This window comes from Nicotiana tomentosiformis, chromosome 3, assembly GCF_000390325.3.
Source record: "Nicotiana tomentosiformis chromosome 3, ASM39032v3, whole genome shotgun sequence".
Taxonomy (NCBI): Eukaryota; Viridiplantae; Streptophyta; class Magnoliopsida; order Solanales; family Solanaceae; genus Nicotiana; species Nicotiana tomentosiformis.
Genome location: NC_090814.1, coordinates 1870318 through 1941419, shown reverse-complemented (window position 1 = coordinate 1941419; position 71102 = coordinate 1870318). Strand labels below are relative to the sequence as shown.

General features: G+C 39.1%; 3 protein-coding genes and 3 long non-coding RNA genes across 17 annotated transcripts; 4 read left to right on the top strand and 2 right to left on the bottom strand.

The window, feature by feature from the left end:
* Positions 1–12162: 12162 nt before the first annotated feature.
* LOC104086325 (uncharacterized) lies at positions 12163–31238 on the bottom strand. Its single transcript, XM_009590569.4, has 10 exons — positions 31017–31238; positions 29554–29693; positions 27729–27873; positions 27445–27572; positions 26924–26995; positions 25761–25887; positions 25567–25691; positions 25421–25462; positions 13147–13359; positions 12163–12525 (listed from the first exon to the last, which is right to left on the bottom strand). Exons 1-10 carry the CDS (start codon positions 31159–31161, stop codon positions 12457–12459), a joined length of 1206 nt encoding a protein of 401 aa, XP_009588864.1. The 5' UTR covers positions 31162–31238; the 3' UTR covers positions 12163–12456.
* A 984-nt stretch (positions 31239–32222) lies between these two features.
* On the top strand, positions 32223–39176 carry LOC104086323 (uncharacterized). 12 transcript variants are annotated; one of them, XM_070196652.1, is made up of 7 exons: positions 32223–32431; positions 33089–33169; positions 33346–33508; positions 34084–34260; positions 34364–35423; positions 37742–38016; positions 38147–39176. In XM_070196652.1, exons 5-7 carry the CDS (start codon positions 34423–34425, stop codon positions 38893–38895), a joined length of 2025 nt encoding a protein of 674 aa, XP_070052753.1. In that variant the 5' UTR covers positions 32223–32431; positions 33089–33169; positions 33346–33508; positions 34084–34260; positions 34364–34422; the 3' UTR covers positions 38896–39176. The 12 variants fall into 12 exon arrangements, with proteins under 12 accessions (XP_070052753.1, XP_070052752.1, XP_009588861.1 ...); XM_070196651.1 differs by having other exon boundaries at positions 33089–33265; XM_009590566.4 differs by lacking the exon at positions 33346–33508 and having other exon boundaries at positions 34107–34179.
* A 1987-nt stretch (positions 39177–41163) lies between these two features.
* Positions 41164–43634, top strand: LOC104086322 (uncharacterized). Its single transcript, XR_684055.4, has 3 exons — positions 41164–41277; positions 41416–41473; positions 43523–43634. It is a non-coding gene; the product is annotated as an uncharacterized lncRNA (long non-coding RNA).
* A 112-nt stretch (positions 43635–43746) lies between these two features.
* LOC138906943 (uncharacterized) lies at positions 43747–44303 on the top strand. The gene is made up of 2 exons (XM_070196607.1): positions 43747–44076; positions 44166–44303. Exons 1-2 carry the CDS (start codon positions 43747–43749, stop codon positions 44301–44303), a joined length of 468 nt encoding a protein of 155 aa, XP_070052708.1.
* Positions 44304–45052: 749 nt separating this feature from the next.
* LOC104086321 (uncharacterized) lies at positions 45053–45902 on the bottom strand. The gene is made up of 2 exons (XR_684054.3): positions 45662–45902; positions 45053–45342 (listed from the first exon to the last, which is right to left on the bottom strand). It is a non-coding gene; the product is annotated as an uncharacterized lncRNA (long non-coding RNA).
* An 11407-nt stretch (positions 45903–57309) lies between these two features.
* On the top strand, positions 57310–59300 carry LOC104086320 (uncharacterized). The gene is made up of 2 exons (XR_684053.4): positions 57310–58934; positions 59002–59300. It is a non-coding gene; the product is annotated as an uncharacterized lncRNA (long non-coding RNA).
* Positions 59301–71102: the final 11802 nt, after the last annotated feature.

The following is a 71102-nucleotide window of genomic DNA, read 5'->3' as shown; positions in this document are numbered from 1 at the left end:
CTTTTTTAAGTCCAACTTTTGATCCGTTAACCATCTGAAACTCACCCGAGGTCCTCGGGACCTCAACCAAATACACCAACAAGTCCTAAAACATCATACGAACTTATTTGAAACCTCAAATCATATCAAACAACACTAAAATCCCAAATCACACCCCAATTCAAGTTTAAAATTTTGCACACAAGTCATAAATGACATAACGGACCTGTAAAAATTTTCAGAACTGGATTCCGACCCCGATATCAAAAAGTCAACTCCTCGGTCAAATTTCCAAATTTAAATTTCTATTTTAGCCATTTCAAACCTAATTTAACTATAGACTTCCAAATAAAATTCCGAACACACTCCTAAGTCCAAAATTACCATACGGAGCTGTTGGAATCATCAAAATTCTATTTCGAGGTCATTTTTTCAAAATGTTGATTGAAGTCAAACTTAGCATTTTAAGGCCAACTTAAGGAACCAAGTGTTCCAATTTCAACCCGAACACTTCCAAATTCCGAACCAACCATCCCCGCAAATTATAAATTTATAAAAAGCACATACAGGGAGTTTTATTTAGGGGAGCGGGGTTCTAAAAGTCAAAATGACCGGTTAGGTCATTACAAAAATCGCCTCTAGGGTATTTAGGGTTGAGAGTTTCAAAGAAATGAACTAATTCCCATTTTTTTCCTTTTTTTTCAAGGCGCAGATGTCGCAATGGAGACCTGGGGTTAGCAATTGCTAACCCCGAAAATGCGAGAAAACCATCAAAATTGTGAGGGACCCCTATCTATGCTTTCATCGCATTTGCGATGAATTGTTCGCAAATGCGAACATTAACATGTCGCAAATGCGACCTAGTGATCGCAATTGCGATCAACTCCCAGACTAGGCCTTCATCGTAAATGCGATGGGGAGTTCGTAAATGTGAACTCCGCAGACCACTATGCTCTTTGCAAATGCGAACATGAAGTTCACAAATGTGGTTGTCGAAAATGCGACCAATATCTCGCAAATGCGAGACCTGAGCACCAACAAAAATCTGATCTCTCCTGAACTCTTCGAAAAGCGTCTGAAACTTCCCCGAGCCCTCGGGGCTCCAAACCAAACATGCACACAAGTCTAAAAATATCATACGAACTCGATCGCGCGATCAAAATACCAAAATAACACCTAGAATTATGAATCGGACACCAAAACGAATGAAATTTTAAAAAAAAAACTTATGAACTTTTAATTTTTCAACTGGACGTCCGAATCACGTCAAATCAATTCTTTTTTACACCAAATTCTAAAGATAAGTCATAAATACTGTAATGAACTTATATCAAGTTCCAGAACTAAAATACGAACCTGGTAGCAATAAAGTCAAACTACGGTTAAACTTGGGATTTCTTTAAACCTTTAAACTTCTAGTTTTCAATAAATTATGATAAATCAAGTTACTGACTTCTGAATTCGATTCCGGGCATACGCCCAAGTCCTAAATCACGATATGGATCCACCGGGACTGTCAAATCACTCATCCGTGTCTATTTGCTCAATATGTTAACCGAAGTTAACTCAAATAAGTTTTAAAGCACGATTTCATATTTTTATTAATTTTTTCACATAAAAACCTTCCGAAAAAGACACGGACTGTGCACGTAAATCGAGAAGGGCTAAACGGAGCTAATCGATGTTTTGAAACACATAATTTAGGGTTAAAACTATAAATGACCTATCAGTTCATCACATTCTCCACCTCTAAAACAAACATTCGTCCTCGAACGGACATAGAAAAGTAGTTGGACTGGTGAAAAGGTGTGGATATCTACTCCGCATGTCCGACTCGGACTCCCACGTGGCTTCCTTGATCGACTGACCTCTCCATTGCACTCAAACTAAAGGATAACTCTTAGACCTCAACTGTCGGACCTATTGGGCTAGAATAGCCACCGACTCCTCCTTATATGTCAAATCCTTGTCCAATTGGACTGAGCTGAAATCTAATACATGGGACGGATCACCGTGATACTTTCGGAGCATGGACACATGGAACACCGGATAGACTGCTGATAAGCTAGGTGGTAATTCGAGCTTGTAGGCCACCTCACCCACTCTCTCAAGAATCTCAAAGGGTCCGATATACCTAGGTCTCAACTTTCCCTTCTTTTCGAACCTCATCACACCCTTCATGGGTGAAACCCGAAGTAATACCCTCTCTCCAATAATGAATGCAACATCACGAACTCTACGATCGGCATAACCCTTCTGCCTAGACTGAGTTGTGCAAAGTCGATCCTGAATAATCTTGACCTTATCCAAGGCATCCTGTACCAAATCCGTACCCAACAACTGAGCCTCCCCCGGCTCGAACTATCCAACTGGCGAACGGTACCGCCTCCCGTATAATACCTCATATGGAGACATTTGAATGCTCAACTGGTAGTTGTTCTTGTAGGCAAACTCCGCAAGCGGCAAGAACTAATCACAAGAACCCCCGAAATCCATAACGCAAGCGCGAAGCATATCCTCCAATATCTAAATAGTGCGCTCTAACTGTCCGTCCGTCCGTCTGGGGATGAAATGTTATGCTCAACTCAACCTGCATGCGCAACTCACACTATACTGCCCTCCAGAAGTGTGAGGTGAACTGCATACCTTGATCAAAAATGATAGACAGGGGCACACCATGAAGATGGATGATCTCGTGGATGTAGATCTCAGCTAATCGATCTGAAGAATAAGTAACTGCCACTGGAATGAAATGTGCCGACTTGGTCAACCTGTTCACAATGACCCATACCGCGTCGAACTTCTTTTGAGTCTGTGGGAGTCCAACAACAAAATCTATAGTGATGCACTCCCACTTCCACTCAGGAATCTCTAACCTCTGAAGCAAACCACCAGTCCTCTGATGCTCATACTTAACTTGCTGACAATTTAGACACCGAGCTACGTATGCAACTATATCCTTCTTCATCCTCCTCCACCAATAATGGTGCCTTAAGTCGTGATACATCTTAGCGGCGCCTAGATGAATAGAATACCGAAAACTGTGGGCCTCCTCAAGAATCAACTCATGAATCCCATCCACATTAGGTACTCAAATACGACCCTGCATACTCAAAGCTCCATCATCTCTAATAGTAACATACTTGTCACCATCGTGCCGCATCGTGTCCTTAAGGATAAACAAGTAAGGATCATCATACGGACGCTCCCTAATACGCTCATACAAGGAAGACTGAGCAACTGTGCAAGCTAGAATATGAATGGGCTCTGAAATATCTAACCTCACGAACTGATTGGCCAAAGCCTGAACATCTGCAGCAAGCGGCCTCTCACCAACTGGAATTTACTCAAGGCTTTCTATACTCACAACCTTTCTACTCAAGGCATCGGCCACCATATTGGCCTTCCCGAGATGATACAAAATGGTGATATCATAGTCTTTCAATAGTTCCAACCACCTCATCTGCCTCAAGTTGAGATCCTTTTGCTCGAACAAGTACTGTATACTCCGATGATCCGTGAATACCTCGCACGACACGCCGTAAAGATAGTACCTCCAAATCTTCAGCGCATGAACAATGGCTGCCAACTCTAAGTCATGAACAGGGTAATTCTTCTCATGAACCTTCAACTGCCGCAATGCGTATGCAATCACCCTGCCATCCTGCATCAATACTGCAGCGAGCCAAATACGAGATGCATCACAATACACTATGTAAGATCCTGAACCTGTGGGCAACATCAACACTCGCACCGTAGTCAAAGTAGTCTTGTGCTTCTGAAATCTCAGCTCATACTCATCCGAACATCTGAATCGGGCGCCCTTCTGGGTCAATCTGATCAATGGGGCTGCTATAAATGAAAACCCCTCCACAAACCGGCGATAATAACCTGCCAAACCCAGAAAACTCTAAATCTTTGTAGCTGAAATAGGTCTAGGCCAGTTTTGAACTGCCTCAATCTTCTTAGGATCCACCTTTATGTCCTATACTGATTATGACGTGCCCCAAAAAGGCGATTGAGTCTAACTAAAACTCACACTTTGAAAACTTGGCATATAACTGACTATCCCTCAAAGTTTAAAGTACAATCCGAAGATGTTGCTCATGCTCCTCACGACTGCGGGAGTAAATCAAGATATCATCAATGAATTCAATCACAAAAGAATCCAAATAGGGCTTGGACACCTGGTTCATCAAATCCATGAATGCTGTTGGAATATTTGTCAACCCAAATGACATCACTAGAAACTTATAATGCCCATACCAAGTCCGAAAAACCGTCTTAGAGACATCAGATGCCCTAATCTTCAACTGATGGTAGCCAGACCTCAAATCAATCTTCGAAAACACTTTGGCACCCTGAAGATGATCAAATAAGTCATCAGTCCTTGGCAACGGATATTTGTTCTTGATAGTGACATTGTTCAACTACCGATAGTTTATACACATCCTCATCGACCCATCCTTCTTCTTTACAAACAACACGGGCGCACCCTAGGGCGAGACACTAGGTCTAATGAAGCCCTTATCAAGCAAATATTGCAACTGCTCCTTCAATTCCTTCAACTCTGGAGGGGCCATACGGTATGGCGGAATAGAAATGGGCTGAGTGCCTGAAGCCAAATCTATACAGAAGTCAATATCTCTATCGGGTGGCATCCTCGACAGATATATAGGAAACAAATCTGGGAATTCAGAAACAACTGGTACTGAATCCATAGAAGGAACCTTCGTGCTAGAATCGCGAATATAAGCCAAATAAGCTAGGCACCCCTTTTCGACCATACGTCGAGCCTTCACATAGGAAATAACCCTGCTGGTAGAATGGCCATGAGTCCCCCTCCACTCTAAGCGAGGCAACCCCAGCATGGCTAAGGTCACCGTCTTGGCGTGACAGTCCAATATGGCATGATAAGGTGACAACCAATCCATACCCAAGATAACATCAAAATCTACCATATCAAGAAGTAGAAAATCTACACTAGTCTCAAGACTCCCAATAGTAACCACACACGAGCGATAGACATGATCTAAAATATTAGAATCTCCCACAGGCATGGACACATACACAGGAGCACTCAAAGAATCACGAGGCATAACTAGGTATGTAGCAAAATAGGATGACACATAGGAATAAGTAGATCCCGGATCAAATATAACTGAAGCATCTCTATGACAAATTAGAACAATACCTGTAATAACGACGTCATATGAATCGGCCCCAGACATAGCTGGGAAAGCATAAAATCGAGGCTGGGCCCCACCACTATGAACTACGTCTCTGGGACGGGCTCTAGCTAGCTGACCTCCACCTCTAACAACCTGACCTTCACCTCTAACGGCCTGACCCCCACCTCTGGCTGCCTGACCCCTGCCCTTGGCTGGCTGAGCGAGCGGTGGAGCAACCGGTGCCGGAACCATGGCACGAGAACTCTACTGTGGCATCCACCCAATAATCTCGGATAGGACATCCTGATGTGCCCAATACCACCACACTCAAAACACTCATCCTACTGTTATGGCTGCTGAAACTGAAGCTGATCCGAACGGGCAAGATAACCACAGTGATAGCTCTGAATCGGAGACGCACTAATAGGAGCTGATGGTGCACTGTAGGCTGGCTGCCCAGAACAAGGCACATAAGGATCACGACTCCCAAAAACTTTGTGAGATGCCTGAAGCGCTGAATGAAATAGCCTGGGAGGATGGCCTATACCAAAAGTACACATGCCTCCAAATGAGGCACCACTGAAACTATCGGAATGACGAGGCCTCATATCTGACACCGCCCCCCTTTCCTGAGCACGAACCAACTCGATCCGTCTAGCAATATCCATGATCGTCTAGAAAGAAATATCACTACCGGTCTCTTTGGCCATCTGCATCCTGAGAGTGTAAGTGAGCCCATCAATAAATCTCCCCAGTCTTTCCCTCTCAGTAGGAAGTAAGATAGTGGCATGGCGAGCTAGGTCCACAAATCGAGTCTCGTACTGGGTGACAATCATACTACCCTGCTGAAGACGCTCAAACTGCTTGCGGTACTCTTCTTTCAAGGTGATAGGGATGAACTTCTCTAGAAATAGCTGTGAAAACTGATCCGAGGTAAGTGAAGGCGACCCAACTACTCTAGTCAACATGTAATATCTCCACCATCTCCGGGCGGATCCAATCATCTAGAATGCTGAAAAATTGACTCCATTGGTCTCAACTATACCCATGTTGCGCAACACCTTGTGGCAACGGTTCAGAAAATCCTGTGGGTCCTAGAAGATGCACCACTGAAATGTACAGGAAAGAGATTGGTGAACTTATCCAACCTCAACATAGCCTCAGAAGATAAAGCGGGCCTATCATCGGCCCGTACCGCAACAACCGGCTGAACTACCCCAACTGGCGGGGCTGTTGGAGTCTGATACTAGGGAGCCACCTGCTCCGGAGTATGAGTAGCTGGAGTCTGGGCTCCTCCCCCAACCCGAGAGACGGCTGGTGCCACCAGAAAGATACCGGTCTGGGGCACACTCTCCATAAGTCCCACCAAACGGATTAGAGCGTCCTGAAGTACTGAAGTGGCTATGAACCCCTCCGGGACCCGAACTGGTCCAACAGGTACAGTTTGATCTGGAACCTCCTCATTAAAATCTACCTGAGGCTCCACTGCTGGTGCTGCTGCTCGAGCTCTAGGTTGAGCTCTGCCTCTGCCTTGACCTCTTGCGCGACCTCGGCCTCGACCCCTGCCCCTAGTCGTGGCTGCCTCAGGGGGCTTCGGCTCCTATCCAGCTGTAGATGTAGTACGTGTTCTCGCAATCTACGAGAGAATAAGAATAAAAGAGTTCAATCATCACTGACAGAATAAAATCGCATGACAGAGAAGAATAGAAGTGAAATTGTTCCTAAACTCTATAACCTCTAGAAGATAAGTACAGACGTCTTCGTACCGATCCTCCAGACTCTACTAAGCTTGCTCGTGACTCGTGAGACCTAGGTAACCTAGTGCTCTGATACCAACTTGTCAAGACCCGGAATGCCCACCTTCGGGACCGTGATGACGCCTAACATTACACTTGCTAGACAAGCCAACGTTAGATTAGTTTTATGCCTTTTTAAACAATTCAAGTTTAACTGATGTCAATTACTGAAATAACTGAGATAAAGTGCGGAAAGCCATAATAACTGAAATATCTAAATACAACCCCGAATTTGGTGTCACAAGTGCACGAGCTACTAGAGTAATACATATAAAGGTCTGAATGAAAGTAAAGTTGCCTGGAAGAAAATACACAACTAAGATAAAGTAGAAGTGGACTTCAGGGCTGCGAACGCCAAGCAGTTATACCTCAAGTCTCCGTACTGATAGTCAACCCGAGCAATCTACTAACAGCCGCTGGGTCGACTCCAAAATCTGCACAAGAAGTACAGAGTGTAGTATGAGTACAACTGACCCCATGTACTCTATAAGTGCCGAGCCTAACCTCGACGAAGTAGTGACAAGGCTAAGGCGGACCACTTACAATAACCTGTACGCAGTATAAAAATAATGACAAGAAAGGAACATACGAAAAATAAGGCAGTTAACTCATGAAAATAACTCAATCCTCAAAAACCAGTAAATACAGAAATACCAATCCATATAGTCTCGTACGAAAGCACCGAAGCCAATACAATACAATAAGGAATGCAAAACACATAAACTATTGTGGCACGTAAACCGATCCCACCGTACAATGCGATTCTCCCTTATTCCACCATGTAAATATAAAAAATAATAAGTAAATATATATGTTGGGCCGCGCAACCCGATCCCACTATATAATCAATATCAATATCATAATTCTCCCTTATTTCACCATATCAATCCACTCTTATTTCACCTGTTGCGACGCGCAACCCGATCCCACTGTATAATCAGTATCAATATTATAATTCTCTCTTATTTCACCATATCAATCTACCCTTATTTCACATGTTGAGGCGCGCAACCCGATCCCATCGTATCAATATAAATCCTCCCTTATTCCAGCGTGCAACCCGATCTATAAATAAATCAATAAGTGCAATCAATTTAACAACTCGAATCATAAAATTTCTACGATTAACGAATATGAAAGCTACAAATCAAGAAGGAATCTCGTCCCAAATTATGAAAGAGCTACAATTAATATTGAGCAACAAGACAAATCGAATATATGACAGTTAAAAGGTACAAGTAAGACAGTTAAGACAAATATCAATTAAACATTGAAGCATGGAAGAAATTAACATTTACAATGTGAGAATAACAAATGACAAATAGCAAGTTAAGGCATATGAAGCAATTAAGGCACGTAACAGTCAAGTCATGGAAAAAATAATTAATGAATTACGGAAAAGCATAGAAACAAGTATTTTGACAGCGTATATACACTCGTCATCTCGCATATACGCCGCTACACATGAATTTCACATAGCACATAGCTCAAGGGTTTCTAATTTCCTCAAATCAAGGTTAGACCCAATACTTACCTCACTCCGTAACCAACTCAGAGTTCAACCACGGCCTTGCCTTTCGAACAAGCCTCCAAACCAACCAAATCTAACAAATCGACTCAATAACATCAAATAATGCTAGGGAAATCAATTACAATACATAAAGTTAAGATCTTTACATTTTTTCAAAATATCAACAAAAGTCAACCCCGGGTCCGCTTGGTCAAAACTCGAGATTCGGACCAAAACTCGATTACCCATTCACCCCCGAGCCTGTTATGTGATTTATTTCGAAATCCGACCTTAATTCGAGGTCTAAATTCCAAATTTATAAAAATCCCTAATTTCTACCATGAAAATCCTAGATTTGATGTTGAAAACTTATTAAATGTAATGGGTAATCGAAAAGAAATAGATTAAAGTTGCTTACCAAAGAATTTAGGAAGAAAGTCTCTTGGGAAAATCTCCTCTAGAGTGTTTAGGTTTGAGAGTTTGAAAGAAATGAGCTAATTTCCGTTTTTTCCCATCTTTTGTCTAGGCGCAGATGTCGCAATTGCGACTCGGGGTTCGCAATTGCGAATCCCGCAAATGCGAGAAAACCATTGAAATTGCGAGGGACCCCATCTCTGCTTTTATCGCATTTGCGATGAATTGTTCGCAAATGCGAACATGGACATGTCGCAAATGCGACCAGGTCTTCATCGCAAATGCGATGGGGAGTTCGCAAATGCGAACTCTGCAGACTACTGTGCTCTTCGCAAATGTGAACATGAAGTTCGCAAATGCAGAACCTGAGCACCAGCAAAAATTTGATCTCTCCTTAACTCTTCGAAACGCGTCTGAAACTCACCCGAGCCCTCGGGGCTCCAAACCAAACATGCACACAAGTCCAAAAATATCATATGATCTCGCTCGCGCGATCAAAATACCAAAATAATACCTAGAATTATGAATCGGACACCAAAACAAATAAAATTTTTATAGAAATTTAAGAACTTTCAATTTTTCAACCGGACATTCGAATCACGTTAAATCAATTCCGTTTTGTACCAATTTTTGCAGACAAGTCATAAATACTGTAATGAACTTATACCAAGTTCCGTAACCAAAATTGAAATCCGGTAAAAACAAAGTCAAACTACGGTCAAACTTGGGATTTCTTTAAACCTTTAAACTTCTAGTTTTCAATAAATTTCGAGGAAGGCTAAACGGAGCTAATCGAGGTTTCGAAACACATAATTGAGGATTAAAACTATAAATGACCTATCGGGTCATCACAATTAACAGATAAATTAAAATTATAAATAAAAAAGTTTTTCTCATTTTCATTTTAGTTCGCTTATTTTATTCTCCCGCTTCAAAATAAATTTGAATTTACTTTTCATTTGTTTCATTATCTTAACTAGTATTTGCTAGATATTAAATCAAGTTGAAGTAATTAAAAGTGACATAATTTTATTTGAATTTGAATTATTGTGGGATTTTTTTTCCCTTGGTAAAGTTTAAGCAAGTAATAGATCCATGTTAGGATTTTATTCATAGAAAAAGCAAGGGTGGATCCAATCGCTGTTGTTGTTCTTTAGATACTGATGACTTGAGCCTGGGACCAAGGGATAGGAAATTGTTACGAGAATCCAAATTACAAGGTTTTCATAATTTTCTGCTGCTCTATGAAAATTCTATTCCCATTTTAATATGTTTATTTTACTTTGTCTCTATGGTTTGTGAATTTTTGTAAAAAAATTCGAATCATAATTGTGCGGTATTTTAAAATTAAATTTCTAAATATATGGAAATAAGGGTTGTCGTCATGTGACCAGGAGGTCACCGGTTAAACAGTAAAAATAACCTCTTGCAAAAAATATAAGATAATGTCATATATATATATATATATATATATATGACCTAATGTGGTTCGGCCCTTCCTCAAACCTCGCGTTAAAAGAAGGTAGTGCACTAACTGCTCTTTACTTTGAACGATATTATTACACTTCAACACTATTTTTCACATAATTAGACTAGATTTTTAAAAGAAAATGTTAATTAGTTAAGGAAGCAGGCTCGAAATTATATGCTTCCTTTTTTGGTAGGAGAGAAAGATATTATGATCCGATTATACCTAGGATCCCAATATTGAAGCTTTGGTAGGATCAAACTGCAAACACTTTCCTCCCCATTCGCAATCACTCTTGCAATAAAGTGTACAATTTACAATAAAGATTTATGGGTGTACAATTAATATCTTACAAACGTTTGCACATACAACTAATGCATGTTTCCCCTTAGTCGAGGTTCTATCGAAAATAATTTCTCTACCTTGACAAAGCATGGGTAAGACTGTATATACACTACTCTTCCCAAACCCCACTTATGAAATTATATTGAGTTTATTGTTGTTACTTCCCCCATCTCAAATTATCTGTCGTGTTCTTTCTTTACACGCCCCTTAAGTAACATTATTAAGGGTGGTTGGATTATTTTACTCTTATTTATGTCTCAAGACATAATCTTTCTTCATTGAATATTTATTTATTCTATTTTATGTGTTCTCCATCTTTAAGAACAATTATTATTAAGGATAAAATAAGAAAAATACAATTTAATTTATTTTAAATTTCTAAAATGATAAATATTTAATATAATTATTTTTAGAAAGCACGATAAATAATTTGAGGGAGTGAGTATTGGTTTTGTAAATGTTTGCACAGACTTATTCCCGATGAAACATAAATTCATTGTCGCAATTGGGTAGTTGTATTGATTTTTAAAAGCTTCTACCGACTTTGAAAAAGGACACCACAATTTACCAAATAAAAAAGGACACCACAAAAGAAGTAGTAAAAAGGTCTGTTAATTTAAGAAGACAAGAAGACATCAAAGTGTGGGCATAGTACTATTTTAGGTGACTATGGTAATGTGGTGATAAGAGAGGTTTATTCTTTTCTATGTTCCTTATGAGTTCCGAATGTTTACCCTAAATTATTAATATAATTTATTATGATTAAGTGATAAACTAAAGCGATAATATATATATATATATATATATATAAGACACATCTCATGTATTTATTAAGTTTGGGTAAATAATAATTTTTTATCATTAGATGTGTCATATGTGTTAGCTTTTATTTTTCTCGCTAATCATATGTGTTAGCGCAATGTGGGGAATTTAGGTTTTATACCAGGACAAAAACTGGGCGGTTCCTTCGTTTTTGTTTGTTTCTTTTGAGAATGACTTGAGCTGTGAGTGTATGAGAGTGATATTTGTTGTGAGAGTTAACAAAATTACTAAGAAATAAAGAAGGAGAAGAAAATAAGGTTTCATAATTGTGTAAAACTCTTTTGAGAAGCGAGTATAAAATCTTTAATAACATTTTTCTTTAAAGTTTGTGATTTAAGAATATTCACAATTTGGCACGAGTTATTACATTAAGAATATTCACAATTGTGTAAAACAAAGAATGTTCGAACCAGTTTGCGCGCACCTCGATTAAACCTACTACCTCCCACTAGTACCGGTAGATAGTTACTTTATCCACCAAGACTTTAACAGATTGAAAGAAATCGTGACGTGCATTGGACTCCAAAATCTGTAATTTGACAACTCACTAAAATGATAAGAGTTCTGAGAAAATACTTAATCCCAACAAAGTCAGTCATGTTGGTATACTTGCACAAAGTCAGTCATGGCCAATAGTTACTTAATGATTTGAAATACTTAATCCCAACATAAAATTTTCCATAACATAATAAAGTGTTTGGTTGGTCACATAACAAAAAAATTAAGTGCCGCATAACTAATGTAGCGTTTTGTTGGCGGTATTAGTTACTAATATTTACATGAAGCAGCAAAGGTTAAGAAACTGTCAAAGGTTGCAAGGGTTGGCCCCTGACTGATTTCTCAGACACAAAAAATATAACAATCTCCTCATTATTATTCAATGCATATCACATAAATAATTTATTAGGACACACGAATGTTTCTTCATCATATTGACAGTTACTGCTTGCTTCAATTGACAATCTCTATTCCTGTAAAAGGTTCTCCTGCATGTAGTTGAAGAGCAACGTCCCCGACAACCTGTAATTTAACCATTTCCATATTAGAAGATTGATTTCGACAAAGATGTTCTAACAAATAAACTTTAGCCTAAATTATTCTGGTTAAAATTATCAGGCAGAATGACAGCACTGTGTGCGCTTTTCAGCCTACCGAAGCAGCATACGTCCCCCAGAAACTCTAGGTCTGTAAATGGATACAAAAACTCTTTAAGAATAGCTTGGTTATTCGACGAGTTTGAGTGTAAACTAGAGAAATCTAAGGATTTCAGTTTTTCCAGAAAGCCGCTTGCATGTATATTTATAGGCTTGACAATGATATCTCTTTGGAGAATGTTTATACTATGTTACTTGTGATTTGCTTATTCTACAAAACTTCATCTAACAGAAAACACAGACACCTCGTAAACCTAACTTTCAGAACTATGAACAATAAACGTGGGTCTAAACACAGACAAGCCAAAGGTTTTTAAGTAAGCAAACAATTTGAAACTAGTTTCCCACCAATGAAATGAAATTGGCCCGAATTGAGCAAAATATATAAAACATGGATTCATATATCTGATCACAAATAGTTTGGAATTGAGGCGTTGTTGATTTGATTGATTGAAGCATTTCATCAAGATAGCTCAAGTTGACTTACCTTGGCCATGTATCTATAGGACTTTTCTGTAACACCAGCAATGTGGGGTGTGATTATAACCTCTGGAAATTTAAGGATAGCATCATCAGGATCAAATGGTTCAGCCCAAGCAACATCAATTCCTAAACCGCCCAAATGTCCCGATTTGAGATGATTAAAAACAGCGTCATAGTCCAAGAGACCACCTCGAGCAATATTAATCAGAATGGCACCCTGCAGCAAAAGAGAGCATGCAAAGTTACCATAATTTATCTAGTGTTGATTTTTGCTTTCTTGTAGACACCACTCCCACTAACAGCTCCTCAGCAACACTACTATTCTCGCGAGTGAGATCCAATGTGGGATCTTTCTCTTTATTGTTTTGAGGGGTAAAACCTTTGTTTGCACGTACACTGAATCAAGAACGACTACAATAAATTGGATCGGTAAACTGGATAGCTAGATGGTTGCTATGGTTCTAAGGGTTGCCAGGTTCAAGAAGACATTCAGCTTTTCCTAATCAGATAAAATAAAAGTCAGAGGCTAGTGTTATATCAGCAGAAAAATACTCAACCAAAATAGTCTAATCTTGAGCAAACTTATAGTAACATACACCACGATGCACTAGCAACATATTCTCATGATTTTGACTCTAAAAGGAAGCATCAGATTTTTCTCAAAATGTAGTGGTTGATGACACAGCAGATGAGAGAATTCACTACACTAAATTACAAAAGTTTTCAAATCATAGAAAAGTTCCTTTAACAAAGAAAACTCTTTCAAACAGTTTAGCCGTTTAAAATTGCAAAAACAACCCAACTTTGGATGGAACATACCTACATAATAGGATAAGAAAGTGAAATGTCAAATAATGAGAATGCATCTCACTTAAGATACATCATTTGTCAATGTCTCATTAGCAATTACTAGTATATTATGGGATTGCAAGTACACACCAAAGATAAGTGAGCTATGAAGGACAGAACTCTTCTGGTATATGAACTGCAATTGTGGATATATAAGCATGGGTGCTGTCATGGGCGGGTTTCCAGCCATGCCCCATGACCTCTTGGACGCGCCCCTGGCGTCATGGCAAGCCTCCCAACGCCTAGCGCCATCGACGGCCCCGTGGTCTTGGCCGCGCCAAGTGACAAGCTCGCATGTGCCTATGTCGCCCCATCGATAGCCCTCGCCAGAGAAGGCAGATGCCAACAGCGCCGAGCGCGCAAGGTTGCCGCCAACGGACCTGCTGCTACCTTGTAGGAACCTAAGTCTTTTATGTTGTAAATATAGAGTAGTTTTATTTTCTGAATTTCCATTATGTCTCTCTAGCTTAGTTATGTCAAGTCCTGTAACTTTGGTTTATATTTTTTAAGCATTATTAGGGGGATCAAGCAATCCTCTGTACTGGTGTCTCTCCCCCTCGACACCGTGTTGCCTTTTTGTAATAGCTTTCATTAATGCAATCAAACTTTCTTTCATTCTCATTTTCTTTTCTGTTCTCTAAATTGCTCTTGACATTGGTTTTTCCGTACGGCACTGACAGTCTCGTCTAGCGTACGGAGGGGACCCCAGTTGGCGGATAGTAATCGCACAGACATCAGTTGCTTAACCTTACGTCGCCCTTCCAAGGAATCTCAGGAAGGTACCGCGTAACAGTTGGTATCAGAGCCTAGGCTCGACATCGGACGAGGGAACACATTACCATTACCACCATTTCTGACCATGGTGAATCATGGGGACCACATTGCGACCCTTGAAGAGACGGTTAACGTATTACAACCCATCGTGAATACGGTGCCTGACTTAAGAACCATCCTAGTGCAAAGGTTGGACGACCTGGACCGCAAAATGCGGCACGCCGAAGGTGATATTGCCAACATCAGTCGTGACTCTGAAGGAGACCGGCAAACGGCAACCACGGAGGCAGCCGAAATTTTCAGTAAATTCGAGAGCCTCCAACAGGAGCGGACCGAGGATTTAGCCTATAGGGCACAAGAGGCAGACAGGGTGACTGCCACGCAACAAACCATAGACAATTTGACGGGCCAGCTCAATGTTGTCAACGCTGCATTGCAAGGCCTACTTCGAGGAGGTAGAAACCAGATCGAGGGTGCTGTGAACCTCGCCCCCGTGCCATAAAAGCTGAAGATTCCCGAGCCAAAACTCTACAATGGGGCTCGGAATGCCAAGGAAGTGGAGTTAGAAGAAGCAAAAAAGGTAGCAACTGCTGCCATGTATCTTTAGGGTGATGCTAAACTCTGGTGGCGGGTGAAATACGAAGCCATCAGGGCAGGTGAAGATACTCTTGAGACATGGGGAGACTTGAAGGCAGCCATACGCCTACAGTTCTTCCCCGAAAACATTGAGTACAATACGCGGAGAGAGCTCCGGAAGCTCTGCCAGACCAACCCAGTCCGGGATTACGTGCGGGAATTCTCCGCACTCATGCTGAACATACGGGATATGGGAGACAAGGACAAACTTTTCACCTTCCTGGAAGGTTTGAAACCTTATGCATGTATGGAGTTGCAAAGACAAAGAATAAAAACTTTGCCCACGACGATCCAAGCAGCGGAATGCCTTGGGGACTACCAAGTGGAAGCTCGAAAGGATAGGCCTCAACCGCCTGCCCGAGGAGGATACAAAGGGGGTCAGCCTAGCAATGGTGGCCCAAGCAGAAGTGGAGGAGATCGGAGTGCAACCAAATCTAAGACTCCTTCCTCATGCAGTAATAGTGTTGCGTCTCACAATAACGATCGGGGGAGAAAGCTCCCTTCAGAATGTCGTCATTGCAGCGGGCCACATTGGAACAATGAATGCCCACAAGCACAAATGAACGCCCATCAAACTTTTGATGATGGGACAGATGACGACACATATGATGTTGACCAGATAGAACCAATAGGTGCCTTCAACGCACTTGTTTGTTCCATTTCTGAGGCCTTAGCGGGAACCAGTGCCGGCATCCGTAAGAAGAAAGACTCATGCCCAACCACCAAGAAAGGGAAAAAGAAGGCGGATGAGGGGCCTCCTCTTAACCAAGAGCAGACCCTTATGTTCGTCGAAATGAAAGTTAATGGCAAGCCCATTCAGGAGATGGTAGACACGGGCGCTACTCACAACTACTTAGCCTCAACTCAAGTAGAGCGCCTTGGTCTAGTTGTGGGAAAGGGCAGAGGTCGTGTCAAGGCTATCAACTCACCGCCTCAGCCAGTGGGTGGAATTGCCAAAGGAGTGTCAGTGAAGCTTGGTCCTTATGAAGGAAAATTCAACTTGCGTGTGGTGATCATAAATGACTTCGAGCTGATAGTTGGATTGGAATTAATGAGGCAAACCGACATCATTCCAGTACCTTATGCAGATATGCTACCGATGATGGGAGCCAAGCCCTGCATTATCCCATGCACAACCATAAAGATGGTCGCGGAGAACATCTCGGCCTTGCAGTTGAAGTTGAACAAGGGAGTCAAAAGACATGAACCTACGTTCTTGGCTACCCTCTGTATTGAAGATATTAAACGCTCTTCGGGTCCCATTCCTGCACCCGTGAAGGAGCTGCTAAAAGAGTTTGAAGACGTCATGCCAAAGGACATGCTAAAGCGATTCTCGCCTAGGCGCACTGTGGACCATGAGATTGAGTTGATGCCGGGTGCAAAGCCACCCTCCCGGGTGCATTACAGAATGTCACAACCTGAACTCACCCAGCTTCGGAGACAGTTGACGGAAATGCTGGACACGGGGATCATTGTACCCTCCAAGTCCCCTTATGGGTCCCCTATGTTGTTCCAAAAGAAACAGGATGGCACCCTACGACTCTGTGGATTATCGGGCCCTAAATAAAATCACCGTGAAGAACAAATACTCTATCCCGGTAATGGCAGGCTTGTTCGATAGACTGAGTGGTGCTACAGTGTTCACCAAAATAGACCTGAAGACAAGTTACCGACAAGTCCGGATTGCTGAGGGAAACGATCACAAGACGACTTGTGTGACAAGATATGGGTCGTATGACTTCTTGGTCATGCCATTCGGCTTGACTAATGCTCCAGCCACATTTTGCACCCTGATGAATCAAGTCTTCCGAGAGTACATTGACGAATTCGTAGTGGATTACCTGGACGACATTGTGGTATATAGCAAAACATTGGAGGAACACCTGCGGAAGGTCCTATAGACCGATTGCGGGAGCACGAATTATATGTGAAACTATCCAAGTGCTCTTTCGCCCAAAAGCAGATTGACTTCCTCGGACATGTCATCACGGAAAGGCGAATCAAGATGGACCAACAGAAGATTCAAGCTGTCATAGATTGGCCGTCGTCGAAGGATATCCACGCCGAAGGCGTTCCTTGGCATGTGCAACTTCTATCGGCGGTTTTTGAAAAATTACTCTCATTGTAGTGTTGTTGACAGAACTCCAAAAGAAAGTCGTGCCTTGGGATTGGGGTCCCAAGCGAGCGGAGGCCTTCAACGCATTGAAAGCGGCTATGTCTAGTAGCCCCGTCTTAGCACTTCCTGATTTGGCCAAGCCATTCGAAGTATAAATGGATGCCTCTGACTATGCTCTGGGTGGAGTCTTGCTACAAGAGGGGCATCCAGTTGCGTATGAGAGCCGGAAGTTGAAGGATGCAAAACGCAACCCCAAAATATATATCAGCAGAAGGTACAACTCAACTCTTCTTCTCTCATGTTGCCAAATATTGGGATATGCCGAAAGACATCGTTAGTGATCGCGACTATCGCTTCACTAGCAACTTTTGGACTCAGCTCTTTAAGTGCCTCGGGTCCAAGTTGAGCCACAGTTCAAGTTTCCATCCGTAATCTGATGGCCAGACGGAGCGGTTCAATGGTATGCGGGAGGAATACCTCTGCCATTTTGTCATCAGATCTCAGAAGAATTGGGTGAAGCTTCTAGATGTTGCTCAACTGTGTTCAATTCACAAAAGAGCTCTAGTACAAACAGAAGCGCCTTTGAAATTGTTACCGGACAGCAACCGCTACTCCCACACACTGTGGATGCCCAAAACATGTCGAAATCTCCTCGAGTTGCTAGCTTCTCGAAGGAATGGAAGCGAAATTTGAAGATAGTGCAGAGCTATCTTGTCAAAGCCCAAAAACGGATGAAAAAGCATGTTGATCAAAATCATCGCTTTGTTGAATATCAAGTAGGAGACAGAGTGATGGTGAAAATCCCAAAGATATACTTGTTTGCCCTCCATGACCCCTGCCTATTGCAAAAGTACATTGGACCCTTGAGAAGCACATTGGGAAAGTTGCATACCCCAGCCGGGTGGAAGATTCATCCAGTCTTCCATGTCAGCCATCTGAAACTTTTTCAGGAAGACACGGAGGATCTCTCGCGAGCCAACTCACAATACCCAGTATTCGACCCCTTCCAGCCATGCCCCATGGCGTCCTTGCAAGCCTCCCAACGCCATGGACGGTCCCGTGGTCTAAGCCGCGCCAAGTGACAATCGCGCATGTGCCTATGTCGCCCCATCGATAGCCCTCGCCCAGCCGCACACAAATGCCAACAGCGCCGCGCGCGCACACTCTGATGCTAAAGACAAGGTCGTCGCCCACGGACTTGCTTCTACCTTGTAAGAATCTACAATCTAAGTCCTTTTACTTCTTGTATATCCATTATGTCTTTATAGCATAGTTATGTAACTTTGATTTATTTTTTTTAAGCATTATTAGAGGGATCAAGCAATCAAACTTTCAAGAGAGCAAACAATTATCTGTACTGGTGTCTCTCCCCCTCGACACTGTATTGCCTTTCTGTAATAGCTTTCATTAATGCAATCAAGCTTCTTTCATTCTCTTTTCTGTTCTTTAATATACTCTTTCCCGTACGACATTGACAGTCTCGTCTAGCGTACGAAGGGGACCCCAGTTGGCGGATAATAACCGGCACGGATATCGGTTGCTTAGCCATACGTCGCCCTTCCAAGAATTCTCAGGAAGGCGCCGCGTAACGTGCCTGAGAATTCTTATATGGGCGACGTAAGGCTAAACAACCGATGTTCGTGCGGTTACTATCCGCCAACTGGGGTCCCCTCCGTACGCAAGACGAGATTGTCAGTGTCGTACGGGAAAACAAATGTCAAGAGCAATTTAGAAAACAGAAAAGAGAATGAAAGAAAGCTTGATTGCATTAATGAAAGCTATTACAGAAAGGCAACACCGTGTCGAGGGGGAGAGACACCAATACAGAGAATTGTTTGCTTGCTTGAAAGTTTGACTACTTGATCCCCCCTAATAATGCTTTAAAAAAATAAACTAAAGTTACAGGACTTAACATAACTAAGCTAGAGAGACATAATGAAAATACAAGAAGTAAAACTACTCTATATTTACAATAAAAATGACTTAGATTCCTACAAGATATAAGCAAGTTCATGGGCGGCAACCTCGTCTTTAGCATCAGAGTCTGCGAGTGCGGCACTGTTGGAATCTGCCTGCGGCTGAGTGCTGGCGAGGGCTATCGGTGGGGCGACATAAGTAAATGCGCGCTTGTCACTTGGCGAGGCCAAGACCACGTGGCCGTCCATAGCGCTAGGCGTTGGGAGGTTTGCCAAGACGCCATGGGGCGCATCCAAGGGGTCATGGGGCATAGCTAGAAATCCGCCCATGACATTCTCCCCCACCTGAGTTGGCGACGTCCTCGGTGCCTTACTTGCAAAATAATGATCGATCAGGCTCTTGTAGGCTTTGAGGTTTGTTCCCCTCTCCCAAGTATTCTCCTCTGTATCACAACCCTGCCATTTCACCAAGAACACTTGGTGATCTTTCCTTGAAGCATGAACCACTCGATCATCGAGAATAGCTTCTGCACGCCTTTTCCCCGATTGAATTAGGGCCTCGAATACTGTGTATTGTGAGTTGGCTCCGCGAAGGATCCTCCGTGTCTTCCCGAAAAGGTTTCAGAAGGCTGACATGCCAGGCTGGGGTATCCACCCGGTATGCAACTTTCTCAATACGCTTCTCAATGGACAATGGTCCAATATACTTTTGCATTAGGCGAAGGCAGTGTTGTGAAGAGCGTGAAGCGAGGAAATGCGACAAGCCCCTTTTCGCTTAAAGCGAGAAGCGAAGCGCTAGCTTTTTTGAAGTGAAGCGGAATTTTAAAACAAATTAAAATAAATACTGCATAGACAACACATGTAACTGTAAGCAAATGTTCAATACTTCAATGTAAAAACTAAAGAGTAGCATCAATTAAAGCGCAAAATGAGCATCTTATTCTTCTACAAGATTAAATGAAATGAAAAAAATGGCACTAAGTATACGAAAATAACTGAAACGAAAAAAATTAGGCAGCATTTCGCTGCAATTTATCACTGAAACAGTGAAAAAAAAAGAAGAAGAAAATGAAGAAGAGAATGAGAAAAAGAACTTAAGGGATAAAAAAAATTGCCGACATTTCGCTGCTATTTTGGGACTGAAACAGTGAAAGAAAAAGAAAAAGAAGAAGAAGAAGGAGGAAGAAATCACATACCTAGGCTTGAACTTGATAAACTTTTTAAATTTTTAACGTTGGCAGCCCTTAATATGTAGAAGCGCTCGCTTTTGTCGCTTTTACGCTTCACGTTTTTTTTGCAGAAGCGCTCGCTTTATTCAACCTGCTACGCTTCACATCACAGAAGCGCCAGAGGTCTCGCTTCGCTTCGTTTCGCGCTTTAAGCGTCGAAGCGAGCGCTTTTCACAACATTGGGCGAGGGTCATGGACCCTTGCAAACAAGTATCGCTTTGGGATTTTTACCATCACTTTGTCTCCTACTTGGTATTCAACAAAGTGGCGATTTTGATAAGCATGGTTTTTCATTCGCTTTTGGGCTTTGACAAGATAGCTCTGCACTATCTCCAAGTTTCGCTTCCATTCCTTCGAGAAGCTAGCAGCTCGAGGAGATTTCGACATGTTTGGGGCATTCACAGTGCGTGGGAGTAGTTGTTGCTGTCCGGTAACAATTTCAAAAGCGCTTCTGTTTGTAGTAGAGCTCTTTTGTGAATTGAAACACAGTTGAGCAGCATACAGAAGCTTCACCCAATTCTTCTGCGATCGGGTAACAAAATGGCGGAGGTATTCCTCCAGCATGCCATTGAACAGCTCCGTCTGGCCATCAGATTGCGAATGGAATCTTGAATTGTGGCTCAACTTGGACCCGAGACACTTAAAGAGCTTGGTCCAAATTTTGCTAGTGAAGCGAGAGTCACGATTACTAATGATGTCTTTAGGCAAGCCCTAATATTTGACAACATGAGAAATGAAGAGTTGAGTTATATCTTCTGCTGATATATATTTCGGGGCTGCTATAAATGTAGCGTATTTAGAAAACCGATCTACAACAACCAAGATAGTTGTAAGATCTCCGATCTTGGACAATCCGGTGATGAAATCTAGTGACACGCTTTCCCAGGGTCGCTTTGGAACAGGCAATGGCTCCAAAAGTCCCGCTTGTGTCAAGCGGTCCGACTTGTCTTTCTGGCATACTAGGCAAGTCTTCACATACCGAGCAACATCATCAGCCATTTGAGGCAAATAATAAGCACGGCGCAACAACGCCATGGTGCGTTCTTCACCTGGGTGGCCGGCCCACAAAGTATCATGGCATTCCATCATAAGAGTCCTTCGCAGATCTCCTCCTTCGGGAACATAAAATCGGTTTCTTTTCACCTTCAGGAAGCCATCTTCCATGTAGAACTGGCGAGTCTTGCCCTGTAATCGACCAAATACTATGCAGCAGGATCCTTGGTGAGTAGATCTTGTATCCGGTCTTTTATAGTGGTGGTCACTTCGGTCCCCCTTAGGGTGGCGAGTAGGCACACCGATGCTAGGTCAGCCCTTCGACTAAGCGCATCAGTAACTTTGTTGGTCTTCCCACTTCGGTACTCTAGGTTGAAGTGAAATTCCGCTAGGAGTTCCTGCCACCTGGCTTGTCAGCCATTCAGCTTTGGTTGGGTCATGAAATGACTAACAGCCGTGTTTTACGTCTTGACCACGAACAGGTTTCCAGTAAATAGTGCCTCGAAAGGCGTAAGCATTGGACGACAGCCGATAATTCTTCTTCGTGGGCGGCGTAGCGCTATTCTGCATCCTTCAACTTCCGGCTCTCGTATGCCACTAGATGCCCCTCTTGTAGCAAGACTCCGTCCAGAGCATAGTCAGAGGCATCCGTTTGTACTTCGAACGGCTTGGCCAAATCAGGAAGGGCCAAGACGGGGCTTCTAGACATAGCCGTTTTCAATGCGTTGAAGGCCTCCGCTTGCCTAGGACCCCAATCCCAAGGTATGACTTTCTTTAAGAGTTCTGTCAACAACATTGCAATGATAGAGTAATTTTTCACAAACCGCCGATAGAAGTTGCACAGGCCAAGGAACGCCCTCAAGGCGTGGAATGTGGATATCCTCTGACGGCGGCCAATCTATGACAGCTTGAATATTTTGTTGGTCTATCTTGATTCGTCTTTCCTCGATGACATGTCCGAGGAAGTTAATCTTTTTTAGGTGAAAGGGCACTTGGATAGCTTACACATATAATTCGTGCTCCCGCAGTCGGGCTAGGACCTTCCGCAGGTATTCCTCCAATGTTTTGCTATATACCACAATGTCGTCCAAGTAGACCACTACGAATTCGTCAATGTACTCTCGGAAGACTTGGTTCATCAGGGTGAAAAATGTGGCCGGAGCATTAGTCAAGCCGAATGGCATGACCAGGAAGTCGTACGACCCATATCTTGTCACACGGATCGTCTTGTGTTCATCTCCCTCAGCAATCCGAACTTGCCAGTATCGTCTGCTTTGGTGAACACTGTAGCACCACCCAATCTATCAAACAAATCTGCCATTAGCGAGATAGAGTACTTATTCTTCACGGTGATTTTGTTAGGGTCCGATAATCCACACAAAGTCGTAGGGTGCCATCCTGTTTCTTTTGGAATACCACAAGGGACCCATAAGGGGATTTGGAGGGCACAATGATCCCCGTGTCCATCATTTTCGTCAACTGTCTCCGAAGCTCGGTCAGTTCGGGTTGTGACAATCTGTAAGGCGCCCGGGCGGGTGGCTTCGCACCCGGCACCAACTCAATCTCATGGTCCAAAGTGCGCCAAGGCGGGAGTCGCTTTGGCATGTCCTGTGGCATGACGTCTTTAAATTAATTTAGTAGCTCCTTCATGGGTGCAGGAATGGGACCCGAAGAGCGTTCAATATCTTCAATACAGAGGGTAGCCAAGAACGTAGGTTCATGTCTTTTGACTCCCTTGTTCAACTTCAACTGCAAGGCCGAGATGTTCTCCGCGACCATCTTTATGGTTGTGCATGGGATAATGCAGGGCTTGGCTCCCATCATCAGTAGCATATCTGCATAAGGTACTGAAATGGTGTTGGTTTGCCTCATGAATTCCAATCCAACTATCAGCTCGAAGTCATCTATGATCACCACACGCAAGTTGAATTTTCCTTCATAAGGACCAAGCTTCACTGGCACTCCTTTGGCCATTCCACCACTGGCTGAGGCTGTGAGTTGATAGCCTTGGCGTATAGCTGCCTTCAAGTCTCCCCATGTCTCCAGGGTATCTTCACCGGCCCTGATGGCTTCGTATTTCACCCACCACTAGAGTTTAGCATCACCCTGAAGATACATAGCAACAGTTGCTACCTTTTTTGCTTCTTCTAGCCCCCCACGGCATCGAAGTATTGTTCAATGTCGATGATGAAGTTCTCCATTTCCTTGGCATTCCGAGCCCCATTGTAGGGTTTTGGTTCAGGAATCTTCAACTTTTGTGGCACAAGGGCGAGGTTCACAACACTCTCGATGTGGTTTCCGCCTCCTCGAAGTGAGCCTTGTAATGCAGCGTTGACAACATTGAGTTGGCCCGTCAAGTTGTCTATAGTTTGCTGCATGGCAGTCACCCTGTTTACCTCTTGCGCCCTATAGGCTAAATCCCCGGTCCGCTCCTGTTGGAGGCCCTCGAAAATTTTGGCTGCCTATGTGGCTGCCGTTTGCCGGTCTCCTTCAGAGTCGCGACTGATGTTTGCAATGTCCCCTTCAGCCTGCCACATCCTGCGGTCCAGGTCGTCCAACCTTCGCACTAGGCTAGTTCTTAGATCATGCACCGTATTCAAGATAGCTTGTAATACGTTAACCGTCTCTTCAAGGGCCGCAATGCGGTCCCCATGATTTTTCATAGTTAGAAATGGTGGTAATGGCAATGTGTTCCCTCGTCCGATATCGAGCCTAGGCTCTGGTACCAACAGTTACGCAATGCCTTCCTGAGAATTCTTGGAAGGACGACGTAAGGCTAAGCAACCGATGTCCGTGCGGTTACTATCCGCCAACTGGGGTGCCCTCCGTACGCTAGACGAGATTGTCAATGCCGTACGGGAAAACCAATGTCAAGAGCAATTGAGAGAACAGAAAAGAGAATGACAATGAAAGAAAGCTTGATTGTATTAATAAAAGCGTAAAACTACTCTATATTTACAATAAAAAGGACGTAGATTCCTACAAGGTAGAAGCAAGTCCGTTGGCGGCAACCTTGTCTATAGCATTAGAGTCTGCGCCCGCACCGTTGTTGGCATCTACCTGCGCTGGGTGCTGGCGAGGGCTATTGGTGGGGCGACATAAGCATAGGCGCGCTTGTCACTTGGTGCGGCCAAGACCACGGGGCCGTCCATGGCGCTAGGCATTGGGAGGCTTGCCAGGACACCATGAGGCGCGTCCAAGGGGTCATGGGGCATGGCTGGAAAGCCGCCCGTGGCAGTAACCATGCATTAGCAATACATACATATGCACAAATATGCACAGCTATTAAACCAACTCTTAATACACTATGTATAAATGTCAATTTGAAATTGAGAGGCACAAACATATGCGCATGCACACTCTATAATTGGATGATATACTAAGAACCTATATGACTTAGTGAAAATGACAAAGGTAGCATTTGTTGACTGAAATATTATCTAACTTAATAGCTCCAACAATTTTCCTATAGCTTGCATCAATATAGTTTCATAACCATAGCTGTTAATATCAAGCATTTAATCAGAGCTAGTGCACTGACTTGCATGCGCAAGAAACAATGGGATAAATCATAAATGTCCCAGAACACAATCAAATGACCTATGAAAAAGAAAAAGGGATGCCGGTATTTTTTCTGCCAAACTGAGGTAATCTGACAGCCTCTTCACTGATTCCCACTGTGAGAGAATAGAATAATAATACAGCTCCCCCCCCCCGGTTTCTGGAAAGAGATGTCCACTTAGCAAAGTGAGGAAGAACACAAACCTTTTTCATGACAGATATAAAATCATTGTTCACGATGCCAGCCTGCAAGTGACCAGCATATCTTTAAGTATAAGCTTGACAAAAAATATTGATCATCAGAAAGCACATGATTGCGTAGCCAGACAATAAGAAAAGAGGGGTCTTACAGTTTCTTTGTTCATAGCTAAACAACATACTACAATATCAGCTTTGCTTACAAACTTCAAGATATCATCATGGTTTCCCCTCTCATCAACCAGGTCATCATAGCTACCATTTTCAACAGATGGTGCTAGAAAGATAGCATGCATAGTTAATATCAACATTTTAGAAATAAATAGAATTCACAAGATTTTCTTACCCTCGGATTTGCTTGAGTCCCGTGCATGCCTGGACCAACTCCGTTTGGTAGCAAGTATTTTCACGTCAAATGGACGTAGACGCTTTGCCAAATGTATCCCGATATTGCCAAACCCCATGATAAACACCTATGTGATGATGCAGAAAATATCTAAGACATCGTCAAAGTGCAACTCTTGCACAAGTTTCTAGTCATGAAATATATTCAAGCACACAACAATGCCATAAAAGTCTCCATTTGTGATATTACAGAGACTATTAGGCCAATTTATCCATCTAATAGAATTTTCCACTTGATGGTAGCAAATTTGAATATGCACTATGAGTTTGCCCTGTAAGAAGGATGAAGGTGAAGTTCAGATTAGGCAGGATTCTGGAACCTTTTTTTTTCTTTTGATAAGTAGGCAAGATTCTGGAACCTAAAATGCAAACAATTCAGATATATAGGCTCACTCTTCCTGAAAAAATGACATGATAGATGAAGGCGCAACGCATAGAATCAAATATGATTGGTTCAAATGGAGGAGTGTTACAAGGGTGCTATGCGATAAGAAGATACCTAGCAAAATGAAATACAAGTTTTATAGGTTTATAGTACAAAGAAAGTTAGCTACATCTCTTTCCTTCTTCTTTTTTTCCCTTTTGATGAGGAAGTTAGCAACATTTCTAAATTTAACGGCTCAAGTTTTATTAATTAATACAACTATTATCTTTCTAAGTACCAAATTTTAGATACTTGTATAGGATACCCGTATGCAAAAAAATGTGAAATAGAAAAAGTTTGAACACCATATAGGTACTTAATCCTAAGATCACCCTGGGCCTCTTATACCATCATCACAGCCATTATTATATATATGCAACTTAATTTTAGCATCGCCACTTCATATTATTATAAATATATATACCCATTTACCTTAATAATAAGGTAATTGTCAAGTAAACATGTTTGAATGAAGCATTTGTAACTACTGTATACAAATTAGTTGATTCTATCGAGCGTACCTTTCTATTTAGTTCAAAAGTTTTGAGCACTTTTATATCTTGCAAAGGTATAAAAACAAAAACAATAAGAGGTGAGATGAAAATGGGAACAAAAACACATCTAGAGCACTCCAAATGCCAGATAACAGATAAATAGGAGAAACAAAAGGTGAAACTCACCGTTTTCCCTTCCAGGTTGTCACCAATTGGCTCCCCTAGCTTTTTCTGCTCCACAGAAATTTTCAGTTGATGCTGCAGCATTTGAGGAATACAGGTGAAAAGGGAAAACAGAGTAGCTTATATGAGAACAAATGATACTCCGTAGTACTCATATACATTAGCTATACGTATATACTTTCACTTCTAGAACCAGAGAGATGATTTAGCAAGCACAATTAAGTACTCACAACCCACTATTTGGACCACTCAATTAAATTCACTTCATATATCATTGAGATTCCAGGTTGTCTTATCCATCCCATTGAGTTCATTTTCATTAGCAATATAAACAAGTTTCAAGCAGACAAGTACTGAAGAACAGATTGCCGACCAACCTGCAGTAATTATTCTTACAAATGGTGATTATACATTCACAATGTATCAACTTTATGGAGGAAGAAAATAAAATTTATCCTACATGTTTATCCTCAAAGAGTTCAGAAGAAGTAAAGCCTTTATTTATAAGCTTAGAATCTACCAACTTGCTTACGCAGGAGGCCCAAAATGAGATATATGGCCATTTCAGCACATGAAGCAGCATTTCCAGTTGCACCACCTGGAATTCTGGCGACTTTAATGCCATGCTCTGTAGCAGCATTAATGTCAACACCTGCATAACAACAGCAGTGCAAAATATTTAGGCATTGGAAACCTCAAAATATGTTCATTATAATGAACCAGCTGCCAAAGAAATAATATCAAGATAAAAAGAACGAAACAAAACAAAAGGCAAAAGGCAAAAAGACAGACTAAAAAGATAGTTGACCTTCTAGCCCAACTCCAAATTGCATTATGAGTTTCATGCTCTTTGCACGAGAGAGGACATCGGAGTTCATCCGGAAGCTTTTAACCACGCAAATTTCATAGTCACCAATCACAGCAGGCACATTTTCAAGTGGAACATCATCAACCTACAAAGGCGGCATATAATCATCATTGAAGATTAGTTTAATCACTTGTAAGTTGGACCGTTTTAAGAAGACCTTACAAGGAGGTATTCTCAGATTCAACTCAAAGAATTGAAGAGAAGGAGCTGTAGCTTTTTCTATAAGTAATTTTTAGTTGTAAGTAAAGGAACAAACACTGCAAATCAAATATTAAATGGAAGAGAAGATAAAAACAAAACTAACTTTAAAGATTGCAAGTTTTGTAGTTAGGTAGCATTTTTATCATGTACAAAGTGTGCACAATCATAATTAGCAGCTCTTAGTATATTCAGTAAGTAACAAAGATACCTCTAAACAATTGTGTCTCTGTTTCCTTTTTCTTTTCTTTTTCTTTGATAATTGAAAAGTAGTTTTATATATGTCACACTATACATGTATTATATAATAATATGTACATCCATTACTGTATTTGATAAGTGTATGTACAGTCGTTTACTAAACATTCCAAAAATCTATGCAAACTGGTATATGCTTATCACCTCAGAAATACAAATGAAATAAAAAGGTATACTCAACTTTGAAATGAATTTTCAATTTTCTCTAAGGTTCTACTATCCTTTCTCTCCAAAATGTCCAAATATTACACAGGTGAGTTGTCTTCCAAATGTAATTTTCCTCGCCTTCATGCTTCTAAAAAGTCGTGTTTCTTCACTGCTTTATCTTTCCCATTTGTCTTATGTAAGCACTTCAAGTGAAAAACATAGAGAATTTTATTTCTCCCTGGAATTGTGACCTAGTGTCGCATATACCAGCAATTCCTGTTGTGGCTCAAGTTCCTTGTTCATTGTCAACTTTTTCCACCTATATCAAATCAACTGTTTGCATCTTCAGTTGAGTTGTATGAAAATAGTGTCTACTTTTTCTAAAGAGGAAACCTTTAGTGCACATTTTTTTGATAACTGAGAATTTCCCTCGGACCAGTGGTGCACGGTTCAAACCTTGGTAGATAATGGATCTGCCCCTCTACCCTTCTCCACTTAAATACCAAGATTTTGTCTGCGGCAGGGTTCGAACCCGTAACATAAGCCGAACCCACAGAACACGTGCTATGCTCTTATCAACCAAAGCCCTGGGGCTAGAAACTTTTAGTGCACATTATAACAGAAAACAATGCATGGAACTCATACTTACTCTTCTCAATTAATTTTTCACTTCATATTTCTATACCAACAACGTAAAGATAGAACACATTTCACACAAGAAATACTAAAGGATACATTATTTTCAACTCTTCACTAAATAACCATGTGAAGTCTGAAAAAGAAAATTCACTTCAGACAAGAGTATAAATAACTACCCTCAAAATAAAGGGTCAAGAAGAAATTTTAATCTTGCAAATCGCCATCAAACGTCTACCTCTGTCCAAATAGCATTATCAATTTTTTAAAGAAATCTAAGATAATAGGTAAACCAAAAAAGTGAAAAACCATATGGAAACATCAATATATGCAATTGCTTTTCAATCATTCATCAAGATTCCTCTGTTGCTTTATGAACCTACTGTGCCAACAAGTTTTTAATTCAACCTGCCTTATTTTTCCCCTATGGATGCCTGAAGAATCATATTTGCTTGAATAACTTTGAATTGGAGTCAAAATTAAGTCTCATGCAAAGAAGAAATAAGTAAAAGCAAGAAAGTAATACCTGGACAAATGGATAGCCTTGCAAATATTCTCTTGTATAATTGTGAGAAGCGGGAAAGTGAGGCCCACAAAAAAGAACACGGGTAACTTGACTGCTACTATTATCACCCATTTTCTGAACCTCTGGCGATGCGTTTGCACCTAAACGAATAGGCAAATGCAAGTATAAATATATTTCAGTCTATATCCTTAGTACATCTGAGAGTGAGTATTACACACATTGTTTGAGAAAACACATTATTATCCTGGCTGCATATTGTAATCAATCTCCGTTTCCAAGAACTGGAAGGACATGGTAATAGAGAGGGAGGGTAAAAATCTTCTCAAAGCATGTATAAATGTCACGATATACAAGAGAATGGAGACAGAAGGTGATCAAGTCATATGTTTGTTCACAGAGCAAAGACTGAGATCAAAGTAGAGATCTCACAGCCATTGCTTCAATTAACTCTGTATTCCACAATGACAAAAGAAAAGGTACACCGACATGCCATAGACTCAATTGCACTATTTGTTTCCTAGGCTATTTTTTTAACCTCGCTCATTAGTTTTTCTATGTTATGGCATTTCCAATTAATCAGCATTTATACATCTTTTATCTACATGGTAATGTAGTATTCCACATAGTAATTGCAATAAAACTAGTGAGACTCGTGTCCTAAGTATAGACTTTCTTACATAAAAACTTTACAGGTAAAGAAGATCATATTAAACGAGAACTAGAAACCTAAGAAGACAGGATTTTCTCAATCATCCAAAGACTTAAAAAAGAACCATCAAAAGTTTAGAAAAAAGAGCCCTTTAGTCCATTTGAAAATTAGATAGTAAGACACGAACGAATCCTTGTGTCTTGCATTCTGTTTATACAATACATCTCCTACCCCCCAAAGCTTTGGTCTAGTGGTAAGAGTGCAACATGTGATATATGGGTTAGGTGATGTCACCAGTTCGGACCTGCTACACGCAAAAGCCCGTGATTTAAGTGAAGAAAAATAAAAGGGTGAGTCCATTATCCACCAAGTTTTGAACCGTGGATCATCAAAAAAAAAAAAAAAAGAGTGAAAGAGAGTAGAAAATGACACTCTTAAACATCTTCAAGAACTACAGACTCCCTTCCATTGCCAACCAAAAAAGAAAAAAGGGCAGCGATCCAGGAAAGGGCCGGACCACAAGGTCTATATTGTACACAGCCTTCTACGAGGCTGTTTCTACGAACCCGTTACGTGGCAGCAACTTTGTTACACCAAGGCCCCTTCATTTCCAACCAAAAATGAAAGACTAATAAATCATGCAAAACCAGTTGGACCAACGGGAAAGGTCCATCATACAATCAAAACAACAAGTTCAATCAAGAAAACACAAAAGTTCCAGCCATATTGAGCAAACAAACCATTTGGGCAGAAATTTATAATTGAAAAAACCAAAGATTGTGAATTTGTGAGTATTCTGGAAATGGGGATATACCAGCGTGAGCTAGGGAACAGTGTTTCTGCTGCTGCAGCTGCTTAATCCTAGTGTTCCCCAGAACCTCGGAAGTCAGCAGTGTTTTTGTCCACGTTTTGCAGACCTTTAAAACTAATGCAGAGGTGGTCTTACGGTAGTAGTACATCTATGGAACATACCAGAGATTAGAAAATTGCAATTATGAGGTTGACTTTGAAATGCCTAGGTCTAAATAGCTCTACATTCTGAAGGATTGATTGTACTTTTGGCCTGACGGCTGGTACATGTTCTTCTTTTTTTTTTTTTTTGTCTTTTTCTTCCCATGGGAGTAATTGTTTAGGCTTAAAATATAAATTGACACCTCTACTTGTATATTATGTTAAGGGCATAAATTTGTATACCTAAAATCCCCTAAATTATTTATGTTTTGTAAGTATAATACTTCAAACTATGAGCATGAGGTTTCAAGGGTGCCAAAAAAAAATGATAAAGAATATTTATCTTTAAAATTTAATATTTTATCTTTATAAATAGTGTAATTTTTTGACAAAGAATTATTAAATGACCACCGTCCTAAACCGTAAGATTTCCTATCTAAAATCTCCGTGTAATGCCAAAGTGGCATGGATAGTAGCTTCATTGTCTTTTATAGTATGTTAAAGCTAGAAATTAGGGGCACACAGAAAAAAGACATCCATAGACATTTTTGCATTCATTTTTAAATTATTATTCTTATTTATTGTTTCATGTATTTTTCTTTTTCTTTCTTATTCAATTTTTTTCTTATTTTTCTTATTTAATTTTTTTCTTGAAATTTTTCGCTAATAACAGTAAAATAGTTGAAACGCATAAGCTTAAAATAATGCTCCCTCCGTTCTAATTTATGTGATCTGTTTGATTGAGCACATAATTTAAGAAAAAATAAAAACTTTTGAAATTTGTGGTGCTAAATAAGTCAAAAATGGATTCAGAGTATTTGTGTAGTTGTAAAAGATTCTCATTAAGGGTGGAATTGAAAGTTTAAAGCTAAATTGTTTCCAAATTTAGAAAGGATTCATTCTTTTTTGAACGGACCAAAAATGAAATAGGTAAACGGAAGGAATTTTAAAAATAAAAATAATACTAATAAATAATAAATCTAGTTGGAAGTCACGACCAAGTTCACCATCAAAATATATTTTTTCTAGTACTAGTATGTAAATGCTTTAATGGAAGCAAAAAAGAATTAATTTGGTGTTTGGATTAGGAAAAAGCTCTGTTTTGATTTATTTTGCGTCTTGGAGTGTTGTCAGAACTACTCCAATATAATTATACAATTACTACTACTGTTTATTTTTTTTTCTGAAAAACGAGAAAGGTGTTCGACCTATCCGTCAATTCAATCGCCTTCGGCTGCGAACTCATCTGCATTCTCTTTCTCCGAACGAAATCGACTTGTAAGTTTGGTTGTAATACTCTTTAACTCTATAAAGAAAACTTCAGACTCCTATTTTGTATAGTTCAAATATGCACTTCCATTTATGGGGTGAATCAAACTTCTATTACAGCAAAGGATGATGCTGAACCTAGTTGAGCTTTCACGATTGCTATCGAGGATTAGTGCTTGAATGTGTTATATTTGATGAGAGCTGTCATTGTTTGCTTAGAAAATATCATCCTGAAAAGGTTGAATTATAGTCTACCTGTTTATTGAAGTGCTTGTTGTTGGATTTTGACTAAATGCCATTTGGGTTATGAGGCAATTTATGATTATGCCACCTACAGTTTGAGCTATCTAGAATTTAATGTTACATACCTTTAGACCTAGAACATAACTGCTTAAACATTGAGCTGCAGCTAACACTAAACACCCTTAGAAAATACCTTCTAGCCATAAAGCGTAAAAAAAAAAAGAGGTAAATGATTTCTTTCCATATGGTGGTAGATAGAATTAATCAGTATATATAGTGGTAAGAGGTAGCAGGTACCCGATGGATTGGTTGATGGGACATCCAAGTCTAAGTATAGAGCATATCAGTTGAGAAACTTTCTTGAAAAGTAGGTTTAAAACGGTAGTTCCATGACGTAGCTAAGTATAAAGAGCTCTCTTGCAGGTAGAATTTAAAGTGCCTATGGTTGGGGAACGATGGCGGAACCACAGAGAGGGTACCATTATGCTTATGGTTAAAACAGGGGTAAGAATACAAAGTTCTTCAAAAACATGCTTAGGAGGTTTAATTACATTGACAAGTTGATACCAAATGGACAACAATGTTTTGAAATGTGGAGGGGTAATACAATGTTTTTCAAACATCCAAGTCTATAACGACGGGATTGTTGTATTTGCTAATACTTCTGGTTTCCTGGTCAGTTACATGAGCAGATGTGGATTAGTTACATGAACAGCAAGTCCAACAATAGCTTCAAGCCCGATTAACAGAAAGTAAAAATCCATGCACAAATCTTAATGGGTACAAATCTAGAGATCGGATCCTTCATGGTCTAAATTTTAAGATTTGGAGGTACGAATCCAGGTATGGATACAGGTGTGGGGATTCGACTATATCTAAAAATAGAGCTATAAAAGTATGCCTAAATTATGAGACATCATGTGGAAAACTTACATGTAGCTTGTAGAGTGTAGTAACTCAATCTTTTATTAGGTAGCCATCTAGAAATCTGCAGTAGCTTTTGTCTTGAAAAATCAATGCCAAATCTTATTTGAATGATGAAAAATCCATTTTAGACGTCATAGAACCCTTGTAAGAAGAACAAGGATAGCTTTTTGCTTCTTTTGGAATCTGTAAATGGTTACCAGCATAACCTTTGTGCTGGGCCTTTTTAATACATTACTGTTACCTTTGTCAAAACAAATCAATGCCAAATCTTATTTTTTAATTTCTCCGTAATTTGTGGTCAAAGTACCCAATGTTGATTGACCAGATCCGGTACGTATCCCACACCAATACTAGTATCAGTGTGGTGTCGGCACGGGTGCAGCACACACAAATGAAGAGTCCACACAACTTAGTTATTTTCCGTCTCTTATCGTGCTTAAATATTTACTCATCAATGTGCAGACTCTGTTCTCTTTTAAATTGTGATATAGATACTGAAACATTATGCAATCAGGAATGGCTGAACTCGAAGTGAAATAGGCAGACATAAAAGCAGTCTCAGGACTAGTGCAACACCAGTCTCTAAGGTGTAGTGCTCATGGCTACTCATCGTTAAGGCTGTTTTTTAGTACTAAAACTTTGGTGGATACCTGTTAACTTAGTTAGAGGTAGTAAATGCTCATTTTTTGTTCTTACTGCACAAGAATAATTTCTTAAGGTTTGCCCAAAATTGGAATGCATGTCATCTTATTAGTATGTTATTTTGTACAGGTTATTAGAGTGTTTCAAACTGCTCCTGCATTCATGTCCTGCTAGTCCCTTTAGTGGTGATGGATCGACAAGCTCATGATTATACTGCTATGACTTTTGCTCAGCAGCAGCACCAAGCAGCTAGCATGCAACAGCAACAACAGTTTGGTTTTCATCCCCAGCATCAACAATTTCCTCCTTCAGTTCATGGTCCTCCATTTCTACCCCCACATTCTTCCCTTCAACAGTTCCCTTACCCTCGCCCCATTCAGCAACCACAACTCCATCCACATACACCGCCTCCTCACCTTCTTCACCTTCAGCAGCAACAGCAGCCGCCTCCTGCGTTTCCTCCACATATGCCTCCTCACTATGCACCGTCACCTTTCCACAATCCCTATGATTCTCCCCCTCCTCTAGCTCCCCCACCATCTGATCCCGAACTCCAAAAACGTATTGATAAATTAATAGAGTATGCTGTCAAAAATGGTCCCGAGTTTGAAGCAATGATCCGCGAAAAACAGCAAGATAATCCAGCTTACAGTTTCCTCTTTGGTGGTGAAGGCCATTACTACTACCGCTATAAACTTTGGATGTCTACTCGCCCACCTGGTGGACTGTTTAATGCTCCTTTTCCATCCTCTTCTTTGCCTATGATGCATCCACCAAATCCTATGATGAGCCAATCACCTTTAAATCCCACATATAGCGGCTCAAATACCGCTGCTGGGGCTTCTGCTGCAATGTTGGGTCCACCTCATTTACATCAACCTCCTTTGCCGCCATTCTTTGAACAGCAGCCCTCTCAGGCTTTTGGCCGCCCAGATTATGATCATTCATATAGGTCTTTCAAAGGTTTATCAAGGCCTCTTCCATCAGATGTTGAAATGGAATTGAATAATGTACTAAACATTCTTAATGGTACCAAAGAGTCAATTAAAGGTGCAAAGAGTTGGTTCATGCAGAGGTCTCCACTTATACCTGCTTTGGCTGAGGCAATCAGAGATAGGGTATTTTCTGTAGATGATCCTGAGAGACAGCTGCATATTGTCTATCTTGCCAATGACATCCTATTCGAGAGGTAATATATCATTTAATTTACCTAATAATTTACTGCAAAAGTAGATACCTGTGCCTGAGTGAATTCTCTATCTTGCCCGAAGTATGAACTAGACTTCCTTTATTTTCTTTTCACAAAAAAAAAAATAAAAAAAAATCTTTAACTTTTTTCAGTTATGCCTTTTTCTAGAAGGAAAAAATATCTTCATCTTTTCCTAAAAAATTGTGTCACTTTGGTGCATCTTATTGATTTCTTGTAACAGCTAAGCAGTATTAAACATGCCCTTATAATCATAAGGAATTAAAGAAACTGAGTACCTGAAACACTCATGGTCATCTGAAGGCAGCTTCATATCATAGATCTTTCTCTCTGTCTCCAGTTTCCCCCACGTCCTCCCAAAATCCCGACAGTTTGATAAGGTTATACTTGATGAATCTGAATATGAATTATATGAACTTTAACATCAGCTCCACCATCACAAGCTGATGCCAGCTTTGAACTAAGCAAGAAAAATGGTTGTATTCCTAAAAACGGAAGGAGGTATAGAACTTGGAAGAAAACTATTTTGTCAGCATAGAAGGTAATCCTAGCTATGATGCTCATTTTATGATAATACGGCCTCTTTTTTAATTTGGGGGAGGGGCAATGCCGAAATGTGGATATGGTACACCTTTAGCTAGTGACCAGATAGACACCTCTACTTGACAGAGATGTGTCTCGTAAACTTTCATATCTTACCTGGCATATAGTGTGTCTCACACTCAATATTAAAAATATAAATTAAAAAAAAAAAACTCATCTTCAAACCACCCCCCACCCCCCCAAAAAAAAACTCTAATTCGTTACAGATTACCCTGATATCAACGACATATAGAATCATTGAAACACCTATCTCTTGAAGAAACTTAGGGCTGCAGGAATACAACCAAAAGGAAAACGAACTAATAAAGCAGTTAAAAAAATACAGAAAAAAATAAATAAGAGAAACGAAGACATGCATATGATCACCATTGGGTTCTATCTTGACGATGGGAACAATGAAAAATAAACTTAGTTGACAAAGTAATATGTTAATTGGAAAGAAAACGTCAAGAATATGTGTGATAGAATAGGAATCAGAAATTAGAAATTTGGTATGAGTAAACCAGTTGTTATACCAAAATTAGAAATTTTAGAGCATGTGAATCAACACTTTAACATGGTTTTTCTATTTGATTTACATGAAATTTATTTTAAATGTCTCAATTGTAATTTGTTCATTCGTTTTTCCATAAAGCCGTTGTTGGTGTTGACCGTTATTCTTTTCTTTCTATTACACACACACATACATTTTATTTTGTTTCTTCACTAAATCATGTGCTTTGATTACTCTTTGTTCTTAAAGACTACTCCCTCCGGTCCACAATAAGTGACCAATTTAACTTTGGCACACCCATTAAGGAAATACGAACTCCTAGAGAAAAAAAGATGTATTTACTAAATTAACCTTAATTAATTGTTACCTTGACACATTGGAATATGTAAATAAGGGCAAATTTTAGAAAAATAAAATTAATTCCTTCTTGATTATGTAAATGGACATTTATTTTGGACCAAAATAAAAAGGTAAAATGGTCACTTATTGTGGACCGGAGGGAGTACCATATAATTGTGCTCTTTTACCTTTTCTGCCTTTGATACCACGGGTTACATGTACCTTATGACTTATTGAATAGTGAATAGCACTTCAGATTTCTACTTCTACCTCTTTCTTAATTCTCATACTTCATACTAGAATTAGTTGTTATTAACAAATAGGTACATGTTTCTGTTGAAACCAAAGTATTCTAAAACGAGATCAGTATTTCAATTTCTTAAATTAAATGCAAAACCAACCTACACTAAATTAAACTGGAATTTTGGGTGCAGTATGATTTGGATTGGTTAGTAAGCGGTTTTTAGAATTTTCGCTCTGCCCTACTTGCCCCTACTTGCTGGTGCTTTGGTGGTATTCACACGACAGCTCTGCTCAACTTTTGTTTGTGTATCAGCTACATGAGGGTTTCGGTTTTGTGGTGTTAGGCGCTTATTGACATCCACGAGTTGCATGCGCCCCTGACTTTCTCAAAAATAGCAAATCAAATGAATGGATTAACAGCAATTTGGTCGGCTTAAAAAATGTATATGTTATTTCTCCTTCGTTTTAATACATTTCCACTTCCACCAAACTCCAACATATTCGTATGCTGTATTTGCCTGCATGTGTGTGTCTGTGTCTGTGTCTCTGTGTGTGTGTGTGTGTGTGGGGGGGGGGGGGGGGAGGACTCATAGGTACTCATTTTTGTTTTTGATATTTGCAGCTTGCAACGACGAATCAATCCGCATGAGCTTGACAATGAGGCACTTGCTTTTAAGCCTGTTTTGGGTCCCATGCTTGCGAGGATATATCACAATCCTCAAAACAAGGAAGAAAATCAGTCTCGGCTGCAGAAAATTTTACAGTTTTGGGGCTCCAAGGAAGTCTATGATCAGGATACAATTCGTGCACTTGAAAATGAGATGATGAGTGGGCTGCCTTCAAATTTTGCTGGTCCTCAAAGGGAACTACTGGCTGCAGATCCTTCTGTTGCTGCAGGTAGTTGTGCTGCTAATCTAGCTGTAATCACTGAAAGACTGTCTTTCGATTGTTATCTATTTCTTTTGGCCAATCTGAACAATTACTCATGGCTGATTTTCTTATTATCCTTTTCTTTTCGGGTTTTTAGGATTGTCACACCAGGTAGCATACCAGAATGCTTTACAGTGGAAGCCTGACGAGCAGGTGCTTCCAATGCCTAATCTAGCCAATCAAGATAAAGCAGTTCCTCCAATGCCATCTGCGGCAGCACATCAATTTCATCCTGGTGTAGTTCCACCCACTGGGTTTCCTGGGTTGATGCCTGTGCCGTCCTCTGTTCCACAAGGAAATCTACAAGCTGCAGGTCATCCCATGCCAGCATCAACTGCAAATGTAGGCGTAAAGTTGCCTCCATACCCATTGTTTCCTCCTGGTCTTATTCCTGGTATGGTCAGGAAGATGCAGATTGGTAGTGGGGTGCCTTACTCTCCCATGAGCCCTTTGGATATCTCCACCGTTATACCACCCTCCACCGTGTCGGAGTCTGAGATTCTGGAGAGTGTGTCCAAATTTTTTAGGGAGATTGGAGAAGTTAATCCATCAGAAGGTCCTGTTAAACCATCTGATTCAGCCAATGATTATGACGACCATGAGAGAGAGCCTCCTGTTCGTAAGGGAGGTGCTTGCATCCCTCCGCCTCTGAATCTCCAAATTGACCCTGAAACTGGGACTGGAAGTGTAGAGCAAAAACCTGGATTGAATAGCTCCGCGCGGTTAGGACTTGGAGCCACAGCTAATCCAAATGAGTCGAGTCAATATGATGATGTTTACTCTTCCTACAGAAACGAAAGAAGCACCAATTACCATTCATCAATCAGTGCAAGAGCTACGAGGTAAATTAATCATCATTTTGACTAGTCTATAGACAGCACATAGCATTCGTGGCCAATATCTTTGCACTTTTTAGCTGCTGTTGACTGGACTCAACAGTTTCTTGTCTCTGTAATTTTTAAGTTGAGGTAGATGTTGAAAGACAGATTTGCTAACGTGTAACAAGAATGAGTTAGATATTGCCATGTTCTTCCAATGAATAAATAACTAATTAGCTGTAATGGTTGGAGAAAACCAACCAACGTAAAAGTTGAACAGATGATCATTGAGACATCAAGTTCTCATCATCTTATGCTGTCACTTAAATGGGAAGTGGTGAAAAACTATCCTTATGCGTTGTAGGGAATGATGGCTATACTTTTGGCCAAAGCCAAATGGATAGAGAGATCATTCCCAGGAAAACAATGTCCTGGAGAAAAATGTAGATGGACACAACTTCAAATAATTATTGTTGCTGCATGTGCATTACCTATTTACTCTTTTGAAGTTTGTGGTTTTGGAGGTCAAAAGCAACATAGCCTATTTGAAGCATCTTAGTAGGTGTTTGGACATAAAAATTGTAATTTCTGGAAAAAAAAGTAGTAATTGGAGTTATGTTGAAAAATGATATTTGGAATTTGAAATTATGTTTGGACATGCATTTCACTTGAAAAATATTGCAGTTTTATGAGTGGGGAAATAAAAATTTCTGAAAATTTTGAAAAATTCATTTTGGAATTTTTTTCAAAATCTTGCAAAATTTGATGGACAAACGGTCCGTAGTTCCTAGCATTTTTTCAGAGGATGGGAATGTCGTTCATGTCGGGTCCCAGACTCTCTTCCTTAAATGTGGTTCCTTTTTTTTCTTTTATTGGTAGCAATTGTCTCCCTCTAACTGTCTATCAACTCGTGCACGTACCTCGATTAAAAGTTAAAATTGCGGTATGAAAAAACTTCTATGAATATATATTTTGCTCTTTTCGGAATTTCTTTTTTTTGTGGAATTTCTCTTTTCTCATTTCCTTCTAGGTGTTCACTTTTCTCTTTTCAGAGACATGTTAGAGTCATTATAACAACTCAGCCACTAGTTAGAGTCAATTGTAGAAGTCCTCAATATCATGTGTGGTTGATACTTTTTACGGAAAATGGCCAGAACAATTAACAATTATAATTGGTAGCATAATTGCCCCCGCTGTGACTAAATGAGCTCATTCCTACTCTTTTTGACTAACGACCTTATTTTCTGTATTTTTAAATTCCAATCCTATTTTTAATCTAATTAAAATGCCACGTCTCGAATTACCCCCTCTCCCCCCTCCTCCCCTTGCCTTACCAGACTTACCTGAACCCCTCCCCTTTCAATGGTGAATTATGCTAGAGCTCATCTCAACGGAGAAGAAAAGAACTGGTATGGTAAATACTAATAGCCTGCTTGGTTAAACTGCAAAATTCAGCTTATTTTGACAAGTAATTTTGGTGAGAATCAATTTTATTTGGATAATTAATTTGAAAAGCACTTCTGAACAGCAATTAGTGTTTTGACAAACTTTTAAAAACTGATTCTAAGTGTATTTTTCTCAAAAGTGATTTTGAAAAAAGTGTTTTTGGAGAGAAATTACTTTTTTCTGAATATTCAAAACTGTTTCTACTTCTCTGCAAAAGCATTTTTTTTTCCTATTCAAAAGCTTGGCCATACAGTTCAAACTTTGGAAAAAAAATATTTCTTTTGAAAAAAAGTGATTCTTGAATTGGAGAAACTTGATCAAACATGGTATATAAGTGGGGAATGGTGGAGTATGAAATGGGGGAACTTTTAGTGCCACATGGATATAAAAAATAAGAAAAATAAATTTTGGAATTCAAAAATATTCAAAAAAATGGATCTAACATGGGCGGACATACAGTATTATGTATGGGTTCTCGGGAACCCAGTAGCTTTTGTGTAGATCCTATATTTGTATTAAGAAATCTATTGAATATATAACAATAATTATATGGGAACCCAGTTCCAAAATGCATTTCTGGTCCAATGGTAAATCTTGGAACCCGGATGTGGCCCGCTTCCCTTCTTGCTGATGCAAGTTCGAGTCCCCATAAGTCCTTTTTATTAAACAGACAAAAACCAAAGTTTTTGAGCAGTACTTCCACTAAGGGAAAACATCAAACAAACAAATATTGCTCCCTTTCTGTCAAGTTAGTACAACTTCCACTTTAGTCTATTTTTTTAATAATAATAGATGACTAAAGTGAACCTAAAAGGAAACAACCACATCAAAATGTCCCCAAAACAAAAAAAGAGTTAGGGTTTCGTTCTTCTTCAATCTTGCAAGCCACTGGTTCTTCGACCTTCGTTCTTCTTCAATCTTGACTTTTCTTCTGTTGCCTATCAAAGACAAGCAGTGATCCATTGTAGGTCCTCTCCTTCCTTCATATTTTTTTTTTATATAACTATTTTTCTCTTATATTATATTATATAAAATAATATTTCTTAACTATTTTCCTCTTATATTCATCTGTAATATTTAATTTGTGTCTTATGATTTGTAGGGCATTTTAGTGAGACTCGATATGATCAAGAGATTTTTCAAGCCGCAAACCTCTTCAGGTATAGAGAGGTTTAACACACATGTGGGTGAAGTGAATAGTGTTCATAATCGGTGTTTCAAGATGATGCTAGATTTATCGAATCAAGCACAATCTATTTTAACATCTTTTGATAAGCAATCCGAGAAAACAAAAAGTAAGTATCGGGTTCGCCTGAATGCCTCAATTGATGTTGCAAGGTATCTTTTGAAAGAAGGAATGTCTTTTGGGGGTCACGATGAACATGAAACGTCTACAAGAAGAAGCAACTTCTTGGATCTCTTAAAGTGGTATGAAAATAAGAAGGATGATGTAAAGAAAATTGTGTTAGAAAATGCTCCAAAAAATAACATTATGATTTGTCCAAATATACAAAAAGATATTGTGAGTTCTTGTGCGAAAGAAACATTGAAAACAATTGTTGAAGACTTGAACGGGGATTACTTTGGGATATTGGTTGATGAGTCTAAGGATGCCTCTCATAAGGAACAAATGACGCTTATTTTACGTTATGTCAACAAAGAGGGTAAAGTTATTGAGTGATTCCTTAGCATTGTTCATGTTAAAGATACATCTGCAAAGTCATTAAAAGAAGCAATTTATTCTTTGTTTTTGGAACATTTATTGAGTAAATCTCAAATACGGGGACAAGGTTATGATGGAGCTAATAACATGCAGGGAGAAATTAATGGTCTTAAAACTTTGATTATGAATGATACTACTTCAGCATATTGCATACATTGTTTTGCTCATCAATTGCAATTGACTCTTGTAGCTGTTGCAAAAAAATATTATGAGACCGAATAATTTTTTGATATTCTTGCAAATATTTTAAATATTGTTGGGGGTTCTTTTAAGCGTAGGGAGATGTTTCGAGATGATCAAGCAAAAACATTAGAGGAACTACTAGTGCTTGGTGAAGTTCATACAGGAAGTGGTTTAAATCAAGAACTTGGACTTCAAAGGGCATGTGATACTCGGTGGGGTTCTCATTTTAAGACAATGCATAATTTTATTAGTTTATTCTCATCAATTGTTCATGTACTTGGAGTTCTTACAATTGACGGTCCAAATTATCATGAGAGATCAATGGCAAAAAGTCTAGTGGATGACATAAGATCCTATGACTTTGTGTATATGTTACATTTAGTGTTGAAAGTATTGGCACTTCCCATGTGAGCTGTATGAAGAATAGATTCATGCCGAGGCCCGACTGGATATGCTTCGTGAGTTGCGTGCGAATGGCTCTGTTTCTGGGGCGGCCCTTGAGGATGCTTGGGTCAAGGCTCACGGGGCTCGTATTGCTTATGGTTACGACCCGGCTATGCCTCACCCTGACGAAAAATATAAGAACGGGGAGGAGAATACAGATCATCTTGAGGATGAGGCCTGAAATGATTCTATTTACCCTCCAGGCGAGGATGGAGAGGGCGCTAAAGATTGGGGCGGTAATTTCGTTGACAATCAGGAAAGCGACGTTGTTGAGGGTCGGGCCGGTAAGGATGTTGTGGATCGTGATGGCGATGGCCAATAGCAGTTTGTTTTTATCACTTTGTGTACTTTTGCTTGCTTTTCCAAAAGCCTTTGTAAAAAACCTTGTCTATAAATATCAAAACTGATTTTTGCTTCCATTTGTGCCTTTCTTATTTGCCGTGATTTGTTTTTGTACTTGCGTGTTTTGCTCCTTCGTATTTTTGATGTCGTCCTCTAACTGGTCGTAGTCTTTGGGTTGAATAGCCATAGGCTGAATCATATCTTTGTCCGTATAGATCGAGTATGTTTAAGGATCGATCGATTAAGTTTGAATTTGGTCGGACTTCGCTTCTCGTTTGGTTAAATTTAACCTTCCATCGAAACGTGGCCGAGGGCCGATGAGTGTTATTCGAACTTGGTCGAATTTTAACCTCTTGTTAAATCGCGGCCCAGGACGGATAGGTGTTATTTGAACTTGGTCGAATTTTAAACCTTTTTTTAATAGTACGGCTGAGGGCCGATATGTGTTGTTCAAGCTGGGACGAACTTGGCCTTTTATTAAGGTGCACCGATGGCCGATAGATGTTGTTCAAGATAGGGAGATGCTTCGAGATGATCAAGCAGAAAAATTAGAGGAACTACTAGTGCTTGGTGAAGTTCATACAGGAAGCGGTTTAAATCAAGAACTTGGACTTCAAAGGGCAGGTGATACTCGGTGGGGTTCTCATTTTAAGACTGCGTAATTTTATTAGTTTATTCTCATCAATTGTTCACGTACTTGGAGTTCTTGCAATTGACGGTTCAAATTATCATGAGAGATCAATGGCAAAAAGTCTAGTGGATGACATAAGATCCTATGACTTTGTGTATATGTTACATTTAATGTTGAAAGTATTGGCACTTACATATGATTTAAATATGGCTTTGCAAAAAAAAGATCAAGATATTGTAAGTGCAATGAAGCTTGTTGGTTTCGCAAAGAGACAATTGCAAGATATGATAGATTCTAGATGGAATTCTTTGATAAGAGACGTTTCTTTATTTTGTGTCAAGCATGGTATTATGATCCCCGAAATAGATATGAATTATGTTCGTGGAAAGTCAAAGCGTAAGAAATCAAGTGTTACATATTCTTATCATTTGCGTGTAGAGGTTTTCTATGCTATTATTAATTTACAACTTTCGGAGCTTAACAATCGTTTCAATAAAGTGAATACTGATCTGCTTCTTGGTATGGCTAGTTTGAGTTAGATAATTCTCTTGCAAATTATGATAAAGACAAGATTATGAAACTTGCTACACACTATCCGAATGAGTTCACTGATTCTATGCTTGAGGATCTGAGTTTTGAGCTTGACATCTATATTGACTATGTGTGAGAGGCGGGCAATGAATTCTCTAACTTGAAAAGATTTGGAGATCTTTCAAAGACATTGGTTAAAACAAATTTGCACATGACTTGGAGACTTGTTTATTTGCTTGTGAAGTTAAGTCTAATATTGCATGTCGCTACTGCAACGGTAGAAAGAGCTTTTTCTTCGATGAAGCACGTTAAAAATGACTTGCAAAGCAGAATTGGTGATGGATTTTTTAATGATTGGTTAGTTTGTTATATAGAGGATGAAGTATTTAAAAGTGTACCTAATGATGCAATCATTGATCGTTTTCAAAACATGACAAGTCGTCGAGTACAATTGTAATAGTGATAATGTTTATATTCATATATTAGTCTTTAAGTGTTTTGTTATTTTCTAAATATATGTTAGATATAGATACTCGTTCCTTAATTCAGTTATTGTAATATATTGACTTAAAATTGTGATAGAAACTCATACACTTCAATTTCTAGATCCATCCCTGACCGAGAAGGGTAGGAATGAGTCCATTTAGTCACGGCGGGGGCAATTATGCTACCAACGTTAAATAATTGTTCTATTTCGTATGGTAAAAGGACAACTTTGATCCTTTTCCGTACTTTTTATTACCAATTGGAGTTTCTTTGACACGTTGAGCAACAACTTATTACCCAAGTTCCAAAATAAAATTCAAGAAATTCTGAGCAAGTTTTTTCTCTTTTTCCAGAAAGACTGCCAAAATAAATACTTAGTAAATAAATACAACGGTATAATTGAGTCAAAAGTGAGTGAACTACACAATTTTCATTAAGTTACACCTTCTTTACCACATTAGTGTTTCAAAAACCGATGTCAGATATAAACTCCTTTTTCTCTTCTTTTCCAAAATTAGAATAAAAGACAATAATAGTTGAACTCACACATTCGTGTAAATTCCAATTGAGATGTCATTAAATTGAATGTCTGGTTAGATTCCAAAACACAAAGATTTGCCCATTTAAGATTAGATTGTGTACTTGAGGTCTATCTCAAAGACAGCTTCTTTCTTGTACCCTGCAGCAAGCTGTAACAAGTTTATCAATCAATTTTAATTCATTGTATTGTAAGAAACAATTAAATAAATGAAAAAGGAAGGTATCTAGACATATAAATAGAGGAAAATCAATTTGTTATCCTTTGAGTAACTTTTATCCGTTGAGCAAACATCGACAAAGGAATATCAAACTCTACCCGTGTGAGGCTGCATAGCCGGGGAGAATCATCGAATCTTAACTGAATTTATACTTCACTCGAACAATATATATAACAACAATAACAACAACAAGAACAAAACTAATGAAATCTCACAAGTGGGATTTAGAGAGGTTAAAATATAACACTACCTTATGACGGTAGAAAAATTAATTTCCGAAGAACCTCGGCTCAAGAAAAAGGGTTGAGCATACTCGTTCTGTAACTTACTCAGTCTTAACATCTTTCTTTGAGCTTAGATCATGGGGTGAAAGTCAATCTCAAGTCCTGCTTACAGTTGTACCCAGTGCAAGTTTAATGGTTCGTTTTGGACAAATCACAGAAATGGAAGAACAACGTAACTTGCATCTGGTGCAACAATAGGTTGGGCTTGAGAAAGGAAACTACTAACGGCTTTTGCATCTCTAACCCCTTTTATAAAGTGTCTCCCGAAAAAACCCTAGCTAGGGGCATTATTGGGTTTTCAATATTTTAAAGAGACAAATTGAGCCGTCCCACTCAAATTTTAAGTACTGTATTTAATTATATTATGAGTAGGTTTTGAGAGGTGAGAAAAAAATTGTCTTTCTCGTTATTTGTTAAAATAGACAGTTAAAATAGATAAGTAAAAGTAAAAATATATTTTTAATATATTGGATAATTAAAAGTGAACGGATGAAGCACTTATTATTTGCTATAGGGTTTATCTTTTTGTTCATCGTAGGAGAACTCACTTAAATAGTTATGACTAATTCTGGGATAAACATTGCCCTACATGATACTTATTATGTGGTTGCACATTTTCGTTATATACTTTCTATGGGAGTCATTTTTGCTTTATTTGCAGGAATTGGGTATCAATATTACTTCTTTTTTTCTCCTTTCAAACAAATTAAAATGATTGAAAGTTTTCTATTTAAAATCGTATTACGTCTAATTTCTATTATTATAGCTGAATTATTTGTAACCACATATTTGACCGTAATTTTTTGTATGCTTATTAAATATTTTAAATTATTATTTATTATGGCTTATAGTAAAAAAAAAATTTACGTAGTTTCCTATGTGTAAATTTTATTTGAAAAAATTAAAAAAATTCTATGTCCAAATGTATTGTCAAAATAAAAAGGTTTGAATCTCCAAAAACAAAAAGGTGTCACATAAATTAAAAAAGAAGAAGTATTTTTTTATAACAAAAAAATTACTGAACTACCTACATATCACAAAAAGTCACTAGGAGGAGATATATGAGGCATTTTCTTTAATACTTAGACTAAATTATGTGATATTTTAAGTGATTTTAGTTACACAATTTGTTTGACCCAAAATTTAGATCCGGGTTCAACCAATTGGATTTAAATAAAATAGAGTCAATCTTAACTAATATTTATATCCGAAAGATAAGATTATTGATTTTGTGGCAGATAGTATATATATTTGACCGAATAACAGTAAATGTAAGCAACACTAACAATATTCAATGATCCAAAAAGGTGGGAGATAACATTAGATAGTAATAAATAACAATGAATGACATTTAAGTAAATAAGAACGTGTGAGTCACCTGAAAATGGGTGAGATATTATTTCTGAAAATGATAAATGATTGATGAGCCTTTGAACACTCAGGTTATTTTTGGATCAAGTGAAAAAGTTAGACATGAATCTTAGTAAAAAGATTATTTTCATATGCTTGCAATATCACCAGATTCTCTCTATAAAGTCAATGTGTTTTCTTACAAGTGAATATCTTATGTCCTCTATCATTGTGTCTCTTTCTATTTATTGAGAACATATTCCTAAAAACTCTAGTAGTACAGATGCAGAGAATATTTACTAGAATATTCTCTTTTATGTCCTATCTTAAAACTAGTCGTTATAACTATGTCTAAGATGCTCAACCTCGAACTTGATCTATGACGATTCCCCAACCTTGATCTTCGCTGACTCTTCGACCGCAGCCTTCGTCGCGTCATGGACCACTTTGACCTTGGGCAGGTCTTTATTAAAGTCGTACTGATATCATGTGGCAGTCTACGAGTGCCTCTTTAATGTTAACAGGGTTTGATCATGTCAAAGATAATTTTTGACCCATACAGTTAGTCCCTCTACTTATTGAGGTCGTCCTTGTAGGTGAGCTTAATGAGCGAATAATGTTGTTTGTGGTCAAACTTATCGAGTAAGCTATAAGGGTCATAGTCCTTGTGATGAATAGGCAACATGGCCCTTTATGGGCCATATATTTCAAATGCCTCAATTTTTCCAGAGTGATTTGTTGGAGTTATCTTGTACATGGGTGAGAATGATGTCATGGACATCATGCGTCATTATGACATATTTTCTCGATGCGCAGCTTCAATTCATGTGTGACCCTTGATTGGATTTGCCGTTTCGATTCCGTTGCCAATTATGACGAGTCGTTTTTGCGTCTAGTGCCACGATCTCTATAAATAGGGATTCTTGAACCTGAATTTTTAGTTTGTTTCTTCTTATCTTTTCAGTACACCAACCTCATTCTCAGTATTTCGCTTCTTTGAACTTTATTTCCTTATTTTGTTTCCCTACATCATCCCTATTTTTTCCATTTGTTATTTTTCTTTATCACTTTAAATCATGTCCAACTTACCCTCAGATGCTGGTGAAGGGAGCTGCATTACTCCTTTGGCAGTTGTGTTTCCTTCCCATGGGGAGGGTGTTTCTGCTATTGTTGAGGATGAAGCATTCCCGTCAGTGGAGAAAATAATCCCTTGCAATCCCGACATTAGGTCTGACCTCACCTGATCACCAAACGTTGCTCCCGGGATTTTCTTATTGACGATGACGTCTAAAGAATTGGCGGAACTCAAGGCCAAGTTCGGCCTTCCAAATCACATCGAACTGATCTCGGTTGGTAGGGATGTGGTGCAGGTTCATGGCCCTAGATATTGTGCTCTATACGCATATCCCTCCCTTATCGGTTATTCTTTCCACCTCCTTCCATTGGTGGAGTAATTTTGTCATCACTACGGCATCTACCCTGCTCAGTGTGCGCCATACGTCTACAAGAATATTAGAATGTTGACCAAATTTGCTAAGCTGGCTGGGGTCGAACTGACGCTGCATTATTTGGTATATCTCTTCGCCCCTAGCTTCTATATGGGAACAATGCTGAATTTTCGCCATCATGGAGGCAAATGCTTGGTGGTGAAGACAAACGATTAGGCCAGTCGCCAATTCCGGCTCAATTTTTTCTACGTCACGACTGAGGACGTTATGGCTAATGCCGATGGCTTTCCTGAGGCTTGGAATTACACACGTAAGTGCCCGATTTTTAATTGCGTTCTTTTATTTGCTCAGAATTAGTTGAAGGACTCTTATTTTCTTGCAGCCAACAATCAGCCTCCCCTTTTAGTCACGCACATTTCTGATTGGGTCGAGCAAATTTTCCCCCACGTCGTAGGAATCCACCACTAGCCGAGCTTCATCAAGAAGTTCAAACCGATTCTTCCTTCGACATGTAACTTCTTCTATTTGGCAGTGGTCATTTCATTTTTTGTTGTATGCTAATTCATTTTACTAACTTCAACGTTTGTCTCTTTTTTAGGCAAGGGGTCCTCTCGAAGGAGCCGGGCACCGGTGCTATCCTTTCAGAGGAAGGCTGCTGCACCTCTGGCGTCTGCCCCTATTGCGACTATCGTCCCTTCTGTATCGACCCCTCCCCCGGCTACCACAATCCAAAAACCTGCCTTCGTTCCGTTCGCTGCTTTCGCTCCTCAATTCTTTTCATTGATTGATGAGGACGATGATCTCTCTCCTGAGGATTGTGGTCTAATTCCTCATAAGAGGAGAGCCGTAGATACAGGAGGAGAAAGGCTGGTAGTCGTCGACTTAGAAGAAGGCAACTTCGTTCTTTGAGAGACGACTACAGTGCATGTTTGAGAGAGCACTGGGGTGGACTCTGAGGCCCCGTATTTGGAGGAGACAAATGTGGATGTATTGGTGCATCCCGCGGGGAAGACGGTCGAAGGCGGGATGCCCGACGACGGCTTTGCACTTTCGAGGTAAGATGAGGCTTCGTCTTCTAGGGCTGCAGTAGATGTCCCCTCATCTGCTGATGACAAAGGGAAGATTTTTGCTGAAGAGGACGTCGGGTCCGACTCTGATATGGATCTGGGCGAATGGAGGATGATCGACGAGGGACTTACTCAACTTGAGGTGAGGTTGGAAAGCTGTTCCAGGACTATTACGATCCTAATGGATAGTAATTTACTTGTAAATACCGAGGGAGTAGTACCTTCTCTCGGTCCTCTTTGTTCTGAGATTGCAGGTACGACCCTCGAGACGATAAACGACAATACTCTGTCAAATAATATTGATGGCCTCGCTCTCAGGGTAAGTACGACTATCGTATGTTCCTTTCCTTATGCCTTAGTTTCTTTGTAAGTTCTAACACCTTTTCTTTGTTTTATAGACGGTTATTCTAGAGATTGAGAGTGATCGACGGGAGAGGAGACGTAAAGAAATTTGCGTGAAGCTGAAAGACAAGTACACCACGTGCCTTAGGAAGTACCGAGAGCTCCGATGTCGGCTTCGCAAAGGCGGCGATGTGTACGTCCTGAGGGAGGACTTAAAGAAGAGGGACGAGGAGATGATTCAGGTTACAGGGAAATGTAGCGTCCTTGAAGGGAAGTTGAGGAGAAAAGATGAGAAACTTGAGCTTAGTAGGGGTATAGAGGCCCAATGCATCGATCTCCAAGCTCAAGTGGTCCAGTTGCAAGGTGAACTTGAAGAGTGCCAGTTCAAGGCAGAGGCTCTTAGTGGTGAGGTCACCAAGAAGCAAGAGGAGCTCGATAAGTCATAGATTGCTCGGTCGGAGGCTCTAAGGATGGTGGAGTTTCTTGAATTAGCGAACCGAAATCTCCGTTCTAAGCGATAAAATGACATGTCGATGGCGAGGGCTAAAGAGGAACGGCTTGATGAAAGGATTGGGGAGTTGAAAAAAGAGACCTCCGATCTTTATGATCGAGTTACTGCTCTATAGGCCGAGAAGGCCCAACTTCTTGCACGACCTTCTTTATCTACGACTTCTGGCTTCCCCAACGTCCCATGTGAGCTGTATGAAGAATAGATTCATGCCGAGGCCCGACTGGATGTGCTTCGTGAGTTGCGTGCGAAGGGCTCTATTTCTGGGGCGGCCCTTGAGGATGCTCGGGTCAAGGCTCATGAGGCTCGGATTGCTTATGGTTACGACCGGGCTATGCCTCACCCCGGCGAAGAATATAAGAATGGGGCGGAAAATACAGATCATCTTGAGGATGAGGCTTGAAATGATTCTATTTACCCTCCAGGCGAGGATGGAGAGGGCGCTGAAGATTGGGGCGGTGATTTCGTTGACAGTCAGGAAAGCGACGTTGTTGAGGGTCGGGCTGGTAAGGATGTTGTGGATCGTGATGGCGATGGCCAATAGTAGTTTGTTTTTATCACTTTGTGTACTTCTGCTTGCTTTTCCAAAAGCCTTTGTAAAAAACCTTGTCTATAAATATCAAAGCTGATTTTTGCTTCCATTTGTGCCTTTCTTATTTGCCGTGATTTGTTTTTGTACTTGCGTGTTTTGCTCCTTTGTATTTTTGATGTCATCCTCTAACTGGTCTTATTCTTTGGGTTGAATAGCCATAGGCTGAATCATCTCTTTGTCCATATAGATCGAGTATGTTTAAGGATCAATCGGTTAAGTTTGAATTTGGTCGGACTTCGCTTCTCGTTTGGTTAAATTTAACCTTTCATCGAAACGTGGCCGAGGGCCGAGGGCCGATAGGTGTTATTTGAGCTGGGTCGAACTTATCCTTTTGGTTTTTGATAAAAGTAAGTTTCTATTACTTTGACGTTGTTGCTGTGATTACATGATTGGAAAAAGTTGCAAACTTTGGGCGTTGGCTGACGTTCCAGTCCTAGTCTTAGTCTATCTAGTCCCTTCACTGTTTGACTTGGGTAGTATTGAGGAGTTAGGCAATGAAAGAGATAACAGACCCTCCTTCGCATACTTCGACTCGAAGTGTCCCTTTCGTTGCCTCGTTAAAAACCTCCTTGAGAAAACCCTAATGGGACAAAACTCGAGTGAGGGAAAAAGAGTACTACTTGGGGGCGCTTCTTCCTTTTAGGAGTTAAAGTATTTGATGTTACACCCCATATTTTGTTTTTGTACGTGAAAGTATGCCATAAATAAATTGGTGAAAGATCGGAAATGAGATGTTGCATCCCGCATTTTTGTACGTTAAAGTTTCGTCGTAAGTTAATCGAAGTAAGTTCGGGAATGAGATTATTTTGGAATTATAAATATTATGCTATTTCAAACAAGTGATAAGTAATTTCGTGAAGGTGAGAGGGTAAGCAAATCAAAGAAAATGAGTTTCGTCGAAGTTTGATATTTTGGGATAAAATACGGTCCGAGCTATAATACCCCGTATTTATGGACTAATGCCATACAAGATACTACATGACCATTATAGCAAGATGTATAAAGTGTGTTAAAAGTGAGTAGTATTTTGAGTAACTGAGATAATTCTTGATTATATGGATAATTGAATAATTATTGGTTAATGGGAGATTAACAAGTTAATCAAGAGATTAGTGGATAATTAATTAAAATTATGGGTAAGCTTAAAATGCCTCAACATGACAGCCAAGGGAGTAGGTAATAAGTGACTCTTAAGTCACACTTTAAGGTGGCAAATTAGTGAGCTTAGTTGGCTTAGTCACCATACAAAGTGGGGGCCACCCTCTTTGATAAAAGGAACCATCTTCCTACATTATTAAAGAGAAATGACAATGTCTAATGTGAAATGCTACAAGGTCCAACATGAAATTCTGAAGGGATGATGCTACAAGGTCCAACGTGAAATTCTCTAAAATGCTACAAGGTCTAACGTGAAATGCTAATTCAAAGAAAGCCCGGTACAATCTTTCTTGAGAATATCATACGGATTTTTTCCTATTTCGATCCGCCGTTACATATTTTCGCAAAAGAGAATTGGTTCAGATATGTTAAGGCTATCCCTTCTTTCTTTTTGGCATGATCCATACGATACAAACGAAATGAGTAAATGCACAATTTTCATAAATGACTATATTCATGAAAGTACTAGGGGTGTCTATATTCTTGATTCCCAATGAAAATTATTATTATTTCTTCTGTTCATGGGTCTCAGAAAAATACGTATTTGATAAAGTTTATCCGAAAGGCATATTGATTTTATGACACTACGAAAAATCTTATTAATGTATTTCTTATGTATTTCATGCATTTATACATGTACATTGAACCATGACCAGATGGCATTATATATGCGTATATTATATGTATATGGGATATGGGAAAATGTTACGGTGTTATATACGCACCACCACCTGATCAGCTGGTATACGTTGATGATTTTCCCATAGTGGCCGAGATGATATGATGGGATGCCCTTAGAGGCTTGATGATGTATAAACACATATACCAATGCATGGTATGACATTTATATGCATATGCATGACATTATAAATATGAAATGATTCACAGAGTTATTCAGACATACATATCGAATCTTTTACTCCATGTTTCTCTCATTTCTATTATTTAGTAATTTTTATTCCTTACATACTTGGTACATTATTTGTACTGACGTCCCTTTTGCATGGGGACGTTGCGTTTCATGCCCGCAGGTCCCGATAGACAGGTTGAGAGTCCTCCAAGTAGGCTATCAACTCAGTGGAAGATGTTGGTACGCTCCATTTTCTCCGGAGTTGCTATTGGTCAGTATGATTAGGACATGTGTTGATTGGTATGGCGGGATTCTATACCGACCTTTATGACATTTATGTATCCTTGGAGGCTTGTAGACATATGTCATGTACGTGAAAGATTGTACGACCTTGTCGGCCTATGTTCAGTGAAATTTTGGTCTTATGGCCGTATGTTTTATGTATAAATTGGTATTTCATGTTGTATTCTACTTATTTCACGACAACCTCTCCGGCTCAGTTATCTATGATAGTATGATACGAAAAGATACGTTACGTTGGTACTCGGTTGAGTAAGTGTACCGGGTGCCCGTCGCGGCCCATCGGTTTGGGTCGTGACATTTGAGGTGGCTGATGTTCCAATTGTTTGGTAATTGTTTTCCTTCCATTATCTCTAGTTGGAACGAACCCTTGTTTGCTTTGGCTGTAATTTTGTACAGGCCTTCCCAATTTGTTTCCAGTTTGCCTTCCCGTGGATCTCAACTAGCTTGGGTTTTGTCTTTGAGTACGTAGTCTCAAACTTTGAGCGGCCGGACCTTTTCCATCTTGTTGTAGTAACGTTCTACTTGTTGCTTTTGGGCGACCATTCTTATGTACGCCATATCTCTTCGTTCGTCGATCTCATCAAGCTCTTGCCTTCTACTCTCGTTATTGCTAGTACCTCTTTCGTGGGAATACCTTAGGTTGGGTTCTCCGACTTCGATGGGTATGACTGCTTCAGTTCTGTAGACTAGAGAGTAAGGCGTCTCTCCTGTGCTAGTCTTCAGGGTGGTTCTATATGCCCATTATACTTCTAGGAGTATTTCCAGCCATAGTCTCCTGGCGTCTTCGAGCTTTTTCTTCATGATGTTTAATATTGATTTGCTGGAGGATTCTGCCTGCCCAGTACTTGCTGGATGATACGAGGTTGAAAGTATTCTCTTAATATGCCATTTATCGAAGAATTCAGGGATTTCTTTCCTGTAAACTGGGGTCCGTTGTCGCAACTGATCTCTTTGGGTAGGCCGAATCGGCAGATGATGTTTTCCATATGAAGGTGATTACCTCTTGTTCGCGTATTTGGGCGAACGTTCCTGCTTCTACCCATTTAGAGAAATAGTCAGTTAAAACTAAAAGAAATCGTACATTACCTCGCCTTACTGGGAGAGGGGCCACGATGTCCATTCCCTACTTGATGAACGACCATGGAGAGGTAACTGAGTGGAGATGATCGCCTGCTTGATGAATTATTGGGGCATATTTCTGACATTGTTCATATTTCTTCACAAATTTTGAGGCATTTTTTTTCCATGGTGGGCCAGTAGTATCCTGCCTGTATGAGACTTTTAACGAGCGCTCAATCACCAGAATGAGCGCCACAATGACCTTCATGGACTTCTTAGAGGACGCGCCGAGTTTGGTTTGGGCCTGAACATTTCTCTAGAGGGCTGCCGTATGTCCTCTTGTATAGGTCGTTATGGAGGAGGTTGTATGTGACTGGCTGCATTCTTAGTTTCTTGGCTTCTTTTTTGTCGTTTGGGAGTGTGCCATCCTACAAGTAGGCAATAATATGATTGCGCCAATCCTAAGTTAAACTTACAAACCTTACCTCGATTTGGTCCATCGACGAGTTGAGGAGGTGGACTACTCTTATATCCCCGCTCGTGATCCTTTTGGTGGTTGCAACCAAATTGGCAAGGTCATCTGCTTCAACATTCTGAGCACGACATCCTTTTGGTGAAGATGTCATTTACTTTTGTTTCGGCTTTCTTGGCCCTAGCATGTGCTGTTACGAACTTATCAGCCATTTCTTTGAAGGTTTCTATGGAGCGAGTTGGTAGTTGTGAATACCATATTAATGCCCCTTCTGTGAGGGTTTCGCCAAATTTCTTCAGCAAAATAGAAGACACGTGTTCCTTGGTGAGGTCGTTGCCCTTCATGGCGCTGACCTAATGAGTCACGTGATCTTCGGGGTCAGTCGTTCTGCCATATATCTTAAGATACAGCGGCATTTTGAAGGTCTTTGGTATGGCACGTGGGTTTGCTTCCTCGCTATATGACTGCTCTATAAATCAACCGGCGTCCCTCTTTGGTAGTAGCTTAGGGGCACCCAGTATCTTGTCGAATCGTTCTTGGTGTTCTTTCATTTGATGTCTGAGCATTTTATTTTCATTCTCCATCTCTTCTATCCTCTTTAGAACAGCAGCGGGGACACTGTCACCTACATTGTTAGTAATATTGTGAGTTGTACCTAGTGTTAGAGGGTCTGGTCGGTCGCCCTGATCGTCTGCTCGTTGCAATGTGTGGGTTCTTACATCTCTATGGTCATGCATGGAGTAGGTTTGTTGAGCACACTTACTAGTGTATCGGTCAACTACGCTTCGAGGAGCTTTTTCATGGCCGGTGGCGTCCCTTCTCCTGTGGACGTGGAGGCCCCTTTTCCATTTGGTTTTGTTATGCGACAATGGGGGGAGGCGACCTCTCGTGCCTGGGGGAGACAGTGGGCATCACGTCATCGCCTAGTGTTTCACAGCTCTCGTTGATAGCGTTCATGAGGTTGCCATGGAAGTCACCTGTCACTTTCGTCCTATCTCCTTAGTTACCTTCCATGTAAGTATCCGTATGTGCAAAGAAAGAGAAAAACCTTGCAGTTTGTTAGGTTAGCAACTCACGTGAGTTGTAGATCTAAAGAAAACTAAGAAATTAGCTAAGAAATCCCCATAGACGGCGCCAAACTGTTTGACCCAAAATTTAGATCCGGGTTCAACCAATTAGATTTAAGTAAAATAGAGTTAATCTTAGCTAATATTAATATCCGAAAGACAACATTATCAATTTTGTGGCAGATAGTATATATTTGACCGAATGACAGTAAATGTGAGCAACACTAACAATATTTAATGATAAAAAAAGGTGGGAGATAACATTAAATAATAATAAATAGCAATGAATGGCATTTAAGTAAATAATAACGTGTGTCACCCGAAAAGGGGTGGGATATGTGGATATTCTTTCTCAAAATGATGAATGATTGATGAGCATTTGAACACTGAGGTTGTTCTTGGATCAAGTAAAAATGTTAGACAAGAATCTTAGTAAAAATGTTATTTTCATATGCTTGCAATATGGCCAGATTCTCTCTATAAATTCAACGTGTTTTCTTACAAGTGAATATCTTATGTCCCTAGAATATCCAGTAGAATATTCTCTTTTATGTCATATCTTAAAACTACCTGTTATAACTGTTTCTAAGATGCTCGACCTCGAACTTGATCTATGACGACTCCCCGACCTTGATCTTCGCTGACTCTTTGACCACAGTCTTCGTCGCTTCATGGACCACTTCGACCTTTGGCAGATTTTTATTAAAGTCGTACTGATATCATGTGGCAGTCTGCGAGTGTCACTTTAACGTTAACAATGTTTGATCACGTCAAAGATAATTTTTGACCCATACACAATTTCTTATCAACTTTATCCATTAAGAGAAGTAGAGTAAATTTTTCGTAACAAAAAATAGTTTATTTACTTGGTGTAATAAAGGAGTAGTAGCAGAGTAAAAATTAAAAATTTTATACATTAAGCTAGGTCAGCTTTTGGCATTTTCCCATACGAAATTTTGTTTGAAACCCGGCGGCGGGCGCAACGATAAGCATGGGTAATATCATGTTGTTGCCCTAATAAGTCTTAGTTTCTTGAACCTTCTTTTCCCCAAATTTAAATATTAATTCTTCGGTTCATAATATGTAATTTTTTTTTTTATTTTTATACAGATTATTTTTTTTTAATATTAATTAATAATAAAATTAATCATATTAGCTTTTACTATTTCTTCACATAAACAACTCTAACACATACTCCAACACTATTTACTCTAAAAATATAATAAGAAAAAAATAATTAATTTATTTTAAAATCCGACAAAGATCCCTTATTTTGGATCACAAAAAAAAAGTCAAAAAACTACTTATGGTTGAGTTGTACTTAAAATCTTTGTAGTGTTCTGAAACGGTTTAAATTTCAAAAAGTTTCCTTTCACATTATCTTCTTCCAATAAATAGGCCCCTACTGATTTCAAATGACATTTATCCCAACCCAAATGAAAAGATCAGTATGAAAAGGAGAGAGAACTTCATCCACGGTGTCAAGAGCAGAGATTGAGCTTTCAACCATGGATTTTTGTGGAGGATAGCTAATAGATCTATCTTACAGTTATACCCAGTGCAATTTATTTCTTATATGATGTGTTCTGACCTGCAAATTATTTTTAAAATTTTGGTATTCTATCCATCAATATATGAGAATTTTTACATAGGTGTGTCAAGAACACAAATAATCTTTCGCTTGTTGAGACTTGTAGTCTTGTTTTGATAGTCATTTCTTATGAAAGGCTACAAAGAAGACAAAGAGAGCGAGGGATTTGATATCAAAGGTAAATTTGATGTTGTGGTTGCATTTGTCAATGAAGAAAATAAACATCAAAATCTCCCAAGGTATAATTTGAATCATTAAAGAAAAAATAGTTACTTTATCAAGAAGTTTATATTGTTTATGTGTATTGTATACTATTTTAGACTACTCAAAATAGTATAGTTGAGTTTTATAATACAGTTGTAACCGGTGCAATTTTCTATTTTGGAAGATACAGTTTATGAAGATCTTACTTTTTTTTCCTATTGTTATCCTTTTGTCATGATATTATATATCCCACTGATGTCAATAGCTAGTATTATTCTCTTGACGTGATTAATAAATGTAATTTTATCTCTCAAATCTTTGGAGTTCGAAAAACAATATTTCGTTCATCTTTTAAATGAGATACTAAAACCTTAATCTGAAATTAACAGTCAAAATAGGTTAGTCATTGTTAGAGTTTTCTAAAAAATAAAAAAGAACAATGGATTACTATTATTTAACGATGTTTAAGTTCCCACTTCCCAGTACTCTCTTAATTATTTGCGACAAGGAAACACAAAGCTCTTATTTTTCTAAAATTGAATAACATCTTTCTGATTTAGGGGATGTTTGGATTTGCTTTTAAGCTGATCAAATCAGCTTTTAAGCTCTTTTTAGTTTTTTTTGATTGTTTAGTAAAGTTAAAAGGTGCTTAAAATAAGGTAAAAATTGCTTAAAAGGCAAAATACATAAGTTGTCACCTCACCTACGGCCCAAATCCTTCTTACACACTTTCTGTGGACGATAATAATATTACACATGCAACCTTCCTAAAGTGTATTTAGTACACATCTCCTTTGACCAGGTCTAAGCGTGTGTAACAAAAAACGGTAGAAGCACGTGAAAAGTAGAAGTAGACAATTTCTCACTTAAATCAACAACAAGAAACAAATCCCAACAACCATTTTTAAACAAATAAAAGGGTCCTCAACCTATTTCTCCTCAAATTGGACCCGTCTTTCCCTTCTTTTTCCTCCTTGAAAGCTCGAAAGTTGCAGAAAATTTCTTTTTCTTGACATCTTCTTATGCGATTTTCTGTTGTCAATATTACCATGTTCTTCTACTTCTTCCTTCTCTTTTTCGACATTATAATTTCTATGGTTCAATTTTAAGGTTAGGGAAAATGCATAATTTGAGAAAATTTTGTTATTGTGGTGAAGAAGCTGTGGTGACACAGTCATGGAGTGTTGATAATCTTGGTCGTCGATTTTACGGATGTCCATTTTATGAGGTAAATATCAATTGTACTTTTATAATCGATTTTATATTTCTTAATAATTTTTCTTTTCGATTTTTAGAGGGACAATCGCTCAGGATATAATTTCTTTTATGTGGTTTGATCCCCCAACTCCAGAGCACTTGAAAATTGTGATTTTTGGGCTGCTTAAGAAGAAGAGGGTGCTCGATGCATTATTGAAGGAAAATATGAATCAAAGAAATTGGAGGAGATTTTGTGTGTTGATTTTAATTGTAATTATATTGAAGTTGATTGTGTTTGGTAGTCTAAAGATTGTTATATAATGTAAGACAATGAATGAAGCTTTTTTGGTGGATTTTGTATCCCTTTGTTAGAAATGAATGAATTTTTTTGCAACTATTAATGTTGTTTGGTTTGTGGTTATTGCTATGTGAGCTGAAAATACAGATAATACAGTGCTTATACAGTTAAATAGTGGCTGAAATTGCTGCCTAAAATACAGCTCAAATGTTTAAATACTGAAGTGGTAATACTAAAGAGATTAATCTGCCTAGAAATTTTCAGGGCAAAATGCAGATAATACACTCCTTACAAAGTTAAACAGTGGTTGAAATTGCTGCCTAAAATACAGCTCAAATGCTGAAATACTAAAGTGGTAACACTAAAGAGATGAATCTGCCCAAATTTTTTTAATTTAAAACACATAGCATCATAGAGTAAAGATGTTCATTACAGTCACCTAATAGCAGTCTGCCTTAACAAAAATATAGGTTGACATCTTAACAGCATACCAAAATAACAATAGCCTGCCTTAACAAAATAAAAACATTAAATACACCACTTAACAACAGTTCCAAAATAACCTAATAACAGTTCCAAAATAACCTAACAGTGTTTTACAATAACAACATTCAATACACAACTACATATAGTTATTCTTGGATGACTGGGATGATGAACTTGCTTGACTTAGATTGGAATGAGATGCAGCAGTTCTAGAATGGGATGCAATAGTTCTTTCAAGTTGTCTTCTAGTAATGGTCGGTCTACCATTCCATTTTACTCCACTTGTTGGCTTGTATGCACATTCATGAATATCTGCTGAGGACCCCTTTTCACCACCATGAAAAACAACTCTTGGTTTACCTTTACCAGACTGCCAAAACAATAAAGTATTTAGTAAAGTAGTTAAACCAAACAAGACATAAACTTAAGTTTGAAGTACTTACAAAAAAACTTGTGAACCCGCAACTTGATTGAAACAGTCCAAACCCAGAACTTCTAGTTCCTCTTCCACTACCTCTACCAATTCCTCTTCCTCTTCCAGGGAAAAAAGTAGTTGAAGCTGAAGGTGTATTACTTCTTCTACCTCTACCAGTTCCTCTTCCTCTGCCAACAGCAGCAGGGGCAGATGTAGTTAAAGTTGAAGGTGTTGGAGCAGTTGTTCCTGTTCCTGTTCCTCTTCCTCCACTTCTTCCTCTATAAGAAGCATTTGTAGGAGTAGAATATGTAGGCCTTGGTTTCTTAGGGCAACTCCTTTTGTTGTGTCCATAGCCACCACAGTTTGAACATGTCATCTCCATACCCCTTTTTGAAAGCTTGCGAGACTTAAGATGTTCAGTTTATTCTCTTCTTCTCTTTTTCTTTGGTCTGCCATGCATCTTTTTAATTGGTGGGGGTTCAATTGGTGGATTGGTAGATGTTGGCCACATCTGCATGTCTGGCCAATGGGATATATAGTTAATTGGCTCAATGTTCTTGAAGTGCATAACAACAATTGCATGAGCACAAGGGATACCCTTCAGCATCCATGACCTGCAGGTACAAGTCTAGGTTTGCATATTCACACAATGCTTCAATACCAATCTTAATGAGGTATCCTCAACCTCATAGCCATATTCACCATTCCATTTTATTGTACACCTCATAGACTGGGCCATGTTATCCTGGTACACTTTCATAGCAATTGGGGATATATCACATATCCATGTATCTGCAAACTCCCTCAACTTTCCTATTCTCTCCTTCATCTTCACTCTGATTTCCTCCAACATTGTGATGACTGTCTTATGTCTAGCTGCAAGTATCCAAGCATTAAAGGTCTCACACATATTTGTAACGACCTGACCGATCATTTTGAGAATTATCATCCCTTTCGGTGGCTTAAGGTCTTGAGCAACTTCGTATTATATATTATGACTAGCATATGTGGTTGAGTTTGGATTTTAGATGATTCAGGATCAATTTGGAAGAAGAATTCTTGATTTAAACGCTTAAATGGTAAGAGTTGACAGGAGTTTGACTTTTGTATAAACGACTCCGAAATGGCTTTTTCAAGATTCCAATAGATTAGTATGGTGATTTTGGACTTAGGCGTGCGTCCAAATTTGGATTTGGAGGGCCGTAGGATAATTTGAAGCATTTTGGGGAAAATTGAAAAGTTGAAGTTTTGGAAAGTTAAGAGGTTTGATCGGGAGTTGACTTTGTTGACATCGGACCTGGATTGCGATTTCGAGAGTTAGATTAGCTCCGTTATTTCATTTGAGACTTGCATGCAAAATTTAATATCATTCCGGGTTGATTTGATATGTTTCGGCGCGAGTTGTAGAAGTTGAAAGTTCATAAGTTTATTAAGTTCGATTTGAGGTGCGATTCGTAGTTTTAATGTTGTTTGATATGATTTGAGTCCTCGAGTAGGTCCGCATTATGTTTTGAAACTTATTGGTGTGTTCGGGCGGGGTCCCGAGGGGCTCGGGTGAGTTTCAGATATGTTTGGATTGTGTTGCGCTCGTTTTTTTATGTTTCGACGTTGTTTCTTCAAGCATAAATGGTACCAAATTAAAAAAATGACCTCTAATTTCTGTTTTTATTGAATCATTAGATCCGTATCATAATTACGGAGTCATAACAAAAAGAATCGTCGAATTTGGACATCGTATGGGGGAGTTATGCTCATTTTGGTGTCGGAGAAAAGAGTTGGTGCTTCGCAGATGCGGAGTTGAGTCCGCATTTGCTTGCGACCCCGCAGGTGCGAAAAATGGTCCGCAAATGCGGACAATATAGCTGGCACACCACAGGTGCGGAGTTTTGGGCACGGAAGCGAAATTCCCTGTGTATTAAAAAATCTTATTGCGTTTATTTAATATTTTGAGCATATCTTGAGTTTTAGAGCTCCAATTGATTTTTGCGGCGTTCTTCTCGTCTTTTCATGGGGATCAGTATATAACTATAATTTTTGTATTTTAATATGATTACAGAAGTTCATTTTTGAATTAATCTATGTTTTGATTGGAGAATTGGGAGTTTTTATCAAAAAACTTTTCTAATGAGAATAATTGGGTTTTGAACATCGATTCGGAGCCGGAATTGGATGAAATTAGTATGGTTGAACGCATAATTAAATGTGTGTTCGAATTTTGTAAATTTTGTAAGGTTTCGAGGTGCGGGCCCGAAATTGACTTTTGGGTTGACTTTTTAGTTTTTGTTAAAGATTGAAGCTTTATTATCTGGAATCGTTTCCTATGAGTTTTATTTATGATTTGAAGTTATTTTGACTATATTTGAGCCGTCCGGAGGTTGTTTGACTCGAGAAGGTCATTTTAGAGTAACAGTCTAGCTTCTTCGAGGTAAGTATCTTGCCTAACCTTGTGTGGGGGAATTACCCCTTAGGATTTGAGTCGTTTGTGCTAGTTGTGTCATGTGAAGGTCGTGTACGCGAGGTGACGAGTACGTGCTCGGGCTTATTTGTAGAAATTTGACTGTTTAGGGCCTTAGGTTCTTATCTTCATTAGATATGAAGTTGTTTTATCATGCTAAATCCTCTACTTACTAAATTTACCCTTACGTGTCGTATTTAGAATTTATTTGATTCATGTTTCACCCTTGTTGCCAATTGAACCCTTATGTGCCTTAATTGAATTTGTTGTTATCTCTTCTGTAATTATTTAACCTTAATTGACGTTATTAGTATCTCTTCCGTAATTGCTTAACCTTATTTGAAATTATTATTATCCCTTCCGTAATTGCTTAGCCTTAATTGAAGTTTGTTATTCCTTCCATTGTTGACGTATTCTTATTTGTAATCATTGATTCATGTCATCTCTCTTATCGTCGAATTGTACTTTTGTGGAATCATTGCCACACATTATCTCCTACTTGTTGAGTTATCCTTTTTGACACTATTATTCCTTGTTGTGTCCTTTGTGAGCTCATTCTTCCGTCTCTTTGTGTTCTGAAGTTCCTGAGTTGATTCACTTGTCATATTCTCATATTATTGTCATTGTTGCTGTTGTATTCAGTGTTATTGAGCCGAGGGCTATGAGTGGTTGTGATATTGAAACTGTTTTGAGGAAACATTATGACATGTGGGCACATATTGTGAAAGTATTTTATTTGAGTGGTTATGTTTTGGCACACGTGTTGAAGCATAGAAGCACATATAAAATGAATTGAAGACGAGCTTGCCTTCACCTTCATCATCTACCTTCACAACATAAGTTGTACCTGGATTTGTCTGCAACAGAATATCTCTATAATCATAGAGTCTCTTGAACTAAGCATGCACATCCCCTATTATCTTCTTTAGAATTTTTGCTCTAGCTCTATGGACAGTAGACCTACCAGCATACATGTCCCGTTCATCCTTAATGAGTTTCTTCAGCTCCCAAACTTTCATATTTGGTTGATACAAAATCTTATCCCTGTAATGCTTTGCAAGGTATCTGGAGTTGCAAAGCTTGTTTTTATTTGTTATGTAACACTTGTGGATATGATAGTACTTTTTAACCTTAAAATTGTTGGATATTCCGTCTTTGCTTGCAGTCAACATGCGTGGACATTTTGGGTGCATGCATTTTACCCTCACATTACCAGGTTCATTAATATACTTTTCATTTTGAACTCCTTTCTGATTCAGGATCAATTTGGAAGAAGAATTCTTGATTTAAACGCTTAAATGGTAAGAGTTGACAGGAGTTTGACTTTGGTGTAAACGACTCCGAAATTGCTTTTTGAAGATTCCAATAGATTGGTATGGTGATTTTGGACTTAGGCGTGCGTCCAAATTTGGATTTGGAGGGCCGTAGGATAATTTGAAGCATTTTGGGAAAAATTGGAAAGTTGAAGTTTTGGAAGGTTAAGAGGTTTGACCGGGAGTTGACTTTATTGACATCGGACCCGGATTGTGATTCCGAGAGTTAGATTAGCTCCGTTATTGCATTTGAGACTTGCATGCAAAATTTAACATCATTCCGGGTTGATTTGATATGTTTCGGCGCGAGTTGTAGAAGTTGAAAGTTCATAAGTTCATTAAGTTCGATTTGAGGTGCGATTCGTAGTTTTAATATTGTTTGATATGATTTGAGTCCTCGAGTAGGTCCGCATTATATTTTGGGACTAATTGGTGTGTTCGGACGGGGTCCCGAGGGGCTCAGGTGAGTTTCAGATATGTTTGGGTTGTGTTGTGCTCGTTTTTTATGTTTCGACGTTGTTTTTTCAAGCATAAATGGTACCAAATTAAGCAAATGACCTCCAATTTCTATTTTTATTGAATCATTAGATCCGTATCATAATTACGGAGTCATAGCAAAAAGAATCGTCGAATTTGGACATCGTATGGGGGAGTTATGCTCATTTTGGTGTCGGAGAAAAGAGTTGGTGCTTCGCAGATGCAGAGTTGAGTCCGCATTTGCTTGCGACCCCGCAGGTGCGAAAAATGGTCCGCAAATGCGGACAATACAGCTGGCAGACCACAGGTACGGAGTTTTGGGCACGGAAGCGAAATTCCTTGTGTATTAAAAAATCTTATTGCGTTTATTTAATATTTTGAGCATATCTTGAGTTTTAGAGCTCCAATTGATTTTTGTGGCGTTCTTCTCATCTTTTCATGGGGATCAGTATATAACTATAATTTTTGTATTTTAATATGATTACAGAAGTTCATTTTTGAATTAATCTATGTTTTGATTGGAGAATTGAGATTTTTTATCAAAAAACTTTTCTAATGAGAATAATTGGGTTTTGAACATCGATTCGGAGTCGGAATTGGATGAAATTAGTATGGTTGAACTCGTAATTAAATGTGTGTTCGAATTTTGTAAATTTTGTAAGGTTTCGAGGTGAGGGCCCGAAATTGACTTTTGGGTTGACTTTTTAGTTTTTGTTAAAGATTGAAGATTTATTATCTGGAATCGTTTCCTATGAGTTTTATTTATGATTTGAAGTTATTTTGGCTATATTTGAGCCGTCCGGAGGTTGTTTGACTCGAGAAGGTCATTTTAGAGTAACAGTCTAGCTTCTTCGAGGTAAGTATCTTGCCTAACCTTGTGTGGGGGAATTACCCCTTAGGATTTGAGTCGTTTGTGCTAATTGTGTCGTGTGAAGGTCGTGTACGCGAGGTGACGAGTACGTGCTCGGGCTTATTTGTGAAAATTTGACCGTTTAGGGCCTTAGGTTCTTATCTTCATTAGATATGAAGTTGTTTTATCATGCTAAATCCTCTACTTACTAAATTTACCCTTACGTGTCGTATTTAGAATTTATTTGATTCATGTTTCACCCTTGTTGCCAATTGAACCCTTATGTGCCTTAATTGAATTTGTTGTTATCTTTTTCGTAATTATTTAACCTTAATTGACGTTATTAGTATCTCTTCTGTAATTGCTTAACCTTATTTGAAATTAATATTATCCCTTCCGTAATTGCTTAGCCTTAATTGAAGTTTGTTATTCCTTCCATTGTTGGCATATTCTTATTTGGAATCATTGATTCATGTCATCTCTCTTATCGTCGAATTGTACTTTTGTGGAATCATTGCCACACATTATCTCCTACTTGTTGAGTTATCCTTTTTGAGACTATTATTCCTTGTTGTGTCCTTCTTTGTGAGCTCGTTCTTCCATCTCTTTGTGTTCTGAAGTTCCTGAGTTGATTCACTTGTCATATTCTCATATTATTGTCGTTGTTGCTATTGTATTCAGTGTTATTAAGCCGAGGGCTATGCGTGGTTGTGATATTGAAACTGTTTTGAGGAAACATTATGACATGTGGGCACATATTGTGAAAGTATTTTATTTGAGTGGTTATGTTTTGGCACACGTGTTGTTGTTAAGAGAATTGTTATTGTGTTTGCACGAGGTTTCTGCCGTGCGGTTGTTATTATTGCACGAGGTTTCCGCCTTGTGGTTATTATTGTTGCACGAGATTTCTGCCATGCGGTTGTTATTGTTCGCACGAGATTTCTGTCGTGTCGTTATGATTCGTTTTACTATTTGAGACAACGAGGCGATACCTCGGGAGGGCTTTGTTTTCATTTCCCCTTTTCTGTGCACTTGTCTTTGATTGTTGTTTTCCTTAGCATACTGCTAATTGTTTTCCTCCGCGTTGCTCTATTTGCTCAGTTCTAGGTAGCTAATCTTGTTGTGCTTGTCGTTACGTCCACTTCATTGCTGTCTTATTTACACTGTATATTTCGTGGTGATCATTTCTTATGTGCCATTCCTTATCTCCACTCTTAATTGTGGACTTGAATTGTGGTAGAACACTTGCACAAATATACACGTAGATAAATCACCCATATCGGTTTAAGGAGATGAGTCCTGACGTTATTAACCATTACATGTACTCTTGTCCACTTGCCTTTTGTGTGAAAGTTGTCCTCTTGGCATGTGAGTCATCCGTGCGGTGATGGATTGAAATGTGGGCACAAGGTTCCAAGTGATTAAGGTTCAAGAATTGGGACCCGTGAGTTGTGATTATGAGGTTCGGTACCTCGTGGAAATGCTTGAACAAATCTGGTGTGAATGCGGTTGTTCTTATTGAGTTGTTGCTGGTTTTCTTTTATTTGGTTTCACTGACGTAGACTGTGTTTAGTTTACTCTACAACATTATTACCTGACTATTTTCTGTTAAATACTGTTGTTATTAATGTATCATTGCAAGTATTAATATGTGTTCCTTATCCTGCTTAGCTTTATATTAATATTATTTCCTCTGTTAGTTCACCTTCACACTTGTTCAGGTTGTTTAGTCCGGTGGGTGTCTTGACTGTCCCTTGTCACTACTTCACCGAGGTTAGTCTTGATACTTACTGGGTACCTCTGTGGTGTACTCATACTATGCTTCTGCACATTTTTGTGCAGATCCAAGTGCCTCGGTTGCTGTTGATTATTAGTTGGCTGGTCGAGCATTGCTGTGGAGACTCAAGGTAAACTTCCCGCCGCGTTTGCAGGCCTCAGAGTCACCTTCTGATATTTTTCTTGTACTGTTTAATTCAATTCCGAACATTTGTATTTAGGGATCTTCTAGCAAACTCAGTAGAGCTTATGACTTGTACTACTGATTTTGGGAATTGTAAGTTATATATAAAGATTTCTATTTCATATTCATGATTTGATGGTTGAATTCTTCTATTAATTTAGTAAGTACTAGGCTTACCTAGTCTTTGAGACTAGGTGCCGTCACGACATCCTACGGAGGGAAATTGGGGTCGTGACAATATTGTTGTCAATTATATCGCAATTCCTGTCACAGTTAAAGTATGCTCTGCACCATGTTTCCTTGTTATACCTCAAGAGGTTCTCACATATCCCATTCCCAAGCATATTCAAGCTGTCCAGGTGGAAATTCAATTCTGCCACACATGATGCTCTAGCACACCTCCATAAGTTGTTTCTCCTCTCTAATCCTCTCCAATCTTTGAATCAGTTTGCTAATATATGTCTGGCACACCACCTATGTTCACTTTCAGGCAACACTTTTGATATAGCTTTAAGCAATCCCTGTAATATAAGAAGAATATATTAGTTACCAACAGAAATAAAAATAAGAGAAATTAAATATTGACAACAATGAAATCACCTTTTGTGTATCAGACATGATAGTGAGACCCCTTCCATCTTGAAGCTCTAAGTCATGAGTCACACATTTCAGAAACCATGTCCAAGTGAAACTGTTCTCACACTCTACAACGGCCTAAGCAATAGGGAACATCTGATTGTTGCGATCCTTTGATACTGCTACAAGCAGTTGACCCTTACAAATGCCTTTCAAAAAGCATCCATCAAGGCCAATTATCCTTCTGCAACCTTCAGACTATCCATTTTCATAGCATTGAAGCACACATAAAATGAATTGAAGACGAGCTTGCCTTCACCTTCATCATCTACCTTCACAACATAAGTTGTACCTGGATTTGTCTGCAACAGAATATCTCTATAATCATAGAGTCTCTTGAACTAAGCATGCACATCCCCTATTATCTTCTTTAGAATTTTTGTTCTAGCTCTATGGACAGTAGACCTACCAGCATACATGTCCAGTTCATCCTTAATGAGTTTCTTCAGCTCCCAAACTTTCATATTTGGTTGATACAAAATCTTATCCCTGTAATGCTTTGCAAGGTATCTGGAGTTGCAAAGCTTGTTTTTATTTGTTATGTAACACTTGTGGATAGGATAGTACTTTTTTACCTTAAAATTGTTGGATATTCCATCTTTGCTTGTAGTCAACAGCCATGGACATTTTGGGTGCATGCATTTTACCCTCACCTTACCAGGTTCATTAATATACTTTTCAATTTGAACTCCTTTCTGAATTTCATACTTAGTAACAACCAACCTAAAATCATCAACACTCTAAAAAAACAGGCCCAACTACTAGGTTATTTTCTTGACAGTTGGATCAAATATCAGGGATTTTTTCCTCCTCTTGGCAGCCATTCTCTCCTTATGTTCTTCATCAAATTCATCTTCAGCATCTGAAGTAAAGCTTTCAGCTTCAGAAGACCCATAATAAGGCTCATCTGTCGCTACTAAGCTTGTGTAACTATTTTGCTTGCTACCAGTTCTTAATTCATCAAAACCAATATCAACTCTTGCATCACCTAGGTTAATATCACCCCTATTTTTTGGAATTTCACTCTTTTTCCTCCTATATTTCCTCAGTTCATCCCTACACTCTACAAATTCTTCATGAACATCAGATCCATAATCATTATCATCAGGAACATGTAAGTCTACTCCATCACTCTCATCACTATCAGGATTATCAAAGTCTGAATCATTCTTATTGTCATCCTCACCCTCATCATCAGCTGATTCACTATCTACTTCACACTCTTGTTCTCTTGAAGGTGCTTGAGCAGGAACAGGGGCAGGGGCAGGTTCACTATCATCTTCTTTTAAGATTACTGTGTTCTTAAATGCTCCACTATTACTCCCACCAACCCCTTTACTAGCCTCATTTATGTCAACAACATTTAAAGGGACGGCATGAGTCACATAAATATCTAAGGTACCCCCATCTTCCAATTCATTACAAATGTCTAATATATCTTTGTTTGTGAGAATATTCACTAATTTATCTGTCTTATCCATTGTACAAATATACAGCTCATCCGCATTTTTAAATTCCATTAACTTAGTGTAGTTCATCAGTTCAATAAAAGATAGTAAATCCACATCTACATCTAAAGTCAATGTTTGACTACCCTCATATAACGAGCAAAGTTACCAGGAACTAAGATCCCATCATGGTACCACTTAAGTGTAATAAATTTAAATGATATTTTTCTGCAAATAAAAAAGGGGACAAATAAATCGACTGCCACATGCAACAACTGAAAATAAAGAAATACAGAAATACAAAAATGGAGACAAAGACAAGATCATATCACATTTTCAAAGCAATGGTATTACAATAATCACTTAAATCCTAACTTTACACATGGTTTACAAATTTAAAGTAAATCTTTTTATAAAAATCTCTCCGTAAAAGCAACAACATGACAACTTCACAGTACTATCGACAATGACAAAAGATTCCCCTTTAAAAAAGTCTGAAAACCCTAAAGCAAATAGAATAAACTTCAAAAAAACTTAAGTTCAACCCACCCAGTGCTAAAACAAATGGGTAATGCAAGGGGAAGAAAATTACTAACCTAAAATCTCATAAATCCACCTCCCCTACAAGATGAAAGTGTAACGACCCGGCCGGTCGTTTTGAGAGTTGTAGCCCCGTTCCCTCATTTACTGCTTATTTTATAATTTATAGCTGTTACGTGAATTGCCGGGGTAGTCGATTCAGGTCCGGAGGGATTTCGAAATGAAATTAGACACTTAGTCTCAAGGTTGAAGCTTAAGTTGAAATGGTTGACCGGATGTTGGCTTATGTGTAAACTGTCACGACCCAGAATTTCCACCTTCGGGGCCGTGATGGCGCCTAACATTTCACTTGCTAGGCAAGTCAACGTTAGAGGATCTTTAAGCAATTTTTTTTATCAATTCAATTAAGTAAAACCAATTAAGCCGAAAAGAAACTAAAACGAAATACAAATGACATAAAAACAATAATATCTAAGTACAACCAGATCTGGAGTCACAAGTTCACGAGCTTCTAGAATCTCTACAAATAGGGTTTGAAATAAATACAATTGTCTCGAATGAAAAGAACAGTAAATAGGGGAAATGGAAGGGGACTTCAAGATCTATGGACACCAACAGATCTACCTCGAGTCTCCAAATACCAATCCGAGCTGGTACGCTTCACGGACAGCTGGGACCTATACTAAAATCTGCACAAGAAGTACAGAGTGTAGTATGAGTACAACCGACCCAATGTACTCTGTAAGTGTCGAGCCTAACTTCGACGAGGTAGTGACAGGACACCCACATAATTAAACCCGAACAGACGAAAATATATGTACAACATAACAACAAATAAAGAATTAACAAGTACTATTGGGAGGGGACATGCGAAAGGGGTGCAAGATACGATAACTACAACATGGAATGATAATAAGAAACAGTCAATAAACCTTCAACCAACAAAATGAACAAACATAATGAATAAAACTGTAAGGCATCACCCTTCGCGCTTTTACTCTCAGCCTCACCATGAAACAGTAATAATGGCACGGCATCACTCTTCGATCTTTTACTATCAATCTCACCATAAAATGATAAATACGGCATGACATCACCCTTCATGCTTTTACTCTCAATTTCATCATGAACAATAGATACGACACGACATCATACTTCGTGCATTAACTCTCAAATATGGCACATCATCATCCTTCGTGCATTAACTCTCAAATATGGCACATCATCACCCTTCGTGCATTAACTCTCAAATATGGCACGACATCACCCTTCGTGCATTAACACTCAGATACGGCACGATATCACCCTTCGTGCATTAACA

Excerpts from the sequence above, each read along its gene's own strand:
- LOC104086323 (XM_009590568.4), top strand. The coding sequence starts at position 34,423 with ATGGATCGACAAGCTCATGATTATACTGCTATGACTTTTGCTCAGCAG. Across the intron at positions 35,424-37,741 it reads AATGACATCCTATTCGAGAG|CTTGCAACGACGAATCAATC; the intron begins GTAATATATCAT and ends TGATATTTGCAG. Across the intron at positions 38,017-38,146 it reads AGATCCTTCTGTTGCTGCAG|GATTGTCACACCAGGTAGCA; the intron begins GTAGTTGTGCTG and ends TCGGGTTTTTAG.
- LOC104086325 (XM_009590569.4), bottom strand. The coding sequence starts at position 31,161 with ATGTACTACTACCGTAAGACCACCTCTGCATTAGTTTTAAAGGTCTGC. Across the intron at positions 27,874-29,553 it reads AAGGCTATCCATTTGTCCAG|GTTGATGATGTTCCACTTGA; the intron begins GTATTACTTTCT and ends CCGCCTTTGTAG. Across the intron at positions 25,888-26,923 it reads ACAACCTGGAAGGGAAAACG|GTGTTTATCATGGGGTTTGG; the intron begins GTGAGTTTCACC and ends ATCATCACATAG.
- LOC138906943 (XM_070196607.1), top strand. The coding sequence starts at position 43,747 with ATGGCAAAAAGTCTAGTGGATGACATAAGATCCTATGACTTTGTGTAT. Across the intron at positions 44,077-44,165 it reads CTTATCATTTGCGTGTAGAG|TTTGAGTTAGATAATTCTCT; the intron begins GTTTTCTATGCT and ends TGGTATGGCTAG.